Source organism: Xiphophorus couchianus, chromosome 2, assembly GCF_001444195.1.
Source record: "Xiphophorus couchianus chromosome 2, X_couchianus-1.0, whole genome shotgun sequence".
Lineage (NCBI taxonomy): Eukaryota > Metazoa > Chordata > Actinopteri > Cyprinodontiformes > Poeciliidae > Xiphophorus > Xiphophorus couchianus.
Window position 1 is genome coordinate 23,888,999 of NC_040229.1, and position 69,997 is coordinate 23,958,995.

General features: G+C 40.0%; 7 protein-coding genes and 1 long non-coding RNA gene across 10 annotated transcripts in view; 6 read left to right on the forward strand and 2 right to left on the reverse strand.

The window, feature by feature from the left end:
* The first annotated feature begins 281 nt into the window (after positions 1-281).
* adat1 (adenosine deaminase tRNA specific 1) lies at positions 282-7,536 on the forward strand. Its single transcript, XM_028026604.1, has 9 exons — positions 282-547; positions 1,069-1,137; positions 1,320-1,374; positions 1,460-1,590; positions 1,862-2,450; positions 2,863-3,008; positions 4,034-4,133; positions 4,241-4,327; positions 7,024-7,536. The coding sequence occupies exons 1-9, from the start codon at positions 385-387 to the stop codon at positions 7,154-7,156; spliced, it is 1,473 nt and encodes a 490-aa protein (XP_027882405.1). The 5' UTR covers positions 282-384; the 3' UTR covers positions 7,157-7,536.
* A 3,218-nt stretch (positions 7,537-10,754) lies between these two features.
* Positions 10,755-20,614, reverse strand: gabarapl2 (GABA(A) receptor-associated protein like 2). Its single transcript, XM_028045574.1, has 4 exons — positions 20,402-20,614; positions 19,400-19,455; positions 14,755-14,927; positions 10,755-13,265 (listed from the first exon to the last, which is right to left on the reverse strand). Exons 1-4 carry the CDS (start codon positions 20,433-20,435, stop codon positions 13,178-13,180), a joined length of 351 nt encoding a protein of 116 aa, XP_027901375.1. The 5' UTR covers positions 20,436-20,614; the 3' UTR covers positions 10,755-13,177.
* Positions 14,822-17,888, forward strand: LOC114161918 (uncharacterized). The gene is made up of 2 exons (XR_003599104.1): positions 14,822-14,958; positions 17,335-17,888. It is a non-coding gene; the product is annotated as an uncharacterized LOC114161918 (long non-coding RNA).
* A 957-nt stretch (positions 20,615-21,571) lies between the features above and the next one.
* tmem231 (transmembrane protein 231) lies at positions 21,572-26,433 on the forward strand. Its single transcript, XM_028004953.1, has 7 exons — positions 21,572-21,968; positions 22,813-22,979; positions 23,702-23,830; positions 23,954-24,097; positions 24,530-24,611; positions 24,707-24,812; positions 25,412-26,433. Exons 1-7 carry the CDS (start codon positions 21,830-21,832, stop codon positions 25,572-25,574), a joined length of 930 nt encoding a protein of 309 aa, XP_027860754.1. The 5' UTR covers positions 21,572-21,829; the 3' UTR covers positions 25,575-26,433.
* Positions 26,434-34,273: 7,840 nt separating this feature from the next.
* Positions 34,274-46,628, forward strand: LOC114149947 (carbohydrate sulfotransferase 6-like). Of its 3 annotated transcripts, XM_028026092.1 has the most exons (4): positions 34,274-34,685; positions 39,996-40,078; positions 45,284-46,110; positions 46,195-46,628. In XM_028026092.1, exons 3-4 carry the CDS (start codon positions 45,306-45,308, stop codon positions 46,503-46,505), a joined length of 1,116 nt encoding a protein of 371 aa, XP_027881893.1. In that variant the 5' UTR covers positions 34,274-34,685; positions 39,996-40,078; positions 45,284-45,305; the 3' UTR covers positions 46,506-46,628. The 3 variants fall into 3 exon arrangements, with proteins under 3 accessions (XP_027881893.1, XP_027881884.1, XP_027881874.1); XM_028026073.1 differs by having other exon boundaries at positions 34,275-34,685; positions 45,284-46,628; XM_028026083.1 differs by lacking the exon at positions 39,996-40,078 and having other exon boundaries at positions 45,284-46,628.
* Positions 46,629-47,697: 1,069 nt separating this feature from the next.
* LOC114149741 (carbohydrate sulfotransferase 6-like) lies at positions 47,698-56,068 on the forward strand. Its single transcript, XM_028025793.1, is given in 4 exon segments — positions 47,698-50,444; positions 50,638-50,787; positions 53,796-54,375; positions 54,378-56,068. Coding segments are annotated over 2 exon segments (1,182 nt in total). The 5' UTR covers positions 47,698-50,444; positions 50,638-50,787; positions 53,796-53,918; the 3' UTR covers positions 55,103-56,068.
* Positions 56,069-58,414: 2,346 nt separating this feature from the next.
* Positions 58,415-66,981, forward strand: LOC114151717 (carbohydrate sulfotransferase 5-like). Its single transcript, XM_028029080.1, has 2 exons — positions 58,415-58,531; positions 65,727-66,981. Exon 2 carries the CDS (start codon positions 65,810-65,812, stop codon positions 66,947-66,949), a length of 1,140 nt encoding a protein of 379 aa, XP_027884881.1. The 5' UTR covers positions 58,415-58,531; positions 65,727-65,809; the 3' UTR covers positions 66,950-66,981.
* Positions 66,982-69,676: 2,695 nt separating this feature from the next.
* LOC114151709 (carbohydrate sulfotransferase 5-like) overlaps positions 69,677-69,997 on the reverse strand; it is a 1,217-nt gene continuing 896 nt past the window's right edge. The window contains exon 1 of the mRNA XM_028029067.1: positions 69,677-69,997. This exon is cut by the window's right edge and continues 896 nt beyond it. Coding sequence (XP_027884868.1) covers positions 69,685-69,997 — 313 coding nt within the window. The 3' untranslated portion in view covers positions 69,677-69,684.

Genomic DNA, 69,997 nt, shown 5'->3' on the forward strand with positions numbered 1-69,997 from the left:
CAGTTGTTTTACACTTTTTTGTTTAGTGCATATTTCCACATGTGTTATTCATAGTTTTGATGCCTTCAGTGTGAATCTACAATGTCAATAGTCATGAAAATAAAGGAAACTCATTGAATTAAAAGGTGTGTCCAAACTTTTGGAAAAGTTCTGTATATATTCTGCAACATTAAAGATTACTTTCTGCCATTGTACAGTACTTTAGGTTGTAGAAAAAGAGGGGGAAGAGATAACATAAGGGGCTTTTATTGTGGAAATCCCGCCTTCTTTCCATGCCGGAAGTACTTCCTCCGTGTTTTGGAGATATTTTCAAATCGGTTCACGTGGTTCAATCAACACGCTTCTAAACTAATACACGTCAAACAGCAATTTGACCACATTTGAATGATTTTTCTCCTGTTTAATATGATAAATGCGGATGAAGTCGCCGAGTTGTGCTACGAGCGTTTCCGCCAGCTGCCCCGGAGAGGGAAGCCCGAGCCGGGCAGAGAGTGGAGCCTGCTGGCCGCTGTGCTCCGGATCACCCGGAGACCAAACTCCGACTCAGGTTAGAGAGCAGAAACAACCACAACATCATGGTCTGATTGTACCAATTAATAAATCCGTGTTTTTAAAAACTATCTTAGTTTGTGAGAGCCTGGAATACTGTGCAGAATCCGATTGGCATACGGGTAATTAAATGCAAAATGTCATTTCTGAGAAGAAGAATTGTTGATTTAATTAATTTCATAAGATTAGTGAACAAAAGACTTGTGTTTGGAACATGGAGAAGAAACCCTCTGGAAAGTGGGAATGCCAAAACTGGTCATTGAGAAAGAGACTGGTTGTCTAAACATATAGAGGGAAAGCTTAGTGGAAGGAAAAAAAACATCCACAAAAGAAATAGTGGATTTGACAGGATTGTGAGGCATCAGCATGTGATTCATCTCTGACTGCAGCAAAGCAAACTGTAAAGAGGTGGTTTAAAATGTTTGCACAGTCGAGACTCAGGCCTTGTTCAGTACAGCATAAACTTTACATAAAAGTCTGGATCTCTGACATGTGAAATTAAATGTTTTTGTTTTCCAGTGGAGATGGAGGTCATTTCCTTGGGAACCGGGACTAAGTGTATCGGAAAGGCAGCCATGAGTGCCGCTGGTCTGTGTGATCCTGTTTTTCCTTTGCCTCTCTGCCTCGCTTACATAATTTATTATTCAAACCCTTGCTTTGGACGTTGCTTTAAATTTTTCTCAGCATTTTAGTCTCTATTAAGGTCTGAATGCGGTGCAGCTTAAAGATGAGCTTTCTCGTTTTTAAATGAAAGCCGTTTTCTGAATCAGGTGACGTGCTCAACGACAGCCATGCTGAAGTCATCGCCAGAAGAGGCTGCATCAGGTGAATGAGCAGAATTTCTCTCTGTTGTGTTTCTCCGTGGACGTTTTCTCCACCCTGAGCTCAGTGTGGATGAATTTCTGTGCAGGTATCTGATCCAGGAGCTTCACAGAGCCGTGAGCTCTCGCTACAGCTCGCTGTTTCGCCCGGCGGATCGGAGGGGGAAGTGGAGGCTTCAGCCCGGAGTTTCCTTCCTGCTCTTCACCAGTCACACTCCCTGTGAGTCCAGTATGCTCCTACTGTGCTTAACAAGCTCTAAGTAAGCTAGGAAAGTGTTATTATTCGCAATATCTTCATCTTTAGCGACAGAACGACTACTAAAAGTGAGTTTGTAGTACAGTAAAATCCAGAATTTATTTCACCATTGAAATAAATTCTGATACTGACATTTTCTGCCGGTTAATCTTAAGGTTTCCTATGTTTTACTAGTTCGTCACCATGGAAATTCTCTGACCTGAAGGTTTCTGAGGCTCTTGTTTTTTATCCCCAGGCGGTGACACGTCCATCATCCCCATGACGGACTCCCAGTCCCAGCCCTGTCCCCCCGTCACATCTGTGAGCAGCTGTGGAGAGACGGACGGAGGACGGAACTTGAAAAGGAAAGTCGAGGAACCCGGCGAAGGAGGGAACTTGAAACTGCCTCGACTCGCAGAGGAAGAGACAAAAGAAGAAGAAACGGACCCGTTTGAATCCAGGACTAAATCGCCTGACAGAGTCGTGTCTGTTCCTGCATCAGCGTCGGAGCTCAAACCAGGAGATTCCACAGACTCGAGGCAGTCAGACGCTGAACTGGTCGGAGACGTTCACAGGACGGGCGCCAAGTGTGTCCCAGGAGGCCCGGCCGACCTGCTGCTGCCTGGGGCGGGCTACCACAGCGCCGGGGTCCTCCGTGTGAAGCCGGGTCGAGGAGAGCCGACTCTGTCCCTGTCCTGCAGCGACAAACTGGCCCGCTGGGGGGTGCTGGGCTTCCAGGGTGCGCTGCTGTCTCATTACCTGGAGGAGGCGCTGTACTTCGACACGGTGGTGGTGGGCAAGTGTCCGTACAGCCAGGAGGTCATGCACAGGGCGCTGGTCATGAGGTGCGCGGCTTGCAGAGACTCTTATTCTGCTGGAGGAAGGCCAAGTGCTTTTCTTTTTAGTGATTTTATTATTATTTTTAATATTTAAAACGTTTACTGTAGAAGACTAACTGCACCATATACAGAATAAACTAATCAAATGGCGACTTTCAAACCTAGAAATATTGGTTTGAATATTTCTATGGCAGTATCATGCTGAGTGCTTATATAGTGATACTGTACAGCTAGATGCCTGAAAAAGAGGACCCCAATGTCCTATTCAAAGCCCTAATGTCAACACTGTTTAAAAATTCTGGGCTGTCCGCATCCGTAGCAGGAAACCAGCCCGCTAAAGCGAAGCTTATCAGTTCCACCAAGAACATATAGAGTGTAGTTAAAGTCTTCTTTGTGGATCATTTCCTTCTACTTGCAGGTGCTCCCACGTTTCAGAGCTTCCTGCTGGTTTCTCTGTCTGTTCGCCGCTGCTGCTGCAGTCCAGCCTGGAGTTCCAGTTCAGCCAGAACCAAACCGAGCTCCAACACCAGGGCGGACAGGGACGCATCTCCCCGTGTGGAGCGGGTCAGTTCTCCCAACAAATACTATCACTGAACACTTAAAACTTTGATTACTTTGTTACAGTTTCAGTGGGAGCTAGTCTGGAGGTCTACGATATTAATGAGGCTGTGGGAAACTGGAAAGAAATCCAAACTAATGAGGAGATCCACCAACCTGGGGACCAAACTCTTCCAATATTCAGTTTGATGAGAACTGACTGGGATTGGTAGAAAACTCCGATCAGTGAAAGCACCATACCCATCCAGGAAACTGTTCCTCCGATAAAGACTAAAACGGCTTCGTTTTCTATGACATGTCGACACGTCAGCTGTTGATTGAGGCTGAGAAAGAGGGAGAGAGAGAGAGACCTTTAGCAGACAACAGGAAGGCCATAGAACATATGCCGTTTTTAATCTATGGTCTAGCTGTTAAAAATTATAATAAGTACTAAAAGTTGTCAGAAGATGAAGGCTCTACACAAACTGGAGACGAAAATCGGCTGTGGAAATCTGATCAGTACATCTCTGGATACTCCACATCAGCACAGGTAGAGGCCCCTGTGTTTAGAGCAGGATGACAGCTGGTACAATCCCGCAAGAGCTACAGTAATTCAGATCAAAGCACATTCATGGGTTAGAAAGGCCTAGTCAAAGTCCAGACCTAAACCTACTTTGGAATTTATGGCAAAACTTGAAAAATGATGTTCACAGAAGCTGATTATCCAGTCTGATTGAGCCTGACCCAGAGTTTCAAATAAATTGCACAATTTATGTTTGTAATAATTAGTATTTGTGTTAATAAAAATACATTTATTTTGTGTTCGGAAAGTGAAAAACTGACTTTAATTAAAAAAGATTATAGAAATATTAAGCTAGAAGAAAATTTGTTTGGGCAGAAATGTTCTTTTGTTAGAATCTATATAAAATACTATATACATTTTGAATAATTATTTTCTATATAAGAAAAAAATATTTAAATGTGGAAAAAATTACATTTAATGTAGTTTTACTTTTTCTTATAAGCTGAAATAATTGTCCCTTGTCTTTCAGCCATCAGCTGGTGTAATGTTGCAGATCAGCCACTAGATGTCACTGCCAACGGCTACAAACATGGCGTCACGAAGAAAGTCCTGGGAACACCGAAAGCTAGGTAGAACCCTCGCGTCTTACCGGCTCTTAATTTAAGTATTCTTTACTGTTATTGTGTCATTAAAGTTTCCTCCTGAGGTTTGTCTTCATGTCGTTTTGTGTTTTAAGGTCTCTGTTGTGTAAACTGGAGCTTTTTCACTCGTTCCTGTCTCTCGTAGCGGCCACTGACCCTTCGGCTCTGCCCGACTCTCTCAGGTGACAGACAGACTTCCCATCCAGCAGACATCAGGGATTTATTTCCTACTGTTTCTTATTATTTTTTTAAATTAATGTTGTTCAATAAAGATACCCTTCATGTTTAAAATGAACTAAGCTTTGACCTAAGTCAGGCATCAAGAAGTGTGTTAAAGTACATTTAAATGTATTTTTAAAATATTTTTACACTGATTTAAATGTTTTTTTTCCTGTCTTAGCAACTTCTTTTTGCACTGCTCCTCATTTTGTTACTAAACCCATCCCAATGCTCAGATATTACACTCTGCTGTTAATTATTTAGGTCAAAAATCTTGACCGAACACTTGTACTTGCAATGCAGTTAGTAGTAGTTGCTTTTAAATCCGACTATCTGTGAATCTAGGCCAGTATTTAAGCCCTTAAAAGACAAAACAGTAAAATTTAATTTTTGCTGACCAGATTTTATGTGATAATCTCCTTCAGTTTGCCTGAGGCTGTGCCTGTTCACATATTTCTCATATTCATTTGCTAGTGTTTACTTATAATCATATCTATTTGGGTCAGTTTACACAGAGCCATTGTCAGGATGTTCTTTACCGGCAGATCCCACAATGTCCAGAGTGTTTTCTGTCACTAAATGAGGAAGCATTTAAGGAAAAATTCAATACTTTCAGGGGTTTTTTTTATATAGTTTTGTCATTGCTCCGAATCAATATGCGTCCCCTGAAACAACAGAAACACAAGTCTCTGTTTGAATGTGTGTAACCAGGCTCACATTGTGTGCTGATGGCTGGGAATCTTTTCTGAAGGAGAAACAGAGGCTCCTCTGTTCCTCAGCGCTTCAGCACAGAACCTGATCCGCTGCTTTATTTGCACAAGTGGCTCATTATTCCCCACCTGAAAACAAAACTGCAGCTTCCAGTAACATGGTTACCTTACCAACGGGTCACTAGGAAGTTTTCTTCTTTTTCCTGTGACAGGAAGAAGGTGCAGATGAATTATTGTTCTGATTATTTAGATCCAAACTGTGCAGCTGCATGAAAAGTGATCACTGGCGAATAAAAGAAATCACTGATTTATTGGTGCGTCTCAGTAAATTGGAATAGCATCAAAACTCTAATTTGTTTCAAAAATTAATTAATAAAGTAAAAAGTTGTATATTTCAAGCTGCTTTTTCTTGTAATTTTAATGATGATGGGGAAACTGAAACTTTAGTTTGGTTTCTCAGACAATAGAAATATTGCAAAAGACCAATAGCATAATAAATATTAGCCAGGATACTTTAAAACATGTTCATTTTCTGTAGAGTATAATTAGCTGCTTCTTCATTGCGTTGTGACTCAAAATGGTTGAGGCTAACGGTAACCAGCTACTAATATACCTTTGCTAGCTAGCAAAGCGCATATTAGCAGCTGTATTAGCAGGTACCATTAGCTCTGGCTCCTGCAGTGGGAACGGATGAAGGAGAAAAAATTTCTAACTAGCTAAAACAAAAGCTAGCTAGCTAGTTACTAGCTTGCTTTTTTTGCATCTATCCTGATTTAAGTGCAGCTTTATTGCTAAGTGGCTGGACAACATTCACCTTTCCCATGGGATCATTTTATCTAATACAGGTCTGAAGTTTCATACATAATTGTCTTAAGTCTCATAAATGAGTTGGTGAAGCCTCCAGAAATCTTGCGTTTGCCATAGCAGAACATTTCTGCATTAAAAATCCCTCTTGAAACTAAGCTTTTAATTTTCATTAACTGTAATCATAAAAAGTATAAATATAAAATATTTTTATTGAAACATATTACTCTGAGCGTAAAGACCCTACATATGAGTTTTATTTTATGAAATCAATTACATTTGTGAATATTAGATTAGATAAACTTAAATTACTATGTGATTTCTCGAGTTGTTAAATCATAAAACTGTGGCACTTGAGATGTAGCATTAGTGCGTTAGTGATGTTTGCTGAACAGCTTCTTTCCCACAGCTGTCACGCTTTTGAACGCCTCCTGACATAAAACATAAACTATAAGGACTGTACTCCCCTATCCTCTCATACAACAATAACACATGGACTATCCTCACACACACACATCACGGACTGTTTTCTTCACACACACATACAACCTGTAAATTTTATCTGCCATTATTTATCTTGTATTATATTATATACATATATAATCCATTCCCTAACATTCTTGTATAATCTGTATAATCTGTGCATATAGCTCCCATATTTATATTTATACACAATATCTATATCTCTTGCTATAACCCCTTATAGTCCATACATACATAGTCTTGTACATCTGTAAATAAATATTTATATCTTGTAGAGCACTTCTGGATAGATGCAAACTACATCTTGTTGCTTGTACTTGTGGCAGTGCAATGACAATAAAGTTGAATTCTATTCTATTCTATTTTGGCAAAGCTCACATCTGACTGTTATAAATAAGAGCTTATGAGAAGAAACTTCAGCTACTTTATTCAGAAACATGTCCCAGTTTTACCAGAGGACATGATCAGGTAGTCTGCTCCGAGTACACACACTGCGCAAACACTCTATGTATTTCCTGCCTCATGTGGTCCCGTGATGGAAAATATTACCGTACTCATCTAGCACCTTTCACCATTTTTATTCCCCTTTGTCGCAGCTTGATGAGTAATACTTGAAATACAAGCGCACAAAGAGTCCAACCCTCGTTCTTCTGTTTGCTCAGGTCAGGAGAGCTGCACACCTACTGGGACCATAAGCGGGCCTCCCAGTCATACCAGCGAGCCTGGCAGCAGCTGCGTCTGCAGGCCTTCCCTCTGTGGCCTTGCAGCGACAGAAACCTCCTCCTGTTTCGCTGAAAGCCGACTCCGCAGCAGGAATGTCCTCGTCAGGCTTGATGAAAAACCGGCTTTGTTGCAGCGCAAACCCGGAGGGTCATGTGCTGAAACAGGCACCGGCCAGCAGAAAACTGATTTCAAACCGAGGATGGCAGAACCAGAGACAAAGCGTCACTTTCCCCTGGCTGGCTGTTAGCTCAGCTGCTCTGCGGCTCAGAACTCACAGCAGGACGACCCGCTCCGTCCCGCTGATGTCTGCATGTGGCTGCTTTATTTTCACGTTGTGAGAGCTCTCTGAAAACACAGCTGACCCGCCTGCAACTTTCACTTCGCTACATTAATTATCAAACTCTCCTTGTGTTTCTCCCACAGATGCAGCAGAATAAAATCAGTAGTCTCTATCTGCTGCTTTCCTGAATTGCAAGTTTTATGGATAGTTGAGATGTTTTCAGGAAACTTGACATCGACCTTTATGTTCTTTTTTTGCCAAACAGATTCCTTTCTTATTGCTGAGTCATGAACTCTGACCTGACCTGAGGCTGGTGAGGTCAGCAGTGTTTAGATGTTGTTGTTGGTCCTTTGCAGAGCTCTAGGAGTAATTTTAGTTGGTTGGCTGCTCCATATCTCAGCGTGGTTCCCTGCTGCCCCAAAGCCTCATAAACGGCTTCGTATTCATTTCCAGACTAATAGCAGTCATCGACTTCTTACGTGTTCTGGGATTTCTTTAGATTTTGACTAGGGCTGTTGTAAACGAATATTTTAGTAATCAAGTAATCTATTGATTATTCTTACGATTAATCGAGTAATCTGATTTAAAAAAATTATAAAATAAAATATTGGTAAATCTGGCATAACGCAAAAGCTGAATGGCCTCCTTTAAGTGTACGGAGAAACAATCATTTAATAATCCTGATGTATAAATCTTTACTCGGTCTAACCCCAGCATATTTATCCACTCTCCTACATAGAACTGTCAGTTCTCGTTCTCTTTGCTCCAATAACATTATTCTTCTGCATGTCCCACGCATTCGAACTGAAAAAGGGAAGCAGGCATTCAGTGTGTTGGACCCCACAGGGTGGAATCAGTTGCAGTCTGAACTTAAGATGTCGGAAATGATTTCACTGGTCTTATTTTGAGCAGTTCTTAAAGATAGGCAACAAGATTCTATGAAACAGTGTCATTGTTTTTAAATTGTTTTTAATGTTTTATACTTGTGCATATGTATTAATTGTTTTTATCTTGTAACCAGGTTGCTATGTATTGCAAATTTTTTGCTCAGGTCTAGATCTCAATGGGGTTTACCTGATTAAATAAAGGAATATATATATATAACACTGGTGTTACTATCAGATATCAATATCAGTCCAGTTTTTCATTTTTGAGCATCCCCAACAGCTCACTTTCTAAGTTAACCTGAAGAAAAGTTATACAAAGATCTGAAATTCTATTCAATTTAATAATAAAGAGGCAGGCTCACAAATACACTTATAAAATGTCTATACTCCAGCTTTTAGTTTATGTGTTCATCTTCAGTCAGTTTAATAGATGAATTAGCACCTTGCCCCATACTTGTCAAGCTTTGGGTTTGAGAATACGGGAAATTTCGCCCGGAGTTGGGGGGCAACGAAAACCCGGACATTATCATGGATCAATAAAATCCCCACGGCCATGCCACTAACACTTAGCTTTCGTCAACAACTCAGAGGCGGAAGTGAGAGCTCCGCGCAACGCAAATAATGTTCCGGCCGGAACACGGTGCGCTAAATAATAAAACATAAATTAACGAAGCTTCGAGGCAGGTAAATTTTCCTCGAGGAATTTTAATAATCGAGGTACTCGAATCATTGGAGGAATCATTTCAGCCCTAATTGGGACGCGATGTGTTGCTTTATGAGCTCTTTTAACTTACTTCATGTCAGCCAGGTTCTGTTTCAGTGACTTCCTGTAGCATCCTGACAGCAATCAGGAAACCAGGAAATTAAACTTAACCCATAATTTAACAAGTGAAAAATGTGTTTGGTCATAAGAAACAGAATGAATCTCCAAGGAGGCAAATCTTCCTCTCAGCATGTTGGATAGGATGTCCTTGGATAGATTTTGATTATGCATATTTTGATTCATCAGCATTGCACTCGTGATTTTGTTGTACCATTTCCTTTAAATGTAACAAACTGCTATAGTTTAAATAGTCGAATTAAAACGTACTTTTAATGGATCACTGATAATTAGCATGGAAGCACCTGAACTTTACAAGAAGAGTTTGTGAATCAGCTCTATGGGTTATCAGAATATAATGCATATGTAACACCAGAAACTTCAATATTTTTTTGTTTTTCTTACCCGTTAGCATTTCCACAGAAGACCAAAGAAAAACTGAAAAGTGCAGGTGAGTTTATCATAAAGGACAAAATGATCTTAACCGCTTTACGGGGAATAGTGACGCACACATTAGATGTGGATTTTTATTACAATTACAGTTATGATTTTAAAAATTCTGCCTAATTTACTTGTAAGGATTATGAAATAATCTTTTACTGATTATACAAATAGTACAAAAAAGGACACAACATATTCCTCGCCGTATTTATTTAACAAATATGAAGCCAAACTGCGTTAAAAACTGATTCTACCTGGCCAGGTGCTGCTACTTAAACGTGTTGATTAATTAATTGTCATCAGGTGTTTGGTAACCAAACGCCAAGACAGAAAGACATCAACAATAACCTTAGAGAAGTGTGGAGGACCAGTTGCTGGGGCCTTTAGCTCAAGGAACCCTCCGCCCCCTTCCATTAAAATATGATTCTATTCTCTTTCCTATGAATGTTTTGTTTTGTTATTAAAAAGCCCTGTGTTTCATTGTCCATGTTAAGCTGAACATTCATATATATGTTGGTAACTATTCTGGCTGATGAGAGTGAAATGAGTTTAGAAAGGCATCAGTTTTGAACAGGCGCTTTTAGGGCAGCCTTGGGTCCTAAGTTTCTGTGTTGAAGCTCCGTAGTACATAGCAGCCATAGTGTGACGCACGTTGGATTTATGAACGTTGTTTGTATTTTCAGGTAAGCCGAAATAGTGGGAAAGTTACCAAAAAGGCATTGTATGTTTGTAACATGAAGTTGTAAAGTTTCATAAGACAAAATGTCTCGCTGTGTTAATAACGGAGATATGATTATCTCAGTCGAGACAGCTAAGCTAAGTGTTTCTGTGTTGAAGAAGCTCAGTAGTAAGTAGCAGCCATAGTGTGACGCACGTTGGATTTATGAACGTTGTTTGTATTTTCAGATAAAAAAGGAACGTAAAGGAAATGTACAGCCACCGCATGTCTCGACATCACTTTAGTTCGAGTGTGCAACATTAGGATCTGTTGTTGCTGCAGATCTAAATGGGAAGATTACAGGCCGCTTTGCAAATATCTGAACTCCGTCATCCAGACAGAGAAACGAGAATCTGAGAACTTCAGCGGACTAAACTAAAGAGGAGTTGGGCGTCGTTTCATCACCTTGACGTGGAAATCTGACAATAGTCACCCAAACAAGCAATGTTGTAACTCATGATAGACATACAGAGTTAAAAACAACCAGAAAGGCACATTTTATATTAAGAAGACAGACTTTGAAATCAGCTTATTATTTTTATTGATCACTTCAGTTGGCTACATACATTTTACAAATATGGAAAATCCCTTCACATCTGTAACATGTATCTGATGACGATGGAAGAACAATGGACGACACTCCTCCTTCCTTCAGTATTTTTGAAGGGCGGTCTCATCTTTGTGAGGCTCAGCTATGATTTCGCAGCACCAAAACAAACTACAGCTGTTAAAATGTCAGCTAGCTTCGTCTGAGAGAAGAGAGGTAAATTGACCAGAGAAATCATATCTCTATGCTTCATGTGAGCAAGATCATTAAAAACTATTTCTCTGTTACTGCATGATTGGTGATTTCTGCTGTAAATTATAAAAAGAAATCAGCAACGTGTTGTGACAAATCCCATTTTTTATGAAGCACACGTCCCATTAAAATATCCCAGAATATCTCTTCTGCTGCTCTTTGGGTGCTTCTTGCCAAGCAGATTTCTAAAATGGCACAAAAAGTAAGAAATAATCTGAAGATATGTGATTATTAGCATTCAGTTTACTCTTCACTAACGGAAGTGTAGAAATACTGGGAGAAAGTGTAAAAAAAAAAAAAAAAAGAATAACTACATGCAAGCTGTTTAGTATGGCTTCAATTTCCCCCTCAATAATCAAAAATCAGAGCATTTCTCTTGTGTCTCTGAACAACAATTCATGGCCAGAAGATACTTGTTTGAACCTTTTCTCATCAGTTTTAGATTTTAGGTCACAAATTAGTTTTCTTCTGTTTCAAAATGTCCTTTTCTCATCCGGTTCAGAGCGCTTCCTTTTTTAATTTGTCTACTACAGAATCGTATCAGGCTTCAAGCTGTGACCACAACGGTACCGCTGGTGGTTCTTGGGTTGCAGGTATCGGTACCCAGAGATCATTTTATAGTGTCAAACAATAACAAGGTAAATGTAAAGCCAATTAACTTTGCTGGTGCCTAGTTAGTGATCTGTTTTAATTAATTAAAATATCCAACAACAAAAAAAATATACTGCCAATTAGTGATACATTTTAAATGTTTATTTCTGTTGCTTTAATGATCATGGCTGGCAAACAAAATACATTTTCAATCTTTCTTATGGGAAATAAATAAATGATTGAACCTGCACCAATAATTCTGACCTAATGAGGAAAAAAGCTTAAAAAGTCAAATTTTCCACCTTTTTAAAAAATTATTATAGTTGTACATCATGAAAAAAAGCATTAAATTCACAACATTGGTTTGATAATCATGCTGATAATGAGTTTTTTAAAACTCCTGACCAACAGTTTTAGTTTTCATAGAAAAGACGCAGCCAGCAAAAAGGTTTCGTCAAACTTCTTGATTTTCACATCCAGATGTTCTACAATGTCACACCGTTAAAACTTAAGCGCCACAAAGAAAAAGTAAACTTTGTTATTAGAATGAATGCACCTATAATAATTTAAAGTGCTCAACAAATACTAGCTGCGAAAAACAAACTTCTGTCAGACTGATGCATGCAAAAAAAACCAAATAAATAAAACTAATGTTTAACAAAAGAAAATTGAAAGCAAATCTGAGTCTTCCATTTTTTATCCTACATATTCTGAGACTCTTCATTAAAATTCTTCCAAATAAATGGTGGATTCATAATCTAATGGTGCACAAAGATCCAAAAACGAATCAGAAGGGAACAGTAGCTAACCTTGCCCTCTCTTTGCTTGTATGTAGCAGGAATAAAAGTAGCATTTATCATTATTACTGTTTCCCCGCTTTTCTGCCGTGTCTTAAATTACTGAGATTCTGCAGAATAATATGCTTTCTTCCTGCCAGCAGATAAATATCACAGTTCAGCACAGTTAGCTTCAAGTAAAGTTTAAATCCTCATGCGCTCTGGATCCTGAATCAGCAATCACAATGTGCAAATATAAACCAGCCAAACTGAGGGAGCACTGACACCTGTTTCACTCCACCGTGTTCTGGACTCACCAGCCATCAAGCCACTTGAGTCTAAAGCGCCGAGCTTGAGCTTTAAAGATCACAGTTTCTTTCTTGCTTTGGATGAACACAAAGAACAGAAACAAAGAAAAAATGGGAGGGAGGATGGAGGTTGTTTTCCTGGTTTTATATACTATTTTTCCTCTTTTAGTCTCATTCAAGTGCGTCTGTGATGTGTGTATTGGATTTAACGGCAGTGTTTCAGATTTTTCTGTCCTTAACAGTCGAGTATTTTCTGTGTCTAATCATCCAAACCAGACCCAAACCAATGGAGCATTTTGTTTTTGTTTAACCCAATAAATTTATATATTTCAGTATCAAAAACTGAAGTGTGTGTGGGCGTTACACAAGTGAAGGCCCGTGTTGGTGTCAGGCCCCCCTCCGTGTTGGGGTGTGTGTGTGTGTGTGTGTGTGTGTGTGTGTGTGAGGGAGAAGGCTGGATGCTCGGTGAGGCGTTAACCAAACGTGTTTTCTCCGCTGTACGCCACGTACAGAAAGCCGTCCTCGTCCTTCTCCTTGTCGTACAGCTGGCCCATCGTCAGACTGCGGCACAAAACAGAAACGTGACCCGAGGTTATCGCCGCTGTCGAGAGCGGTCCGTCTCATCACGCCTCCTGTCTGAACGCGTAGCAGCGGGCTGCGCTGCAGGTTCAGATTATAAAATACTGATCAAGAACTGATATAAACAGGACAGATTTCATGGAGATCGTGAGTTTGTTTTATTTATGCTTCATCTGAGGAAGGAGAGGCATTATGGGAAGTAGACTGGGTTAGAAACAATCTCATGATGACAGTTTTCCAGATTTATGATGGTGGATTTTGTCACTTGTAGCTATGCGGGGAAACTGAAAATCAATCAAAAATTCAGCAAAAATGAAAATATGCTACATATATGGTTTATGGTCTGACATTACATCAGAAACTTTTTCTGTTTCAGGTCCTTCAAATTTTGCTATGCCAGAATAATAAAACAGCAAATTTTTAAAAGAGTTTCTTTCTACATTCAGTTTGCATATGTTAATATTAGTATCCCTTTAAGCAGTACGAAAAAACCCAGATGATAACGACCTGGCTTTAAAAACGTTGATTTCCTAACATTTAAGCTGAGTGGCATCACACCGTACAAAAGAAGAGGTAAAAAAAGAGTCATGGCATGAAAGGCTACTCAGTAAGGAAGAAAGCGTTATTCCAAAAAAAGTAAAGATTTTGCAAATGACCAAAAATGAAAGATCTGTGTAAAAAAAGGTGGCCTGTAAATCTCATTGAGCTACACCAGTTCTCCCAGGAGGAATGGGCCAAGAATCCCAGCAACGTATCGCAAAGGCTTGAAAGTTACCTTTGAACAGCATCATGTAGTTTAACATACAATTTTAAGAAAAACTGTGGTAATGCACGTAAACATCTGGATTGTACTAACAGGTTCTCAAGCATTTACCAAACAAAAATAAATGTACTAATTCTAACTCAAAACAGGTAAAGATTAATCAGATCTAATGTCGTAAAATCAATTAAAAAAAAGAAAAAAAGCTGATGTGTGTTTTAGTACAGCTTTTAAGTAAACATCTGGTTGTAATGATGTGGGAACAAATGTTTAAAGAAGTGAAATGACAAACATTACTTTTAAAACGTGGTCAGTTTAGGATTAAGCAAACTGAACCCGGAGGTGGAGCCTAATCCTCACACAAAAGAAACCGATGATTGTTGTACCTTCCAGCTCTGTAGTTAAACAGATGGATGGATAAACACTCGGCAAATACGACATGCGGATGCAAAAGAAAACCTAACCTTTCACTAGTTTAGCTATGATACCCACTCAATTTGCATAATTAATAACCTTAAAGGATTTGAGAGTTGACCTTCACACACCGAATATGTGGAAATAACATACGTTAAAACCTACTTTAATTACTTCATCTCGTTACTGTCGTCTACTAGAAATAACACGACCACATTACCAGGACTCACTCATTTCTCAGTCTGCAGAACCTGTTCTTGTATTTACCCACTGTGGGGTCACCTGTGTGGCTCTCACCTGGACTGAGGGACTGTTTTGTCTACGAAGAGGAAGATGGCTTTCTCCGAAGGCAGCTGGATGCGTTTCCTGATGATCCACATGAACTGGGCCACCGTGATGTCCGAAGGCACCAGGTACTTCCTCTTATCGATGTCTACTATCTGAGAGCCGGAGACCTTCTCCACGATCACCTGGAGGCCAAACAGGAAGCCGCCCTGAGAGGTTAGACGCGCGCTCCAACAAGAAGATTACGCTCGATTGTTGTTTATTCAGAAGGTTTTTTATCCATCTGCCTGTATAAAGTGTTTCAGTCTGCTGTCAGTGAAAGTTCCTGGAACAAATGTCACAGTTGGGCCCTAAGCATTACCATTTCATCCCTGTGCAAACTGAAATTATACCTGCATTAACCTTGTTAATCTTTGCTCCTCCTAAAACGACGTCAAGGAGGCTTAAAAATTGAGCCATGATGAACAACCAGTAGGCGCCTGACCATTTGTCATGAACAATCTTTTCATGTGGCTGACGTTTTGTGTCACAGCAGCTGTTTGGTAGATCCTTGTTCTGTTATAAAAGAAGCAGACGAACTTTTCCAAATCTGTACTGAGAGAATCTGAGATAAAAGTTACTTAATTAAACTAATTTAATACGTGGAAACATTTAAGTTTAAATAATGTCTAATTAAAACGCATTAACACTAAGAGGCAGGGCGCTCTGTTTAAGGTGATATTTGAAGAATGGCTGATGATATTACAAAGCATACAATCACCATAAATGCTGCAGCCTTTTAAATATTTTCTGACTAGATTGGAATATTCTTTTTCCATAGCAGAATTATGCACTAAATTTTATAATATTTTTTTTCTGTAATCGACACAGGGTCAAAATTACGAAGAACGGTTTATATATACCATGCAGCATGCAAAATATATTTGACCAAACCTGCTGAGAATTGGTCAAATATCTCCTTTTTTAGCGATTTTTATGGCACTAATGACTTTATTCAACGGTAGCCTGACATGCAGCAAATGGCTGAAGCCATGAATCAAACCAGGGACAACTGCGTCGACGTCGGTGGTCTCAGCTTGCGGTGAACCTGCTCTACCACTGAACCGTCTGATGCTGCAGGGTGCATTTAATTTTGAAATGTGTGTATTTCAATCACACAGTTTTTGAACCCATTAACAGCCTGCAGCTCTGACTGGATGTTGGACTCTCCCTAACAGAACTGGCAAGTTCGCGTAAATTTAGCCGGTATCATTTTGCGCACCTGGTGTTTAAGCAAATAACACTAGTTTTTAATCGAGTTGAGGTTCAGACTGTTCCAGAAGCACAACACTAACTTTCTTAAGAAGAAAATAACAGAATTCGACGCAGAAATTGATGCCGTTTTATTAAAGTTGTGAGAAGAACTGCGTCTGACTATAAAAGATACGAGGAGGAAACTAAGATCCCAAAAGAGAATATTTTATTCATTATATTTCTTTTTCCCATTGCAAATAAATCTATAAAATCAAGTATCTGAATATTCTCTAAATAGGCAAGTTTGTCTGGAGTTTATTTTTTATGACTAACTAATTCAACCAATTTTGAAAACTGTGCAAATATTTGGCCAAGTGCTAATTTGTTCTGTGTTTAAGGGTGAACACTTCTGGGCCTTGCCTGTTTTCCGAATCTCCCGTTTAATGGTCCTAATTCTTCTCTAACTCCCTTGTGAAGTTGTCAGGAAGACATAATAGCACCCGTGTTTAAATATGCAGGACTGTGTAAAGTTGCAACGTTTTATCTGTGCAGCACGATGCAAAGTTGGCAAGAGATTAATTTAGCTGCAGCGAATAAGTGAGAGACTTTTCCAGAATAGAGCAGGACGGAAACCAAAAGGTGTCAACATGTATCAAATTTAAATACATATTTAGGCTTGACACATTAAATATTGAATAATTATATGTAGTTTGTAAAATGGATGTGGAAATAATTACACGAAATAAGTATTAATTACATTATAAAGCATACATTTTTATGGATTTTTTAAATTTAATTAAATTATTTCACAGTCTTATTATTACATATTATGAAATTATATTGGCTGTCCATCAGAGCTAGTGGGCGTGGCTAACAATGCTTTATGCGACGTGATTGACTTAAATAATTTCATGATAAACTGTAGAATACAAAATATATAGCAACCAAATATTTACACGTCATTTTCACACATGATAAAGTTTTAATAATGAATTTCAATATTTAATTATTTTACTGCTAATTGTGGATATTAATAACACAGTAATATATTATTATATTTTTATATTCTACAGTTTTATTTTTATGATCACAAACATTTATTTGTTTCATTTTGGGACTTTTGACCCTTAAAAGAAGAACCCGTTCACTGTGAATTTTGTCCTCTAAGACAAGCATTTCCAGGATTCTGGAAAGTTTTACTTGATCTGGTTCAAATATCTGTTTGAAGAAATTTTCTTGCTTGTTGCATCAATTTTTTTTTAAGTGCATATAAATGGTAAACCATTTCCTGCATCATCCTGTTTTACTCAAAAAGCGCACAGGTTGATGGCCACATATTTCTTCCCCTGCCTTTTTCAGGCGATGGCCTCCTAGACCTGTCATCACAAACAGCGCAGGCAGAAGAGGCTCAGAATCTCTGACCACGTTCGACCTTGAAGAGCAGGACCGCGCTCTTGTCTTTTTAGATCAGTCTCTATTTCTGTTAGAGTCCTGGGTGAAAACTGAGGGAATGAGGCGAGTTTAAGCTGACAGCAGGAGTGACGTGTTGAGGGTAAAACGCTGTGAGGTGAGCGCTCTGAGCTGAAACTCTGCTGATTCATGGTCGGAGGAGCCGCCGGGGAGCTTCAGCGGCTCTGCTGGGAGATTCTCCAGGTAGGGAGGAGATACTGGGACAGATCTGTGTCACACTGAAGGGATTATCTCTCCTCTCCGGCCTGGAAATACCTCAGGATCCCACTGGAAGAGCTATATCTGTTTTACGGCCGGTACCCTGCATATCTTTTTGCATTGCCATCAGTCTGATGCATTAAAGATTCATGAGCAGCAAACGCTGTGTGGCTCATCTCACAGTCACCATGCAGTGTTTTAGCCCAACAGAAGACGATTCAGTACAATAAATCAGGATAAATGAAGGTGATGAGACTTTGTCACTTAACGAGAATAATTATTACATTTTCTGAGTAAATCCAAGTTTTTTGGGATAATATAAATGTGTATTTGCATTGTGTCACATGCTGATATTAATATGACGATTACAATTAAATATATTTTTGCAAATCTAATGAGATATGGAGCAATGCAACAAAATTAGATTTTTATAAGCCATAGAGAGTACAAAAAGGTTAAGCTGCTCTTTAGAAAAAAACTCATAAATCGAAAAATGTAAACTTAGTGACCATCACATTATCTAAAATGTTTGACCTTTTCCCTCAGTGTATTATAAGCCTGGCGGACCACCAGGCTTTACTTGTGCCCCCACCAGGCTTGGCATAACAATGCCAAGCCTGGTGGGCTTTCTATGTTATCCTAGTTTTTTTTTTATTATTGCCTTTTTTAAAGACTTCTTTGTTGGTGTTTATGAAGTAATCTTCCAGTCTTCCAATAATGCATAAATATCAAGTGATGTTTTCAAATTTCCTGTCAACTTTTAAAAAATTTAACTCAAAAACACGGCCGGCCTGGATGAATGACTGCCCTACCATCCGAGCACTGGGCTTAGCTAGTTTCCTGGGGGAAACCTTGAGTTTTATTGTTAAAATGTTAACAATAGGAACCTTAAAATGCAGTTCTTCACAAAAGCATTCATGGCTCTTTAACTTTTTGACACTGTGCCACATTACAACCACAAACTTCAATGTACTGTGTGATGGGACATTATGTAACAGCCCCACTTAAAGATATCCATCACTGTGAAGTGGAAAGAAAAATGATACTAAATGTATCAAATGTGTTTTCTTAAACTTGTGGCTTGAATTTGCAGTTTTTGGTAGGAGCCAGATGGGCGGTAACCCAGAGCAGCATGGAGACCAGGGGACAAAGCTATCAGGTCAGGGAGAACATCCTGGAGAAGTTTAGAGCAGGACTAAATTATCAAACAGTTCCCCAATCCTGGAATATCTCACAGAGCTCTGCTAAATCCATCATCTGAACACAGAGTACAGCAACCAGGACATGATCGTCCAACTAAACTGAAAGAGTGAATCAGAGAAGCAACTGAACCTCATGGTAACTCTGGAGGAACTGCAGAGATTGAAAAAGGTTTCAACCAGCAGTTGAGAACTCCACAAATGTGGCCTACATGGCTAATCGCACTGGGGCTAAATTGAAAGAAAGCAACAGTAAGTTATGTTAAGTGATGCAAATCATACTTCTTTGTGTCCTAAATAAGATGAGATAAGATAATTTTATTAGTTTCCTATTGGAGAAATTTGTCTTGGAACCAGGGGCAAAACTGCAATACAACAATGCATGAGCATATTAAAACTATTTGTGGAATCGTGCAGACCTAAACCTAAGGTAACCTAAAAAAGAAGTGATAAATATCTGTCCCCTGCCTCTGCTTTTATTTGTTGACTCTCTGTCACTTCATCTTAACCACGGCAGCCTTAAAATAAAAGAGCACCTCCCCTCCCCCACCACTCACCGGTACTCTGTCCGGGTATTTGTTGCGTATTTTGGCTGACTCCACACATCGGTGCTCTGGGGGAGAGACAGCAAACAAACAGGAAGTCAGAGATTAAAGGGATGAGTGAGGCCTCTTGGGATTCTTGCTCTGCAGCCGCCCGGTTCGATAGAGAGCTCAGCAACAAAGCGCAACACAACAAGCAGAGAGATAAGCCGATGCTTGCTCATGCACATAAGTACAATATTTTCTGAATCTGGCACCTTTTTATCAGGCATATCCAGGGCTGTCATGGAGCCCAGAAGCTGCCACAGCAGGCAGAAAATGAGCAGAGGCCAGGAAGGTGGTAAAATGTGGAAGGACTCATTTAGGTGCAGGCCTTCATTAGCCCTAGATAGAGAGGCTAATTTGGGATGTTCCTCTAATGAAAGGCGCTTGGAGGTTATCTAAAGAGAGTTTCAAAATAAAAGCTGAATTCAGAAACATTATTAGTCATATATGGAAGTTCAATAATTTGTTACAGAAATCACAGCATGAAGTCAAATGTGTGTAAAACAAATTCTGGCATCTGGGTACGGGTAAATGTCATTTTGCTAAGTAACCTTGCGGGTCAGCACCCTTTAGAAGTTGCTCAACTCGCTAATTTCAGTAATTAAACTTGATAATATTAATAAAATGAGCAAATGCACACGAGATAATATTTTAAGGTGTATTCAGCTGATTAATTTGTTTTCTAAGCCCGTAACCTGCAGCAAAGACACGTTATCAGAGGTTGCTACAGCCGAAGCGTCAGCCATTATTGATTTACAGCATTCATCTGCAGGTTGCAAAGGGGGAAAAAACCCACAAAAAACCCCCAAACGTGCATTAATGCGCCAATGAGGGGAAATTGGGAAAACATGAATACGGGAACTGCAAAACAGAAAGGAAAGATGGAATCAAGATGCGTGACAAGACAAGAATCAGCTCCTGTTTTATAACAATCCAATCCCCTTTTCTTTTTTTTCTTCTTTCTCTTTTTACCGAGGGAATGGTCCTCTTTAAACATCCATTTCATCTTTGCAGGATCCCCGAACTGAGGCGTGACGGTACGAGCTTCTGGATCTGCTGAGAATGCTGGTGAAACGTCCCAAAAAAAAATAATCCAAACAAACGCGAGCAAAACAAAACGTCAACAAGAAGTCTCTGCCTTTCAGCTGTCCGTCTAACACAGGGTGACGTCATCGTCTGACAGAGCGCTGCTGCCTTCAGGTGCACTCTCAGACAGTCAGTATATGCGCCTTTACACGTCCATCTCAGTAAAATAGAAATGAAATGTTTTTAAACATACATTATTATAGGGAAGTCTGCTGACTTGAGAGTTGTCCAGAAGGCAATCATAGATGCCCTCCAGGAAAATTGTTTGTGTGTCAAAACTTATTTATTGAAGGTTGAGTGGATGGAAAAACTACAGTAGAAAATACCGATTTTAATCCCACTGTGAATCTATAAATTATTGTTAAGAAAAAGATGAGAAGCCAGAGCCAATGATGCATGTACGCTGAAGGATGCTAATAAAGATGTGTGGGCTTTGACTAGGCTCAGCGCCTCCATGCCATGCTGTGTTTGGGTAGTCATTTTTTGTCAGGGCAAAGGAAGCCCTGTCAAAGTATTAAGTCCATGCAGATTGTTCTTTAGCGAGTGGAAAAATCTGTTGGAAATCATGTACTCAGATTTTCTGAGGTTGTTGCCAGTTTTAGGATTTTTGGGTCGTCATTTATAATCTAAATTAATCAAAAGACGCATTTGAAGTGTCACTCTGTGTAACGAATCTAATATGGTTTCTCGTAATGAAGGAATTAGTAAAATAAATCAAATGTTCCAGCTTTGTAAGCAAATCTGCCCTGACAATGTAGGGCAACCAGACCCACTACAATATACCATTTGCCTAAGCTGTAATGCCATACAATGTTGAAAAAACAGACAAACAAAAATAAAACATTGAGAACAATCAAAAATAAACTTAAATTTGTGGAAGAAGATAAACAGCAATAAATAAATAAATAAATACATAAATAAAATAACATCCTATGATATCCTATGAAAATTGTGCTACAAGAACTTCCCAATATAAAGTTTTACTCTTTTTAACTTAAGTGTAGACGATTTTAAAATAAGCTCCAACAGTACTTGAACGCACCCCGACTGCTAAAAGTGGCAGCCATGGAAACCGTTTGACGCTAGACACGGCGCGGTGGGCTGCTCTGCTAATACGCTAAAAGAAAGCTAGCACCGCTAGCATCTGTAAACGCCACCTTTTGTCAATATTACGTGCGTAAAGTCGACGTTGGAGACAGCTAGATGGACATCACCTAACAAGAGCAATATGTTATTCACCTCAATTTGTTTTGTGTGAATGTTTGCTCGCTTTAGATCACTCGGTTAGCATCTTCGCTAGCTTTAGCATCACCGATGGCTTTCTATGAAGTGTACTCTCATCCGGCTCTGGTCCGGTACCGAACCAGCGTTTGTACAAAGGCCACCCTGTTCCTGGTGGTTGTCCTGTGCCTCACATACATCACGCCTCTGCTGGTCGCTTACAGAAGCCAAGGTACAGTGGTGTTTTTTATGTTGCTCTTGTCCCTATGTGTTATTCGCTGATAATACTCTGCCATAACGACTGGGAACAAAGATAAAAAATGGTTTAGGTCGAGAACTGGAGTTGCAAACCCCTACTATAACGGAGCATAACATGGATTTGCAAAGTTGCATGTGACTACTTCAAGACTACTTCATCAAACTAAAGGTTTTTGGCAAAATAGAAACTAGCACAGCATATCAGAACAATCACCTCAGTAGTCAACTGTGAGGCAAAGTCGTTGTGACAGCTAAATCTTGGTAAACTGAGAACAATTATACTAAAAACAAGAGCAAATCCACAACCCAATTGCTGAAAAACGAAATTAAGACATTTCTAGTGGCCTAGTCAAAGTTCAAATAATGTGAAAGAAACCTCAGTGAATTGGAGAAAAGTTAAATAAGAGTGTACCAACATTTTACTGCAACAATGTGAGCATTAGATGGCTGTAAGTGTAGCATCATGAGATCCACTCAGGTGTTTCTTGCAGTATGCCCATTTTTGCTTAACTTTTGTTTAATAAATGATGATTACACTCTACAATTTGTAAAGTTTTAGGTCAAGTTTTTTTAATTTCATGCCTCAGAGTGACTGTTAAAACGATTATAAATACCAATTAATTGTAGGTTTTATCTGTTTATTGAAAAGTCTCTGATATGACTTGGTGAATTTGCAGACTGCATCTTCTAAGGTTCTTTTAGAGTGCACATATGAAAGGCAAATTATTAAATATTATTATAAAATAAATGTTTAAATTGTAGTGAAATGTACAGCTGGACAATACATTTTCGGTTCTGAGCTGTCGTTTCTGTTTCAGGTTTCTGGATTAAGAGAAAAACTTATGAAGAACAGCCAGTGGTGAGATTCCAGTACCAAACCCTGCTGTTCGCAGCCACCAGTTTACAAGGAGATTACGTTGCCTGGAGCACGTTTCCTCATCTCAACAACATGCTTGGCACCAACCTAAGGATTCCTGCCGTCTCTGTAAGAACAAAACACTGGGTTGCTTTACTGATAATATCACAACTTCAACAGCTTTTAAAAAGGATGCAGTGTGATCTTTTCCTGTGCGATGTTTCTGTTGTACACTAAAGTTTAGTATCAATTTTATGACCTTAAAAGAGAAAGGCATCAACCACATGCAAAGCTTCAATAATTTGAGTGTCTGCTTTTGTTTTTTAATGCTCCTGAAAGTCACTTTTGCACCATCTTCATCGATGGCGACCACGTGTTGCTCCATCACTACTTAGTTTCCTCTCAGGACAGGTTTAGCTCTAAATCTGATGAGTTCACCAAAATGCTTTTTGACCATTGACCAAAGTTGCTTTTATAGATTGTTTTCTTTATTCACTGCTGTGCTTCTATAAAAAACTGAGTTAGCTCACTTTCTTGGGGGAGGAATGATGTTTACTATCTACATGGCATGTCCAGAGAGACTTTCTTTTTCAGACTTTCCAGACAGACAAGGTTTCTTCAGAGGAAATAACTCTATTCTGGTCATCTTCTAGTGCTCTGTGCAGAATAGAAATCTACACTTTATGTTTTTCTTTTAAACAGTTGGCTTATCTGTTGCCCTTCTTGACATCAGTCAGTGTTTAAAATTACATGCCTTCTTCAGTCTCCGTCTTATTGTGTTCCGGTTAGGAAACTGTAACATACTTAGACAAACGCTATTTCTTCTATTTCTTTATGCATCTACATCATAGGTGAGAGAAGAGGACCAGAACCAAGATGGGAAGTTGGACCTTTTGACATTTCAGCTGCAGCTTCCTCTGAAATCTGATGAACATGTATACAGTATTCAGCTGCTGCTCACCTTCAGCTACCAGCTCTTTGTACGTATTTTTTACCTTATCTTTTTTTACCTAATATGTAGTAAATAATCGTAAACCATCCAGCCACAAAAAAAATAAGGATGCAGCAGAGATTATTCTTACATAATCCCTTTTCTTCTCCAGCGGAAGTCCACTGTAGTGATGCAGAGCCTTGCGTTTGTGCAGCACTCGTCTCCGGTGCCCGGAGCGAAGATGTTCATCAGTGGAGACCTGAGGCTGCAGCAGAGGGTTCCTCTGCCTCACAAAGGGCTCCACAACATTTACAACGTAAGAGAGGATACACACACACACACACACGTGTGCACACACTCCTGGGGTGCTAGCACTTTAAATACAGCAGTCTGTCTTTTAGAGACAAACTTTCAGATTGTACAGCTCACATAAGCCCAAAATTTACTGAAAAAGATTTCTGTAAATTTAGACAATAACTGGCATGTAAAGAATCGGTGCTGACACTTTAAGTGCTAGAAAGTCAGAGAATGCTTATCATGTAGCGTTGTAATACTGAATGATTTCAGGAGTCATATCATCTAATTACCTGGCTATCCCACCAGTCAGGACCCCCGGGGCAGATTTAGATGTGCCATCTCCCTTCAAATTAAATATGGTTGGCTTATGTTTAGTGCATTAGCCACATTCTGCACTTGTTCAGAATCAGGCTCTCAGGTGTCATCCAGTCTCCTCTGTTTTGTTGCAAAGGTCTCAGTGATTGACGGCGCCAGCCTTTTTGCAAGTTCATATGACCTGATCAACATCATGAGGAGCTACCAGAAGAGAAACTGTAAGTTAGCAAAGGGAGTCATTTTGTTTGCTTGCCGTCTCTCCGCACTGGGATTGAAACGTATTATTTTCTTCACTGCGTTCTCTGACCTTTAGTATCGACGGTGCTGTCCAGTCCAGTACTGGTCTGGACTGTGGGTCGAGCTGATGGCTCCCCCTTTGAGCTGAATGCTGAAATCCGTTATCCCTTGGAGATCATCAGATATCCTTTAACAAAAACAGTGACGGGATTGAGCCTATACTTTATTTTAAGGTGTGTTCTATACTTGGAGTATAAAATGTTACGTTAGACAAACAAGTAGTAGGTTTAGGCTAAAAGGTAAAGGTAATTTTATTTATATAGCACATTTTCAGCAGCAAGGCAATACAAAGTGCCTTGCTAGTGACTGTCCCATTTCCAAAAAACATTCCCAGTTTATTTTCATCAAGAAATTCCAACTCTAATAATTTTAAATGCCATAAAACAGAAAACAGGAATAATAATTAAAAAAAGAATGTGACACAAGTTACACAGCTGAAAATCCCCATCATTTGATTTATTTTTACTTACTTGCACTGGATATGAACATATTACACAGTTATGTAAGGAATGCTGAAAAGCTTAATACAGAAATATTCCCTAAAAATGGTAATGAGACATGTAAATATTTGTAAATATTAACTTGTTCTGACGTTCTAGTTCAGTCCAGGTGAGTCAGTAACACTGAGGCATGTCGGGAATCTGGACTGAAGAACATATCGAAAGCCAAATAAAGATTTTGCTGACAGAGCTACATTTGCGCCTTAACTGCCTCCCTCCACCTATCGGCCCGGCTTTTGGGAAACCATCAAGTTTGCCTGGATCCAGTATGTCAGCATCCTCCTAATATTCCTTTGGGTCTTTGAACGCATCAAGAGATTTGTTTTCCAGAACCAGGTCATCAGAACCTCACCCGTACCTGTGGAAAAACCTCACTTTTCCTGATACAGGGGTAATATGTTTTCTATAGGTGTAGACTATATGAAATTTTCTCAAATGGCTCCATATTTTTGATATTGTTCTTTTTTAACTTCATAATCTAACTACATGTTAAATGAGAGAGTTGATCCATTCAGGACTTTTTATAGTGTTGTTACAAGAACACATACACAAGTAAAAAAGATTTTCATTAGTGAGAATGAATTTGACACCAAGAATAACATGTAGTGAGACCAGAACTGAAAAGATAAATTAATTTTGCATACTTTTGCTTCTCAAACTGCTGTTTCCGGTCAACACTTATAAAAGCATTGTAAGTCTGCTCCGATTTCACACTTAAAAGAACAAGTTGGTGTCGCGTGTCAAGAGGCACGACTTCCTTCTTATGCAAGAAGGAAGTAATAAATTTAAACTACTCATTTCCCTGCATGGGTTAATTTATTGCTGTGTCTGTGAAGTCGGTCTAAACATCCTGAAAGGCTTTTTTCCTGTAACAGCACGACACAGATGACTCTCATTGAATACCCATTAGATTAATTTCAGAATCTAAAACTTATGGACGCAGGACAGAAAGTTGTTTCTGTTTGTGCTGATTAATCAGAGAGCTGATTAGACTTTTCTTTGTAAAGGAAAACTTACAAAGAAAGCACATTTATTGTCTTATAGAGTTCTATATTGTTTTCTGTGTAGTAACCTAATAAACCTTTTTCCTAGAAGATAATTCTTCTTCTTTTTCTGCTGTGTCATAGCATTTGAAGTGTAGGGATTTTGTGAATTGTCTTTATTTTTGCAACTTGAATGTTATATGTTTTAAAACAGTTTGTGATATAAATAAAATTAATTATTTTGTACAGTGTATGCAGCAGCTTTGGTGGACCCATAGGTTTCTTTCTTTGTCTTTTCTCATTAATTCAAATACATTTTTTGTATATTTGCATGAAACTGGGTGTTTAATAGTTTAATATTTTTCCAGGTAACTACATAAAGGATAGTTATAACTATTTTTTTTGTAATTCTTTAAACAATAATTTAATAATGGCAAGATGACTTGTTTTTTAAACTGTTAAATTTAACATTTTGTTTCCACAAGTATTTGGAAATTGGAACTTTTGCTCGTTTTGTCTTCACCTCACTTCCTTTCTTCCATCCATCCATCCATCCATCCATTCATCTATCCATCCATTCATCTCTTGTCTTTTGCTTTTCTAATAGCAGGTTGTGTGGGTTGCAGCTCGAGGATGAACATTATTTGTAATTGTTGCCTTTATAAAGTCTGCAAGGGAACTAAGATCAAGGGAGGTAAAGGTGGAGGCGCTGCCAAGAACCGTAACTTCAGTTTTCTTTTCATTGAAACTCAAATTGTTTAAGGACGTCCAAACCCAAATCTCGTCAAGTCCGGTCCAGTAAACAACAGACCGAAGATGCGTCCTTTCTGCTGAGGCAGGTAACTTTGCACATCATCTGCATAACAGTGAAAGTGTATACCATCCTACCTAAAAACGGAGCAGAGAGGAAGCAGGTAGAGAAGGAAAAAAACAGGGACCTATGATTGAGCCCTGATGAACTCCAAAAGGAAGACATGTGAGGATGCAGATCTACCAAAGCCGACACCGAATGTACGCCCAGACAAATGGGACCTGAACCCTTCCAGAACCAAGCCCCTCACACCCACCCACTGCTGTAAGCGAGAGATTACAACTCCATAGTCCACTGTATCAAATGCGACTGTCAAGTCTTAAAGCACAAGAACAACACAGTTACTAAAATCTGTGGCGAAATTAATACTAAAACTTCTCAAAAGCCTGACTGAAAATCTGCTGGGATTTTATGAGGCCTAGCACTTTGTTAGAGAGTTGCTGTCATTGCAAAACACTTCAGCCACTGTAGTGCCACCAAATGGTGCCTCCTCTGCACTAATTTAAATGTGTGTCGCCCTTACCTCCAATGTTCACTACTGAATATTCTTGTCTTTATGAGTCTAACAGTAGAAGCTAGGAGAAATCTACATTAGTCATTTGTAAGCCCAAATTGAATTCTTTATATCAATAGCTTTTAGGACTTAAGAGGTAGAAATACATCCTTCTCTAAAAATTCAAAGAAACAATAATGTTCTGAATTAGATTTGAAAATTTAAAAGATTTAGAGCTGGTGGAAAAACCGTTTTTATAAAAAAAAAAACTTGATACATGTGTAAACCAGGCACTGTGATGATGCGGACTGGTAGCAGCATATTATCGGCTGCTCTGTTGCAGTAATATGGAGCCTGTCAACAATACATACGGTTAAATTAAAGTTTTAAATTAACAAGACTTTACACTTGCTAATGTGTTGCTGTTGCTAACATTTTTGTGTTTATCTTCCAAGTAATTTCACTTGGTGCCATCAGTTGTTGTTCCATCAAAAACTGATGGCACTTTTTGATGGAACAAAAAGTGCCATCAGTTTCTGAAAGTTGAGACCCATTAACACCTTGATGAAACCCAACATTGGAAAACAGCTGACCAGAAAAACTGGTTTTTCTGGTCAGCTGTACTTCAGAGGCCAGTCTCAGCCAAACCTTTCCCAGGAAAGTTTTGCCAGGATGTGCTTTATTTGTTTTGGTTGTGTTCGTGGCTCTGAGTCCATCCCTCTGAATTAGCTCATGTAAATGACTTATTCCACTGGTGAGGGCCAAGCGGAGAATTACGTAACTGTTACACCCTCTGACACTTTCCTCTTTGCTGCTGAGGTTTTCAGAGTAATTCAAGTCAGATGAGGATGCTATGAGGCCATTATTTACTCATGTTTGAGGCATTTGTTGCCGATCTGAATAGAGAAGTACTGTTTACATATAACAGAGCCTTGTCCTACTTAGCATTCATTGCTGCTAGCTCCTTCCAGCACAGCTATTCACAGAAAGTGCTGATTTTGGTTTATTTGGAAATTGATGAGGAGAGCACCAGGGTCCACCTGATTTAAGGTAGTTCCTTGTTATTTGTTACAAACTTCACTATGCTGTGAAGTTAGTACCAGTGACTGGATTTGGGATGCTTTTAGTGGTGATTAGAAGAAATGTTGACACTAAATATTTTCTTGCGGGACATAAACAAAAAGGAACAAAGTAAAGTAACAGAATAGGTGGAACATGGAAAATTTGAGAGTAGAAGCAGAAGCGGACGACAGAGAAACAAGAAGTGATTCCGGTTAAAGTTTTGTTCCACATCTAAATTCAGAAATGGGCTCTGGGAATCTAATCTAATCCAACTGAGCCATGCTCTGTTTCAAGGTTTGAAACCAACAGTGAGATTTGCCTAACTACTGTTAGCAAAATTAGCTAAAAACAGTAGCTGCATTTCCATTTCAAATGTGCGCCAACCTTTCTCAATATTTTGCTAATGTTGAAAAAACACAGTTAAAATCACACATGAATAAATGTGTTCACATTAGTCATTAAAAAACATACCACACCTTCATCCTCCAACCACTTCCTGTCGTCTTTTTTTTTGTGGTTTGCGCTAGTGGCAACATCCGGTTGTTGATCATCTGACTCATGTGATGCAAAAAGTGTTTCCACTGCAACGTTGGTAGGCTAGAACACCAACTTATCCTAGTGCCAAAACTTCTTATTGAAAAGAATTTTCTGTTAAGCAAATTTATTTTCAAAATGTCAAATTGCGGAATTTTATGGTCAATGGAAACGCAGCTAATGGTAGTAGTAGAAATGTGCTCACTGACTGATGCTATGCTATACTATCTGAAAGGCTGAACGAGAGACAAATCCTCAGACTTTTGCCAACAGTTTTTTTGTTGTGCCACTGAGAGGCAGCTATGAATAGAAACCCACAAATGTTTCTCAATTCTTACTTGTTTGTTTGTGTTAATGTTTCTAAGATATTTGTGTTTAGCTTCCAAGTGAAATCTGTCGACTTTTAATTAAAAATGTAACAGAACAATCTTCTCAGGGCATCCTGAGGAGGTAGTGCAATTTAAATCAGGTGTGCCGGAATCAACACAGCTTATAACTTAAAAAATAACCAATTGCAGTGGAAATTCTTGAATAACGAAGAAAATAAGTGGATTCTCAATAACCATGCTGCTACTTCTGCTATCTACTGTTGGCATGACAGAGTGCCATTTGGTTTTTTTTTCTTCTTACATGTTGGCGTGACTTTTTCAAATTGATTCCAGACTAGCGCTTCAGAATAAAGCCACCGTCCCATCACTATGCAGAGTGGCTTGCGTTTGGCAGCAGAGAGATGAAGGACAGGATATGAGCTTGCTGTGTACAGGAACCAGGTGCATCCTATTACTCTGTCCTAGGGTATACGGCGAAAGGGAATCATGTGATCAGTCTTACCTTCTTTGAGTTTATTTACAGAGATACTTTCAGATGCTAAATGTATTCCCTAAATTAAGTAATTGGAAAAAATGTTACAGATGTCAATATAACAGTTCTCCAGTGGCGGCTGGCCAGTAGGGGGCGCTTGGGCGCCGCCCCCTTTAAATTGTTTAGATAATAAATGATTTCTATTCTGAACTGCAAAATACTTAGAAATGTATTTATTCATACTGTGTGTCCAATAGACATGTTAGAATTTATTAAAATAGTAAATACATAATTCTAATTGCTCACATTGTGCACACTTCGTATGTGCGGGGCGCCGTCCTAATGAGAGTGTATGTAGGCGCATCAACTTTTGGCAAGCAGGTGATCTGAGGCTGACTTTTAATTGGTTGTTTAAGGTTTTTCCACAGGGCGCAGCGCTCTGCGTCCCGGACACACCCATTTTGTTGTGTCATTACTGGTAGAGCGTCAGTACTGGCTCATTTTTTTTAAAACATTGTGTGATTGGACAATCCCCGATTTGACTCATTAGCGCAGCTGCAGTTCGTTAGGTCGATTCACGGTTACGTTTGCAAAGTGGAGTAGTTTCAAAATGAGAGAAAATTCTGTTTTGTCTTTACAAAAAAATGCTTTTACAAAGCGTTCACTTGAAGAAAAAAACAGGATAAAGGAGCTTGGACCGGATCGTCCCAATTTACAAATTCAGCAGCAGGCAAGTGATCGTGGACGATCCTACACGCGGCTTTTTCCAGCTTTTCTTATGACAAGCGGAGTTGGCTAGCTGGATGTGATGTAAGCAATGCATTTTACTGCTTTCCGTGTTTGCTATTTCAAAGTTCTGGCACGGAGGCAATGTGGACAACAACTGGGGTAAGAGACTTAAAACATCTTTCAGAAAAATGCAAACGGCACGAAAACAGCCGCAGCCACCAAGACAATGCAATGAAGCTAAGTTTTTGGGGGAAACTTAGCATTGCTCAACAGCTAGATGAAGGCTACAGGATTGCTGTTAGAAGGCACAATGAAGAGGGGACAAAAAATCGGCACATCCTTTCTAGAATAATAGACTGTGTTAAGTTTTGTGGAGCCTTTGAGCTGGCCTTGCGTGGTCATGACGAAAGTAAGAGCTCTGAAAATCCCGGGATCTTTCGTGGGTTGGTTGATTTTGTTGCTTCTCTTGATGGAGTACTAAAAGAGCACCTTGAGAATGCTACTGTGTTTAAGGGAACTTCGAAAACTGTGCAGAATGAGCTACTGGACTCTATGTTTTCTGTTCTGAAGGAGCATATAATCAAAGAAGCACAGAGCAGTGATTTTCTTTCCATCCAGGCAGACGAGACTGTGGATGTTGCTACGCAGTGCCAGCTTGTGCTTGTACTACGCTATATCGATGCCAAAAACACTGTGCAGGAAAGGTTTTTTGAGTTTATCCCTCTGCAGTCGGCTACAGCTGATTCCATTGCTACAGCCCTAAAAGAACGTCTTGCAACTATTCTTCCTGAGGATCAAAAGGCTAAGCTAATCTGTCAGGCATATGATGGAGCCAGCGTGATGCGAGGTGCCACTGCAGGTGTTCAGAAGAAGATACAAGATGTGTACCCAAATGCCCACTACATCCACTGCTATGCTCATCAGCTCAATCTAATAATGCAACAGGCTACTTCTCACATAACCAAAGTTAGAATTTTTTTTTCTAACCTTAGTGGATTTTCCAGCTTTTTTTCCAGATCATCCAAGCGCACAAGCGTTCTTGATAAAGTTGTGGCCCACAGACTACCAGCATCCAGCAATGTCAGATGGAACTTTCACAGCTGTGCCATCAATACTGTGTTTGAGCACAGAGAGGACCTCATCCGCTGTTTCGAAAGCATACAAGACTCTGGTGACTTTGACCCCATTACCGTCAGAGAGGCTGGAGCATTTGCCATGCGGAGTTTGCCTCCATCCTGGAGGATCAGGATTTTAAGTTCTTTCTGCAACTTTTCCACCATATCATGCCTCATGTGGACCTTCTCTATGCCAAACTCCAGAAGAAGGTCATAGATTCAGTCTGTATCCAGGAGAGCATCCAACACTTCCAGCAGGACATTCAAAAGATCAGGTAATTGTTTAAATAGCTGATTTTTCTTCTTCTTCTTCATTATTATAATATTGTAAGTATTTCTCTTTGGCAGAAATTCTCTCCACTCCATGGTTGGACAAAGCAGTGTAGGTAGTAGTCAGCCAGTGAAGAAGCGTCGGACACTCAGTGTAGAAGACCATGAAAGGATTGCTGCAGAGGCGAGTTGTTGTGGAAAATCACTGTTACACTGGTTTATAGTAGTGTTATTTAATATATTAGGAAGATGTGCGTTGTAGTTAGAAATACCTTTAGTTGTGTCTATGCTGTGTAGGTATGTTGATGTAATGTTTGTCAGCAAGATATTTTATTATTTAAGTTGTACTGAAGTTTATGGGTAATGGGGAATAAAACATTTGGTTACTGTATTTTGTATAATCTTGTCCCACAAAAATGCTGTAACACATTTCATAACACAGCCTTAAAAAATGGCAGCAAATGTTATTAAAATCAGTAAGTTTATAAATAAAATGTGTTCCTTCTTTCTATGACTTAATAGAAAGGACAAAATAACATTTCATATTTAGAATGAAAAATGTGATTATAATATCATAATCTTCATGTTTGTCCTTCTCTCTTAAGGTCTGTGATATCATACTGGGACACACCAGGGAGCGCTTTTCTTTCACAAACCACCTTGTTAGTGCCACACTCCTGCAGGGGGACAGATTTGAACAATACAACACAGCATTTCCTGAAGATGCACTGAGCAACACCTTAAAAGCCTATCCGGTGCTCAATCGAGGTAAGCTGAAGACAGAGCTTACTCTCATCTACAGCAAGGAAGAGTTCAAAGCCTGTTGTGGTGCTGTGGGCCTACTCCAGCTGTTTATGGAAAACAATCTAGAAGAAGTCTTTTCAGAAACTGTCACGCTCTTGAAGATCCTCATCACCACACCCATGACCACAGCAGAAGCTGAAAGGTGCTTTTCAACTCTGAAAAGAATCAAGACTTTTCTTAGAAACTCAATGACTCAGGACAGGCTGAATGCATTGGCCATGTTGTCAATGGAGAAAAGACTACTCACAGAGATGACTGACTTTAACAAGAATGTAATTGAGAAATTTGCAGGGCAGAAGGAATGGGGCAAAATTCATGTTCAAATAGTGCTATTTTTTAAGATTTGTTTTGTTTGTTTTTCATTTGTTTGTTTGTGTGCGCCCCCCTCAGTTTTTTTAGCACCAGCCGCCACTGCAGTTCTCATCAACAGTGAATGTGAACTTCTTTGGCTGTTACCTACATGTAACTAGAAGCGTTTGGCCTTCTTTTTCTATTGAGTGGAGGTGAAACGTATTATCTGCTCTCCTGCCTGCTAGTAGTAACTGACCGTAAAAACAAATGAGAAAGAGAAATAATGATGTGAAGAAGCGGACACAAATACACTGCAACAATGAGCTCTGTTACATATGGTTTTCAGATTTTTAATTGTTCATTATTGTGAAAATGCACATAGTGTTGAGCAATACTTCAGCAAATGGGCTTTAATTAGTTTATTGTGGGTACTTGGAGTTGTCTTCCAATAAGGCTTCATCTTAGCATTCCCTCTATAATAATGTGAATAGAAAATGATTAACTTTCAGCATTTCAGTAGATGATTGTTTTAACTTCAACAACATAAAAGAAAATAATTTTAAGACACTAACATATTAAAGTTGTCAGGTAAGTTGTAAACACTTCTTCCATTTTCTTTCTCCACTGCTGCCAATTAAATCTCACCTCGGATCACTCAACCATGAAAAATGCAATATTGCATATTTCAGATTCAAGATCCAACTAAGAAAAGAACAAAATAACTAACAATCAAATACTTTACTATTATTTAATCAGGTTTTTGTACATATGAGCACTCTAATTTCTATCCTATTTTATTATTCTTTTTTTTTTCATTCTCTACAGGCTGTTTTGCCTGTTTCTGCTGTGGGATCAATATAGTCTTATGCTTCAAAGCAACACTAAACTTTCCAGGATCCAGCACTCTATGAATAGCCGGTTTCTTTTGAAATTACCCTCCGTCCTTGTGCTGAAAGGAACTAGTTTGCATTTTCATTATGCAGTACAAAATTGACACTTGTCAATGTCAATTTTATTTGTAGAACACTTTAAAACAACAGGTTGTAGGCTACAGCACTTGTAATCATTGGACAACTTCCCGTTGTTTTTGGAACATTGGACCTTGAACACTTTTTAAGAAGAGACAAATATCTTTTTTTTCTAACCTAAAATTAAAAATGGCAGCAGGGCATTTGGTGTGTCTCAGCCCAGGTCATGAGGCTCTTTAGCAAACGCTGGAAGCTGGGTTTTAAGGTTGCTTAGCAACGTCGAGCCCACGAGACGTTAGCTTTCAACTCTGTTGGAGGTTGTCGGCTTCCTTACCTGCGTGTTGTACCCCGGTTTGGGGACAGTTATCCCTGCCTCAGGGACCCGCCTGTTTCTCCCACCCACCAGCCTCCGCCCAGCCCACTGCCCATGCAGTTCAGCACGGCGGAGCAACCGGACACGTCTCAGAAAGCTCCGCTCTTCACCCCAGAGGGCCGCGGGAGGCATTTGTCCGTACATCTGGTGGTCTGCTGCGGCGGAGAGCGGCAGGGAGCGCCGCGGGGTTTGGGGACGCGGTGGCCCGAGCGACGACTCCCCGCTGGAAGACAGCGAGACGACGGGAAAATAGTTTTAAAGGTAGGATTTGTTTTTCTTCTCATTCTGTTCTAAATGAGTTTGAATACATCAACTTTGGCCACTTTCTTCCCGTCCTCACTCCGACCCTTGAGTTGGTTCATTGCAGACGAGGAAACAAACTTAATTGCATAAGTAATTAACCTTTAACAGAAACAGACAGGAAAAAAACTTACACATGTATATTTTCTTTAAGTTTAACCTAATAGATAAGTCCAGGCTGCTTTATAAGCTGAATATTGCACACAACTGGGCTCGAGTGTGTCGGACTAGTGAGGGGATACAGAGACATTCGTGACCCAGATTGTGTTGCCTAATCGGGATGTTAAGTTATGGATAGCTCCGAGTTTCCTTTAGCGAAATCAGTTTTAGTTATCACAGACAAACTCGCAGCCCTGCTTCAAACACCGGCAATGATTCATTCAGCTCAGCCCAATAATTCCTGAATCAAACTTGAAACAAACCACATTATGTGAAACCACCATATATTATGTGTGACAAAAAATACATTTTATTAGTTGAAGAACTGTCACAGTTTCTCTCCTAGTTCAATGTAGAGACTGTAGTGTGTATTTTATAGCTTGTAGAATAGATATTGTAATGTCCTGCTTTCTGGTTCTTGTAAAATAACCTTAGCTCCACTTCAGGGCTCGGCCCCAAAGATGCAGAAGTGGCCCAGAAAGCGAGCTCACATCACACTGTTTTTAAACATTGAATTTATTCAAGGTGCTTTTTACTGCTATCTAAAACTCTAAATAATCTCAGCAGGTATTGTGGAAAAGTCTGCTTTTGGTGCTTGGTGTGAGAATTAGAACATACATGGAGGAGTTGTTTTCTTATTGGGGCCCTCAGCTGTGGAAAAGGAAGTTTGGATGTTTTTAAAAGCAAACTGAAAACGCATGTCCATACATCTTAGTTGAAGTCAAAGCTATTTCTTATCTCTTACAGTTTATTATTCTAGTTCATGTTTGATCTAAGGAATGGTTCTTATACAGTTCTATGCAGACTTTCTTTTCTGCCACACTTACCGTTATGCATGACTAAACAAAGACTATAATTTTGGACCCATCTGCCTGGCGTACCTGTATCCATGTGTTTGTTGTGTCCCCTGCAGGGCTTTGCCAATGAAGATTATTACTACTTTCTTTAAAGAATGGCTTTTTATCCAGTAATGGTAATGGTACTTTTATTTATAATGCTCATTTTCATTGCAACAAGGCAATACAAAGTGCTTTACATGAATTAAAAGGAAATTCAAACAAAATAACAAACCAAAAGAAAGAGCAAAAGAATCTACTGTTGATCTAAAGAAAGTAAACTAGGTGTTCCTGTTCAGGGTTGCTAAGTATCTTCTGGGTTAGAAGAACTGGAGTCTAAAAAGTACTCTAATAATGTTGATCCAAAGTATATGAACTAGATAAACTAGATACTCATATTCAGGGTTGCTAGATAAATATAAGTAAATATCCTCTGGTCTCATTCCTTTTCTGGGTTGGAAGAGTATCTAAAACGTAGTTGCTAAGGTAGTTTTTATGGATTCTAAGTTTGTTCTAATCCCTGTTCTGGGTTGCTAAATAAGTGTAAATAAGTAAGTATCCTCTGGACGTCTGGGTTGCTAGATAAGTGTAAATAAGTAAATATCCTCTGGACGTCTGGGTTGCTAGATAAGTGCAAGTAAGTATTTTCTGGACTTCCTATGTATGCTCTAAATTTGTAAAAGTAATGAGTACTCCACAGTTTCTAAGTAATAAAAACTAAATGTTCCTGTTCTGGAAGATTTTTTTTCCTGGATTCTAAGTTTGTTCTAATTCTAATTCTGGTTGCAGTAATAGGAGTTTCTCTGCATAATAATCCAAAAATTAATCTAAGATGCATAATATTGGTCTAAATAGAGAGCACTTTACAGTTTCTAAAATAATAAGCTGAAGAGTGACTAATCTAATTCCTTTTCTGGGTTAAAAGTGAGTACTCCACAGTTTCTAAATAATAATAAAGGGGAATGAAATAAAAAGAGCAAAGGACACATTAGGGCACACAGCAACATTCAGACAAAACAAAGACATGAGTGAAGGCGGTGACATCACAGGGCCATGAAACCACGTTGCTCAGCCTCCCGGCATGAGTCTGATATGATGTTGTTATCAAGGCTTGATGTCCTTGGGAGCGCTCAGCTCCACAGCTGCATGGATAACAGAAGCGGGTGAGGTGGGAAGGAGCATTATGTTCAAGGAGATTGGAAATATGAAGCCTTTCCAAGGCAACACTGGAAAAGCCAATTCAGATACAGAATGTCTAGATTATAAATTTCAATCTCCCATAAAGTCTCACTGATCCATCTCAGTTCCCAATCAGGACTGAGATTGTGTCCAGTCTTCTCGTAGAGAAAATTTGATCAATTGCATTGAGAGACTGGTTGACCAGATCCATAATTTGTAGATTTGGAGGATGTGCAAAGAAAGGTTCCAAAAATAGAGAAAAAGACGGGACAAAAACAGAACAAACAGGGCAGGGAGGGAGCAGAGGAAAATAGCGTCCGCCTTCACCAAGCGCAAGAGGGAAAAACATTCTTCTATAACAGTTAAATTTCTGCAAGCAACAGATGCCCTTACCTACTGTAAGTTGTTGACCTGGATCAATCAGAGGACAGACAAACGTAAACTTTTTGAGATGAGTGAAGAGTTCTTGGGGGTCTTCCTGCTGGCGTGGGAGCCTAAAGCAGCGTTTTAGTTTGCTTGTGCCATGGTTTGTCTGTATTGAGAAATATATTGATGTTATCAGACTGAAATCTTTAATTATTAAGATAACATAAATAATGTCGTCTCAAACTGGCAACAGGTCAAACCATTTTTGATGCTCTGTGAAGGTTTGGATGGCTATTGTAGCTAAAAAAAAAAAACAGTTAAACCCCAAATTATTATCTATTATTATTATCATTATTATCTAATGATTTAAATTCAATCAAGAAATTTGATTCTATGGAAAAGCAACAGGCAACTAACTCTCAAACAACAGGAAGAAAATGTAAAAATTTCAATTGGTTATTTACAATATCAATTTTCTGGTTATTTACATTTTAACAAAATAAGGTTAGCATTGAAAATTACTTCCACACAGATTAATGGAAAAATTGTTACTAGTATTACAGCAATGAAATGCTTCTGAAATTCCTGAAAAGCTTTCTGCATGTTCCTGCTGGCACTTTGATGGTTTTTCTTTGGTGATTTGCTCCAGGTCTTTGGGGCTGTTGGCCTCGTTTTCTCCACCCTAATTTCTGCTCCCTCCTGTCTTATCAGCTTCAGGCCAGCACTCTGGCCTAGTCATTCCCAACGGTTAAAATGCAAGATATTTCACACTCATTGTTAGGAAAAAATTTTATATTTTGGCTTTTTCTTTCCAATAAACGAATCAAAGAGAATAAGTCAAAGTTAATGTTCAAGTAAAATACTAAAACCCACTTTGTTATAAGTAAAGTCAAGGTACAGTAAAAGTGAAGCTCTTTGGTTTTATTTTATTTTATTTTTAGATGTGCAGAGTAACTAAGTTTTTTTTTTTTGTTGAAAGTTGGCCATTTGTTGATGACATTGTTCTTGTCTGCAAGCTTATTTATGAATAAACTACACCTGTTACGTAGGATGGCCCAGGACTCTTGGAATACAGACTTTGCTCCGTTTGTTGTTGCAGAATATTTCTGCTCTAAGTTAGGGTGTTGTTGATATTTTAAGCTCAGGGCTAACTTAGCTGGTGAAGTATAATCTGCAAAAATCTGACAGAGATGGAAAGTTCAACTCAACAATAAATAGACTGAAGCGCTAAGATGAAAAATGACGTGACTGTAGCTGAAAACATTAGGAGAAGAATATATTTTTGAGGAATTGTTGGTGTCTCGGTATGACCTTTACAGACATAACTGAATGAAGGATGTCATGCTTAGTTTTTATGTTCTGGTAAGTAAAAAAAAAAAGCCTAAAATGCACCAAGATATCTGCTTTTAAAGACAACTCAATGTCGATCTTTTACTTCTTCTACATCTCTGTTCAGATCTATGTTAAGATGATCTTTGAGTTAAAAAACAATCTCCTTTGCACCATGGCTTCTTCACAACCGCTGTCATAATTTAAAAAATGCTTTTAATTATGCTTGTAAATCTTTTTGATAAGTTTCCAACACTGACTATTTTTGGTTTTTAAATAAGCAGTTAAATACACAAAGAGCTGTAATAAATCAGCTCAAACGTCCAGCTGGGCACATGATTTCAGGTCATTAAAAACTCAGTGAGGCAGAACTCAGCTGACCTAACATCTCATTTAAGCACCACAGGGGTAGAGCTTCAAGCAAAGTGAAACACTGGACAGGGTTTGCAACAGCATCAGTCCACGTTGTAGCAGGAACTGGTAGAGAATCCTTCTGAATGTCTTTTAAAGTTTTATTTTTTTTAGACACCAGTATAACCAGTTGTTGTCTTTATTACACTGACGGTTTGGCACTTAAAGAAGTCAATTCAATTTATAAAACCAGATTCAAAGTCAGTTACATTCATTCCAATTGATCCAACTGATCAAACATTGCAGTCAAATTTTATTCAAATTAGTTCAAATGTTTAAAAAAGAAAAACAATGTTCCAATGTTCTATTAGTGTGCCAAGTAACTTTAGTAGGTGAAAATGTACTTGTTTTGAATAAATGTTCACTTTGTTGACTAATAGGAAGTGTCAAATTGTATTTTGATCTGATTCAATTCATCAGGAGTTCAGCATTGTTAGAAAAATCAACATTTGATTATAGTTTATGCAACTTTACTTCCTCTCTTTTGGCTCCAATCACTGCACACAGAATTTGACTGTGGTTTCACCTGCTTAAGGTCATTAGATATATACACTGCTCAAAAAAATAAAGGGAACACTTAAACAGGTGTTTAACACTTAAAGTGTTCCCTTTATTTTTTTGAGCAGTATATATACAGTACAGACTGTATTCAGTACAGACCAAAAGTTTGGACACACTTTCTCATTGAATTGAATTAGAAAGTATATAATTGAATTCAATTAGGACACATTGAATTCAATTACGGACCAACTTTTGGTCCGTATTGAGTACGGACCAAAAGTTTGGACACACAGTTGTGTCCAAACCTTTGGTCTGTACTGTATATATATATATATATAAACAACTAAATAAACAATATGTAAATATGTATACCCAATATTTGTATAATTGCCTTTAAAAACACAGGTTAAAATGGTGCAAATAAGTGTATTGCTTCACAGCTGAATAGCGGATTATACTGACTGTAAGGTGTTGATTGTGTTCACCACAGAGACAGCCTGGAGAACAAAACTTTTTCTGTGGCATCTTATTCCTGCAAGAAGATTATAGCGCCAACACAGCGCCAACCCGGAGGTTGGCGCTGTGTTGGCGCTATAATCTTGACTGCGCCAACCCGGAGGTAAAAGTCCAAACATTACATGTCCAGGACGTGTGGGGTGTGCAGATATGTTAGTGTTGTGTAACAGTAGAGAGGGATCGACAGTATATGTAAAGAAATAAATGGTTCTCCTTTTCTGCTGCCTCCTAGTGTTAGCAGAATGTATCTCTCTCCATGGCCCACCTTCTTCTCTGTTTATAGTTTTATATAATTTCCTGCCTTATCACAGAAACAGTGTACTGTTGAGATTATAATTTCATTACAAATAGGCATTTAAGATGGCAAAAACAAACAAAACTGGTCAGGTTTTGTCTGCATAGCACAGGGAATTAATCATGGTCAGCACTGAAACGGTTCATATCATAAAGTGGGGGTATTATGTAATGTCGACTTTTTTGAGATTTAAGTCATGTTTATTGTTATTCCCTCAACAAAAACATACTTGAAGTGTTGCTTTGATTTTTTTTTATGCATGTTTGAGGAATCGTTGGATCTGCCTTGACAGCCATCCAGGATGCAAACACACTTGGTCTCACAAAGCAAAGCCCATTGATATATAATAATATATATGTAGTAATATATGTCAACTGCAGTCGTTAGCAAACACTTTGAGGGAATGTGAGTCTGCTGAGCTTAACATACAAACTACTTCTGAGGCCAAAGCTCCTAACAACGTTTGTAAACGGCTTGATGGAAAGACATTGTTGTGACGGCGTGCTGAAGGCGGAGGGTTGGAAAGAAGAGGAGCTTCTTAAAAAGACAGAGGCCAATTTTAAGGCAGTAAATTGCAAAGTAAAATTTCTTTTAAATTATGTTTGATATGTATAGCATGTTTATAACAACAAAGTTGCTTGATTGTGCTATAAAATGGCACTATGTGTCTGGAAAATGCCACACCTACCAAATATAATCAGCAGGTGGCACCGTTGTATGATCACCTGGGCTTGAAATTTACCAAACTGAATGAAATTATTTTGCATACTTTGAGAATTAATCGTTGCCTTTTACATTAACTAAAGGAGTTCACTATAGAAATATTTTTGGTAGGTTTTCAAACTATAAGTTATTTGAGGACAGTCAAGATTTCCTTCTTTGTGAATGAAATCGGCTTTCAGATGGTTAAGCACTGTAACGCAGTTTTACTACGAGATCCATTCAGCCGAGGCAAGGAATGAGTACGTGTTAAAACGTGTGCATGAAGAGCAGTGACACTTGGAAATAAGCCAATGTAGATAAGAATCATTGTGTCGCAAACCATGTCAGAAGTATCACATGGTTTTGTTCTTGGGTACATTGTGAACTTTACAGTCATGCGTTTGTCTGGGAATGAGTCATTCCAGTTTATCGTAACTCCTTTTACAAATTTAGACACGCACTATTCTTCTTGTCAGTCAAGTTTTCTGAAAAAGCACTGGATCGATTAAGAGACTACTGTGAAAATCTTCCAGTTATCTAATACGATTTAATGATGATCTGTGAAAATTAGAATTTAATACGTTTTATTTCTTGCTTTTTGAATTTATAAAGCTTAAAAACAACAAGCCAATTGTTTCAAGAACTATCAAATGTTTCATGAATGTCTTTTTATAAATCCCTCACCAAACACCTTTTGTGTTTTTGGGCAGTGTTCAAACTCCTGCAGTTTTGGTGGTTCAGTTGCTTAAATTACTCTTCTTATTGTATTTTGGGCTTTAGTTATGGACGTCTCTAATTGTATTTTGGAGCAGTGTGGGATGTGAATTGTTTCATACTATTTAAAAGTAGGTTATTTAACCCTGGGGCCTGTATTGAGTTACATGAAGGGGTGTATCTGTTAGCCTTGTTACATAGATGAGATGAGCAACATGTCATAAACAACACTGAGGAACAAGCAAGAGCAATTGATATTTTGGTAAATCTGTGCCAAACAAGTAAAATGTAACAAGCTCAGCTTTTTGTATTTTTGTAATGGTAACATATTTAATCTTCTGCAGATATAAGGCTGTAGGGACAAGTTTTGTTGCAGCGGTGTTTTCCTCACCTGAAACAAACATGTTAAGACAATTATCTGATCAGGATGAACTCCGAATACCTTATCTAACAGCTAGAGATTAGACTGAGTTACTGAATCGTAATTTAGTTCAGATAAACTAAATCTGAACAACTTAGAGACGGATAATAGATTAACTTTTCTGTAAAAGTTATTCTATTAACAGAAAGATAGATCATCCTTAGACATTTACAGTAAGATTTCGAAACCTGTTTTGGGCACAATTTGTGCACATTCCTTCCTCGTGGGAATGATTGTGTAGTGATGTATTGCAGCACAATGGGGACTTTCCAAAACCTTTATAACAACACAAAGAAACTGTTAACAATCTTGATGTCAGCATAAGGTATCCTCTAATGTTGTAGTACACCACTGCTCTATATTACAGATTTTACAGAAATACTATACTTAAGATTTTTCTCAACTTTGAACTGTAAAGATGTTTGAAGGTTATAAATGACATTCTAAGTACATTATTAAAATTACATGTAAGACAAGGTGGGTTGTTGTGACAGGGTGAGTTTGTGTGGAAAACATTGAGTTCGGTAAAAGTTATTTTTAGGAGATAGACGGAAAAATCCTGTCTGTGTGCAAGTCATCCTTAATGACTCACCTGTAAGGAACTCGCTTTCTTTTTTAACTGCTTGTGATTAAAGTTGCTGACTCACTGTATTATACTCACTCTTTAATAAGCCGATTGTAAATAAACTGTTCATCATGTTGTGCAAAAACAACCGCGAATGAGGAAAGAGCAGCATGCAGCCTACCGAGTGCTTTTATTCTGAAAGGGTGAAACTCATAATTGATTTCTGAGATTGTTCTATATCTATGACACTGTGACAGGGTTGCATGGTAGACAATTTACGATTGATACAACTAAATGTTGCTAATGAGGGTCATTCTACACTAAAATAACTTAAAAGGTATGCAAACAGGTCACTAATATGGCATGTCAATTATTTCATTTTTGTGATGTAGTGTAGTCAAATGGTCAATCAGGTGAACAAAAAAATCAGCATCAGGCAAAGAACGAGCATTTCTAGAATCAGATTCTCACCACCAGAAGGCTCTAATAATGTCAGGACAGATTTGTTACAGGCACTTAGGAGGGCATCTAAGCATAGTCAGTTAAAGAAGTGTATTACGTGCCTCAAATATTACACAAGATTACATTCAAAGAGTGAAACGGTTTCCTTTTAGGTTTGCTCAATGCAACTTGTCATATTTTGCAAATGTCCAGCGTTTGGGGATTTGTTTTTACAACATTTTGGGGAATGATACAACATGTGGATATGTCTTCATACAACTGTTGGTTCTAGTGTCACGCTCCTGAACGCCCCATATTGTAGCATTTAACGTGTCAGGTTTCGTGCAATACTGTTTAAGAAGCTACAAATTGCAAGTGCAAACATGTGGTGCTTCAAAGTTTTGGAAAAGTTTCCTCAGATTTGACCAAAGTCGGTAAAGTTTGTGGAAACACAAGATTAAGACAAGATTTTCTCCATGACTTCAGAAAACGGATGCAGTTTTTTGGTAAATAAGTGTCCATAAATCAGTAAATTTGAAGTGCTTTATTACTGGAAGGAAGAAAATGTATTTCTTCCTTCTTCCTTCTTCCTTCTTCCAACAGCCTAGGTTGTTGTTAAGGTGGAGGCATAGTGGGGCTATGTGGTTCATGTGACAGATCCAACTTAATAAAAACCAATCCATGCCCTTCATCCCACTCTCTCTTGTAGTTTCTGCCTGGCTGAAACTATATTTGAGGATAGCTCTACATTTATTTTTTTCTTGACTGCATGATATGAAATATTTCAGTTTATTTCAATGCAAAGTTAAGTGGTAGTCTCCAGGCAGCTGTTTGTTCCAACCACGATTTAATTTAACTCAGTCTTGGTGGTTTGCGTTAATTCGCTGGTGGTGGCTTGAGATGGTATCAAATTCTGGATTATCCCAGTTCACCCCTGCTTGGAAATCAAATTTGGCTTTTCCACTGTTGTCACATATGGCTCAGGGGGTTTTGTTGAGGCTGTATAGCATCATGCTTGGTCAGGTTTTGGTCAGGACTCTGGCAGCACCGTTTTGGAAGAGTTTAAAAGAATGAAAAATAACAGCTTAAATCTGGCATGACTTAGTTCACATCAACGTCATTAATAAATCTGTTTTTCAGCCTGAAGAAAAATGTTCATGTTCTAAACTCAGCAGGTGTTTCAAGACTTGTCCTAGTAGTTATGCCAACCCATTCTTTTGGGTGCATGCCACATGAAATGTTTTTTTTCCTGATGCGTAAAGTCGAAAGATTTTTCTACAATCCTCTTCCTCTTCAGCTAGAGAGTTGATTGCATAACTAAAACAAACCCAAACATTTATGTTCAACAAGGGAATGTTAGTTGCTGAAGTTAGATGATGTTTCAAATTTTCTCTGGTGTTTTGCTGTCTTGGCCAGCCAGTGGCTTGTCAAGCATCACGGAGCCGAAGTATTTCAGCTTCTCAACCTGCTTTTTCTTTCAAATGTTGTTGATAAGCATTTTGAACAATCTGGAAAAACCCACCAATAGGTGAATCCACAAATACTGAAACACTGTTTATTGATAAACTATCAGACAACATTTGCACACCTAATGTGATGTAGCTGTAAACCTTTTTGATAATGGGTTTTATTTTGTAGAGCCATGCAGTTATTTATTACGAAAAAGACTGACACTCTTGACCTTCACTTCTATTAGTAAGTATTATAAAAGAATAATGTGACACTTTTTGAGGTTCATATTGGCCACATCTGCCTTTTTGGAGTGTGAATGGGTGAATGTGGTAATATTGTACAACGCTTTGAATGGTCAGAGAGATGCACAATATGAATTCAGTCCATTGAACATGGTTACAAGCAAGCAGAGACCACTAGTTTTGTCAAGGTGGTTTCTTAATTAAATGTCCTGAGGTGTCTTGTGTTCCTCATGGAACCTGTCTGACATGTCAGCGTTTTGGGTGTGACGATTAAGGGTTCAATAGAGACTCTGAATCCGTAGGGTGTAATGGACTTTGCCTTGTCAGACATAAACCCGAGAAAGGAGGTAGAACATATATGAATAAAAATGTTGGCTTTTTGGACCTGCTGTCATAAAAACCTGTCTTTTTCTTTCCTTGTCTGTTTCAGAAGCTTAAAGTGACCTGCAGTCATGAGTCCCCGCTTCAGAGTGAACTTCAACACTATGATTTTTCTGGTTGTCCTGCAGGGGGCAGCAGTTGTGCTCTTCTGCAACTGGTACTACCAGCTGAGCCCCTGCGACTCCCCTCCCCGAAAAGGCAAAGTTCACGTTTTGCTGCTGTCGTCGTGGCGATCAGGTTCATCCTTCCTGGGTCAGGTTTTCAGTCAGCACCCGTCTGTTTTCTACCTCATGGAGCCCGGGTGGCACGTTTGGACCAAAATAGAGAAACCTGGTGCACGAGTTCTCCGAATGGCTGTGAGGGATCTAATGCGGAGCTTGTACCAGTGTGACTTCTCAGTGATGGATTCGTACATGCCTGAGAACTACAATATGTCCACCTTGTTTATGTTTCACCACAGTCGGGCACTGTGCTCACCTCCTGCATGCTCCCTCACACGGCGCAGTGACATGAGCAATGAGACTCTTTGCCAAAAGAAATGTGATTCTCAAGGTTTGGAGAAGGTGGAGAAGGCCTGCCACACGTACAGCCATGTGGTTTTAAAAGAAACTCGTTTTTTTGAGCTGGAGTCGCTTTATCCCCTTTTTCAAGACCCAAACCTGGACCTCCGCATCGTTCACCTCGTTCGAGACCCGCGGGCCGTGATACGGTCGAGAGAGGAATCAGCCAAATCTTTTGACGTGGACAGCGCCATCGTCTTGGAGCAAAGAAACGTACCAGCAGCCAGTGTCCAGTACGAAGTGATGCAGGAGATCTGCAGGAGCCACGTACGCATCAATGAAAGAGCAATCCTGAAGCCACCTCCGTTTCTGAAAGGTCGCTACAAAATGATTCGGTATGAAGACGTGGCACGCAACCCGCTGAAAGAGATTAATGATATTTATGACTTTGTCGGTTTAGAGATGACCAATCAGATGGAGGAATGGATCTATAAGGTGACCCACGGAAAAGGGAAAGGCAGCAAGAAAGAGGCTTTCCAGATCACCTCTAGGAATGCCAATGAGGTGTCGCAGGCGTGGCGCACCTTACTGCAACACAGCAAGGTCAAACGCATTCAGGATCTGTGCAAAGGGGCCATGTCGTTGCTCGGCTACCGCACAGTTGACAGCGAAAAAGAGCAGAAGAGACTCGACATAGATCTGCTGGTTCCACGTGAACCTTATGAGTTCAGCTGGATTTCAGCTAAATCTCAGCGCACAGGGAGCAGCTAGAGCATCACGCCTCCTGTTTCAGGTCCTCTCAGAGGCAACAAGCTTGAATGGTCTCCCTGTCGCTGGTAAAGCTTGGCTTTGTGAGATACAGACACCTCAGACTGCCTGTCTTCAAGATTTGAATAAAAATTACAGCTATTTTGCGTGACAGTATAGCATGTAAAAGTGGGGTGAAAGACTCAGCAGAGGGTTCAGTAGAATTTACTGACATGTAGCCTTGTTCCTAACAACCTCTATGATAGATGGTTAGCTATGCAGGGTTTACACTCCATTGCATTTCACAGGACTTCCTTAAGGGTCACAATTGAGCTTGAAGACAAACTAATGGCACTTGTTTTCAGTGCTTTCCACTTTTTTCCCACTAACCTTTGTATTTGTATATTATTTAAATGATGATGCAAACCTTAGCAAAATGGTCTCCATACACCCTATACTAATTAGCATACAGAGTTTATCTTAATATTCTTGGGTCCAGCGATTCCTGGAGTCTCTCTACTGCTTTAGAGGAGAAACTTGATTCTCACAATAACCAGGGGTTTCACCGGATAAATCTGATTTACCTAAATTTGTATACATTGGAATGATATGCGCTCATCCAGTCTCACATGTAATTTAGTGTAAATCAATGCGTTCTTTGACCAGTGTTGAGCAGGAACACATAGGCCTGTCACGATAACAAATTTTGCTGAGCGATTAATTGTCTCAAAAATTATTGCGATAAACGATAATATTGTTTGAAGACCTTTTTACACTGATTTAATGGAAATTAAGTAATAATACATGCAATTTCCTGCCAAAGATAGATACACAAAGAATATAGAAATGACAAGAGGAGGAGTTGGAGCAAAATTGCTACCGCAGTTGATAAACCCGGTAACTTTTCAGCTGTTCTTCGTTAACGTGATGTAAATAGGTTATAATGATTTTCATTCAGTCAGGACTGACACTAGCCACATGCATTGCAGGTAGATTGTAGTAAAGCATTGATTAATACCTGGTTTTAAAATTAGTTCACTGAACTTGTAGCCATTATTTTGTGCCCATTGTTGGACACCACACGGCAGGATCGAACCCGATCGAACCGTTATACCTAGGATTTCTGTCGGCTAATGTGTGGCCTGTCAGGTTTTGAAAATGGGCCGACAATCGGCCGACAGCTCTAAGATCCTGTAGTGTGCGCTGGGCTTTACACTAAGGAAATGAGGAAGGGAGGGTCAGTGGAGAGCACCGGAGTTGAGCCTTTTTTCATTCGGTGTTTCAACAGAAAGAGAAAAAGGCCGGAAGAAACGACAAAGCCAATAATTAAAATTAGGTCGATAGTTTTAATTTATCGTACGATTAATTGATTTATTGTTTATCGCGACAGACCTAGGAACACATTTATGAGGGTACGTGTATATTGCCTGAGAACGCCGAGCCTAATATGGCTTTTTATTCCTGAGGAACTTGAATAGAGCACAGCTCGTTGTGGTGTACTGATTTGGAGACGAGATGCCTGAAGATGAGATCGTTTTAGGGCAAACTTTTGCTTTTTCTTTTCATAAAGGAATCAACAATATTTTTCCCCAAAGACGGGATCAACATAAGAAAAGCAATTCAGTTTTAGAAACTTAGGGTTGCAGTAATAAATATGTGCAAGTGCCTGATTTTTTTTTTCTGTGAATTTAAAAAGAACAGACAGCCCCATTGGGATGTCACTTAGTTTTACTCTACGTTGATTCACATGTTTGGCTTTTATAAGAACCCCTGATCTTTCTGACCCCTGTCTCTTAATTTATTTGTGTTTTGAATAGTAGTTTCTGTTGCGTCTACTTTTTTTTCCATCATTTTGGTTTCATGGTTGTAGCTGCAAATGTTTTGACTCCTATTTGTTTCTCATAGGAAACAAATAAATTATATTAATTTATAATTGCTTTATAAATTAATGTTTTTGAGAAACTAACTCTTATGTTCCTGATCGGTTTGTTGAAGTTGTTTAATGATCATACTGAGCGATTATATGTCAATTTCTTGTTTTTCGCCTCCTTTGAGATTTGTGCCCGTTTCATTTCTTAATTTTTTGTCAGCTTTTCTTTCATCTTAATGAATTTCTTAAATTAAAATGTTTCCAGTGCCTTCTCTGGCCCAGGGGCTCCTCCGTCTGGTACCGATACAACATGCACATGTTGTTGGGATATATTTATAGAATTAGTGCCTTAATGTATGTTGTTGTATGTCGATTAAAATCTAGTAAAAAACAAACAAACTGTGTTTAAATCATGGTGCCAGTTTGCAGTGTTTCATTCTGGATAACAAAAGGTTAAATGTGAGCCGCATGTTTCTCTTCTGGGTTCTCAGACAGTCTGGACGTGATTTCACCATTTTTCCAAACAATACTAAACTCCTTAATGTTTCGCAGTGGATACAGCTTCATTTTTCCTTCTATACGCGTATAACTTTAGTGACTGTATAAAAAAGCTCCAGTTTTATCTAACTTATTTAAAAGTGGTGGTTTTAAACCCTGTTTTGGCAGTTCACCACCTTGTTAAATACTAGGATTCCCAGGCTTTTCAAGGAAGTTTCAACAATATATTTTCAAAAATGTACCTTTAACCTGTATTAACCTTCCAAAAAGTTGCACTTTTGATACGTTAGTCCATAAAATGTTTTTCCAAAAGTCTTTGGGGTTTCTTCAAGTTGTTTTTAGGAAATAGGAGTTGAGCTTTAGCTTTGTTTTTTGGTCAGATTCAGGAGTGATTTTCAGTATTTATGCCATCTCCAGGTCTCCTTCTTATTGCATCGGGTTCTTTCGTGACCTTTTGGATGAATAGTCAATGCGTGGGTTCACCGCTCTTCCACGTTTTCTCCATTTGTGCTTAATGTCTGAATTATGCTCATAACTTGAGAATAATCATATTATTTACAAATTGCAAGGCATTTCCGTACCACAACATCATATAACGTAATGTTGAAAACTGTGATGAACAACGTTTTGTTTTCCTGCCTACACCTTCACAAAGGTTTGTTGAGTAAATACTAAAATTTTCTGTCCACCCACTGCTTGCCTTGAAGCAAAATAGAGGTTCAAGGTGTTTGGTTTTGTGTTGCTGTGCGAAGATGATTCGAATTCATTTATCACAAAGAGACAATACAGGTAATCTGGAGCTGAACAGGTGAGTGCAGCTATTGGTAAAAATCCACTAATGTATGGAAGTACATTTTTGCCACTTGAAGAAAAACAAAAGCCGCCGGGTATGCTGCTATAGCTAATAATAAGATTGTCATTTTGACTTCAAAAAGGATAAATATGTCACTAGCTCAAGTTTATGAGATTAAAAGCCATAATTTAAACTTTGTAAAATTACTTGAACTTTATATGCCGACCTGCCCAAAATGTACCCTGAGGGATCAACATCAGCCTCCTTAATTGTAAGTGAAAAGTAAACTTTTCTTTAGACTACAACTTTGTATCTCATGTTTATAACATCAGAAGTCCGAATTTAGAGTGTCAAAGGAGTCACAATCCTGACTTTAAAAGTCCTAATTATGATGCATGAGAACCAGCTTTTGAAAAATTACAGGATCTTCAATCATATTTTCAACTTTCAAAGTTCCCAGTGTGACCGAAAACATTGTGTTTTAATGCTGGGTTTGTTTGGCATGAATGAGCTTCCATACAGGGTACAATAAGGCACATCACAAGCGGTCTGTAAATATACTTTAGATCCGGGAGGGTCGTTTTTGTTGCTCATAGCCACAGTAAGATGACGGCGACGGCAGGTTGAAGCGGTGAGAAGAACCGAGCCGGTGCTGCCGCCGGGACGGAGGGACACGGACCCAACAGAAGCAGCGCGGGACGGGGACGGGGACGGCGCACCTTCCGCTGAGCGCAGATAACTTCTCTGAATAAACTGCTGAACTCCGTTCATGACAAGAACTGCCGAGAAGTAGTTCTCTAAAGTAGGTACTGAAACCGCGAGGTAAGCAAATACAGTCAAACTGTGTATAGGTTTACAGCAGCTCTAAATTTGGGAAGATGAATACAAATTTATTTAAATAAGTTTTTTTTTAAATCCTTTCGTTAACACCGCAGCTTTAACTTCACATTTTAATCACGTGTATTTATACCAACTCATTTGGTTTCCACCTGCAGAGCAATGCACCTCCTGCAGCGGATGTGGTCCCGCCTGCTGATCAGCCATCCTACCCATTAGCTCCGCGGGTTCAGGTCCAGTACCAGTTCACCCAGTCCAGAGGAGGAGAGCTGCTGGGAGCCATCAGTTAAATAACAAACACACTTAAGGTAGGAATTTATTGTTATTAAAATGAATGAATAGATAATATCTTTAAAAAATGTTTCTTTACCACTATAATGTAATAGTAGGACGATTTATTTTTCTACTTGGGCAAAACTCTGGAGGATTACTTATTATTTTTTAATTATATTAATCCCTCTCAAAAATTCCCCCAATGTTGAATTTCTAAAAAAAAAAAAAAACATTAAAATGCTAAATATTTACGATGAAATGACAAAATATAAACCTTCAAGAACCACAGCAGAAGGACACAGAACAAATGTGCTCATCTTAAAAAAGCAAAAGGACGTGTTTTGCATAGCTTCATTTGTTTACAGATCACTAAGTTTAGGCAAAGTACAGCGTCCTAGTCAAATCTCACAGATCACGAGGTGTCACATATGAGCTTTAGTGGATATAACTGGATTTCCAGGAAACACTGAGCGGCACTTTTCAGACAAGACCAAGCATCTAATGATGAGCAAAGAGGGGAATTTCATGGGGAATTTCAAATTTTCAGTTTAAAAAAAAAAATCCAGTGTTTTTGACAAGAACATTGTGTTTCTTTATCTTTATTAATTTATTTTGCCCCCATTTTCTCTTAATTTACAGTTCTGTTAATGACTGTAATTAATTGCTCACTTAAAGACATTAAAATGAAGAAGTACTGTGAGATTTTTCCCCTTAAGACACGTTGCTAAAGGCATCAAACCCTTACCCCAGAACCAGAGTAACAAGTATTTGAGTAAGGATTTTGCCATTTTTCCTCATTCTTCCCTCCAGGTTATCTTGATTTATGGCTTCACCTCCACTTCCTCAAATTCTGCTGAAGCCATTTTCACTTCATGTTCAGGCAGAGACTTAAAGTAAATGCTGCCAGTTGCTACTTTCATTTAAACCCTTCTGCTTTAAAATTGTATTATTAGGAGTCTGATGTAATATTCTAATATTAGATGTTGTGTTATAAGAGAAATAAAGGTGTGAAAACATCAATCAGTGTTTAAAAAAAATCTAAATAATGTGTTTCACTTAGTGAATTGAGTTACTGAAATAAATACATTTTTCAACAATATTCTAATTTTTAAATGGGGGAGTGTATTATCATTCTAAGTATCATATTAAAATCTATTCAATGGGTAAACTGCTGTATTCAGTGATCCTTAAATTAACACTTTCTAAAAAAAAAAAGAAGAAAAACATCTTCAATTGAAACCAAATGATTATATTGAATCTTGTCAATAATTAACCAGTGTTTAACCATGCTAATATCAGTGGAGATAAGTAAAGAAGCGAGGCAAACCTAAACAAACAAACCACAACTTCCAAGAGGTACTAAAAATCGATTAGTACAGAGGAGAAATAAAATATTAACTGGTTTATATCTGTGGAGAGTCTGTAGAGAAAGCACACAGGAAGTGTTAGGATCCTGGGTTGTCTGGTTGGGTTTAGCTTATTTCTGCGTTCCCCCTTTAATTTAGACCAGTTATGTCTTTGTTTCACTTTAGTTCAGTCCTTTCTTGGTCATTATGGTTTCATTAATTTGTGTTACTTTCTCAGTTTGGTTAGATCAATCTTGTGCCTGGCTTCCTGATCTTCTTAGTGATTCTCGTTATGTCTGTTTATGTCTATTTTTTTGTTTAAATTTATTCTTTGTTAGTCTAGTTCTTCTTCTTCTTTTCTTTTATGGTGGGCCGCAAGCCATTTTCAGCTGCATACCAGCACCTACTGTACATGAGTGTGTAGCAGCACTACTTTACAGCTATTAAATTGTATTGTTAGATTTCTATTAGTCTAGTTTTATGTTAGATTTATGTCCTGTTTCCCTGCGTACTCTCTCTCTCCCTCCCTCTCCTCAGTCTGACCTCTGCTCTCCCCTGATTATCTAATCAACCCAGATCTTTTGTTCTGCCTTCAACCTCCCCAGTTTTTAAGCACCTTAATCTTAATCACTCCTCGTCGGTAACTCCTCATAATCCCTCACCCGATTGTTCTTTGAGTTATTTATCTTTTGCCCTGACTCCTGTGGTATATTTGGTGGCTGTCATAATACTGTATTCATCTTTACAGCAAATATCTTACAATGCGTTCCCTATTTTTACTATGGAGTTTTATAACCATTTGCTGTCATTTAGATCATTATCATGGTGATTTTTTTTCCATTTTGATTGTTATTGATTTGAGAGGACCATCAGTCCTGAAAAACAACTGTAATTACATGTAAATGTCAAATGACGATGAAGAACTTTGAACCTTTATACACAGCCAAATATTGTAAAATCACATCAGGTGTCAGTCACACTCTGACCAGCAGATGGCAGCAAAATGCTCCTAATAAAATCCTAAGTGTTTCTTTAATATTACATTCATCCGCAGCTGCCTGGGGTGAATTAAGACATAAAGATTTATAATGAAGGCCAAAACTATCAGCAGGCAGATCAGGGATGAAGCTTAGAAAAGTTTAAAGTAGTCTATCTTTAAGAAATATAACCAATGACGAGGCGATATATTGATATTTGTTTAAAATAGATATTGATTTATTCCATATGGGATTAACTGACAGTATTTCCAATATTGGATATAAAACTTCATTAAATTTGTTACCAACTTCTTTTTTCCTGCTTGGAGCTTTGTTTTTCCTACTGCTTCTGAATGCATCCCTAACTCATTCTTCACCTGGTGCAACACCTTATTTCTGTCTGAGTCTCTGAGTACGAGCTGACAGGAGGGAGTGTCTTATTTCAACCGGATCTAGAAGTTCTCCCCAAGCTGGAAGAATAACCATTCAGAGGAAACATGTACATGCTTTATTATAAACACAGGGGGAACATTTATTGCAAAATATTCCAAAAGCAACACTTTAAAGCTCAAGCTTTGTAGCTTGTTTCTCTCTTAAGGCACTTCCTAGAGGTTGATAAAGAGCAGGAGCTCTCTGTAATTTTTGTCAGAAGCCATCATATTTGATTTTTAAGAACAGTACCAATATCTCTCTTTTTTCTGTTTGCCTTTTTCCCTGCAGAAAAGTCGTCTCAAACCTGTGGAAGTCGATCAGCTTCAGCGTGAATCAGTTGAATTCGTCTCCAAAGACTGAATAACAATGCTGATGTTCTCCTGCACTGGAAGCTGACAACGACCTCCAGACATGAGACCAAGAGTGAACTTCAACTCTCTGATTTTCCTGGTGCTCCTGCAAGGGGCAGGAGTGGTGATGTTCTGCAACTGGTACTACGAACTCAGCCCTTGTGACTCCCCTCCTGCTGACCCCAAAGTTCACGTTTTGCTGCTGTCGTCGTGGCGATCGGGCTTATCCTTCCTGGGTCAGGTGTTTAGCCAGCACCCGTCTGTTTTCTATCTCATGGAGCCCGCGTGGCACGTGTGGAGCACAATGAGGACTTATGGTGCGAAGACTCTCCGGATGGCTGTGAGGGATCTAATGCGGAGCGTGTTCCAGTGTGACTTCTCAGTGATGGACTCCTACATGTCAGAAAATCGCAACACCTCCTCCTTCTTTATGTGGTATCAGAGTCGGGCACTGTGCTCGCCGCCAGTCTGTTCCCTCACACCATTTGGTCAGATAAGCAACGTGAAAGAGTGCAAAAGGAATGCCATGGTCTAGATTTTGAGAAGGCGACAAATTCCTGCCAAGTTTACAGCCATGTGGTGTTAAAAGAAACTAGATTTTTTGAGCTGGAATCCCTTTATCCTCTCTTTCAAGACCCCAATCTTGACCTACGCATTGTTCATCTTATCCGAGATCCTCGGGCTGTGTACAGGTCCAGAGAGGAGTCAGCTTTATCCTTTGAGATGGACGACGCCATCATCTTGGAGCACAGAGATGTACCAGAAGCCGAGGAGCAGTTTCAAGTCATGAAGAAAATCTCCCAGAGTCACATCCGGATCAACAAAACAGCCACCCAGGACCCTCCTGCATTCGTCAAGGGTCGCTACAAGCTGGTTCGCTACGAAGATGTGACACGCCACCCGCTTCAGGAGATCAGTGATATTTATGACTTTGTAGGTTTAAAGATGACCAAAGAGATGGAGGACTGGATAGTTACGATGACCCACGGAAAGGGGAAAGGCAACCTGAAAAATGCTTTCGAGGTTATCCCCAGAAACGCTGCCCAAGTGTCCCAGGCTTGGCGCAGCACGCTGCCGTTCAACAAGGTCAAACGCATTCAGGAGGTGTGTAAAGAGGCCATGTCAATGCTTCGCTACAAGGCAGTTAACAGTGAAGAAGAGTTGAAGAGACTTGACATGGATCTGTACATGCCGGAAGGACCGAAAGACTTTGCTTGGGCATCGGGTAAATTACGGAGCCATTAAAACATTCAAGGTTTAATGAATGAAGCACTTTTCTGTGCTCTGTATTTCACTGGATGGGCTGACTAAATTATTCAGTTGTCTTCTGCTGTGGATTAAAGCATTTATATTATAATGTGCAATTCTCAGGAAGTATTATTATTATTGTTTTTATTGTTATTATTATTATTTGCTTGTTTTATCTGAATCAAAATAGAGCAAATTGTCTTTAGAAGCTCTTCAGATTGTAATCGTACACATTTAAAAGCAGGACTTGTTAAAACAGTCGCTCAACTATGAGATGCAAATGTTTTTCCAAAGACACGGATAATTCGGTCCTAAAGCGAGGCTACTTTGAATGAACAAATTCTTGAATTGTTGTTTGTGAGTATATGAATTTAGGTTATTAGTAATTTAACTTTCCTTTTGTTTGTTTTGCTTTTTACTTAAATGAACCAGTAACAGATGGCAGATGATAGAACCTTCATGCAGTCTGTAGACGTATTAAATAAAATGTATTTTAATTTAATTTAACTGTATTCTTTATAACCAGAGCAGACAGGATCTTCTTGTTTCGACACTGAACTTACTTCGCTGTGAACAAAATGTGTCTCTGATGCTTCAGTGGCTATATGTCACTTAACAGACTTAATCGGCACTAAACATGTTTTTGCTTTTATTTGAGATTTTACGTTTTGCATCTCGCCCACCGTTTTTCAGATTTTTGGTGTTTTTACTGTTTTGATTGAGTTTTTGTCTATTTTAGTTATCTTTAGGCATCTGTCTTTCAGTGTATTTTTCTTTGATCCCTTTGACTTTTTTTTTAAAATCACATGGCAACATTTTTAAACAGGGTTTGGCAAACGTAATGGAATCCATTAAAAATCGTAGATGTTCATCTTTGTTGGAAAAGCCTGGGGATTCTGTAATGCTTATTCCACATTGTGCCTGGATGTGTTTGCTTAAAATACAATGAAGATCCAAAGCTCAGTTTTGTGTATTCCTTTCATTTTGTTTCCCTATTTTCTCCATCGGAGCTGTGATTTTATAATCATGTTATCCTGTTTTTATTTAAGTTTGTAAGACGAGTCAGTGGAAAAACGGCAAAATGAGCCTGTTAAGTTTTAATGTGTAGCTTTTTTCCCCCTCTTTCCATTAGGCCTTCTTATAACTTCTCTATTTCCTCTTTGATTTTCCACTTTAAGATGGTTATCATGACTGTGGGGTGCATTTACACATTTCAGTCTTTTGGTCTTTCATACTTCACAACTGAGTGATCTAGAAAATTAAGTTTCAACCTGAGACACAACGCCAACTCTTCAAACAGGTATTTCGTGCATTCGTGCACGAAATACCTGAATAGACCTGATTAGCCAAAGGCAGAGAATATTCTCTTTCTTAATCTAATGCTATGTTTAACATAGGAACATATTTAACGCCTTTTCTCATCACGCCAGCACATACCAACATTCAAGGTCCTCTTTTAGCTGAGGTTGTTGAAGGATTGTTCTCCATAACAGTGACTTTGTGTGGAATAAAAAAACCAAAATGTGATTTGGGGTTATATTCAAACACAGCATTGGATAGATACCATCTGTCTAAGGAGAGAACGAACGCCTGCTTATAAAGATTCAGATTTCATGGGAGAATTAGCCAACACGATATCTTTGAATCGCCATCTGGGGGAGTTGCATCTGAACTCACGACACATTAAACATTAAAGCAGATGAGCTACAGAAGCAAAAAAAAACAGAGTGTCCATCCTGTTAGTTAAAAACAATCAGATGAGGCTATAATTGTCGCAGATCAACTAAAAAAAACATTTATTTTGGTATTATTGTGACAGATAATTTGATTTGCCCTGGTTTGACAGATGCACCATCTCACAAAACTCTCAAACTGGTTTCCTGGAGATGATAATGTGTTTATTGTCTGGTTTATCCCCTGGTCTCCATAGTCACTGGATTTCAGTTCAGCAGAACATCTTTGGGACGGTGGACCGAGGGATTCACATCAAGTGTCGATTCTGCAGGAACTGCATGATGGACCAAAATCCCCGAGGAATGTTTCCTTGTTGAATCTGGACATTAAAAAAAAAAAAATCTAAGCAGTTCTGAAGGCCAAAGAGGTTTAACAAGATGTTGTCAAAGTTCGCTTAATAAACTGACTGGTGCATTATTTTACTGGTGCATTATTTTTTCTCATTTTAAGAAATATGAATTTTCTACATTTGCCAGGAAGTGTACACTCCTCTAATCATCCAGATGCCTACATACATCCTTACACAGCATGGTGCTGTGTGAGGATGGAGCTACCTACAGTTTCTCTGACGTCACTTACCTGCAAATTACCAGTAATGGTCTTTGCAGTGTGTGAGTGCCCCCTAGTGGTTAAGTAGTTATTAGCTGACTGATGAGAAAAGAGGCTGGAAGTCCCTGTTGTCGAAGTCACTCCAAACTCGGCATGCTGAAGTGAGTAAAACCTCATCAGTGCAGACAGCGTCTGCTTAGAGCGACGACAGATTAAGTAATATTATCCGGTTAATACGGAATCATTTAAGCTGTTGCGGAAATGTTACTACGGTATGTCTTGACATAGTAGACATTTAAAAGTAAAACTCTGTCCTAGCCTAGCTGGTGATTACATATGTGCTGCAGTATCACTTGTAGAAAGGTTGTTCTTATTCCATTAAAGCTGCATATTATTATTGAATACCACAGGAATGCAACGCAGAAGCCCAGCAGTGTGACGCTCACAAATACCAAACTTACTGAATATTACAGTGTATTGAATTCACAATTTACTGAAAGTAAAGTGTTCTGTAAATAAAGTAGAAGTAGATCTTTACGTCGTGAAAAAAGGATTAGGAAACGTTTGTTCCTTCTTGATTTTTGTGTGATATTTATTTTGATTTTTTGTTGGATTTTTATTTTTTATTTTTATGATTTCTCCTCAATTCTTTTTACTTTACTCTGTAAAATACCAGAATTTTCATATAAATTTATACTTTTGTCTGTTTGATTGAAACATTTTCACCAATTAAATTAGATGTTTTTACCTGGCACAGTAAAAACAGAAGCTTTTATACCAAACACTTTTTTTACTTTTACTTGTGTGAACTTTATGTGGAATACTGATACGCCTGCTTTGCTACTGTGGCTGTGATATTGTTGAGAAATTTAAAGATTAAATATGAAAATTAAACTTAAACTGAATCGATGACTGGCCTGAAAGCAGGGTGACCTACAAGGCGGTCTTTTCAACTGAAGGATCAAATGCCACAGATAAGGATTTAATCTGTACTTTATCCTGTCTGCTTGTTCATTTACTTTGCAGCTCCTTTGTGTGCATGTGATTATGAGACTATAAGTCTCACATCCTGCTGGCAGCACTTTCCCACCACTTTCCCAGCAGCCTCTCCCAGTTAAACCAGTGTGACCGAAGACATCAGAGGTAGGAATTTGTTCTCATTATGACACTTTTTTTTATTTCTTCTTTACTAAATGAGGGGGTTTTATTTTGTTTATTTAACAGTTATTTAACCAGGTGAGTTATGAAGAACAAATCCTTATTTGCATTAATGACCTTCTGTGGAGGTCGTTAATGCAAACATGTACGAAGATCAAGCAGCTCACTTTTACACTGAGCAACACATTTCAATTTAATACTAACTAAAAGTGATCATACTTGTAGTGAGTGGAAGATATTTCACCATAGTTAGCAAGAAGATTAAAAAACATCTCTAAACAGTTTGAATCTTGTAGCAGGAGATCCAGTTTTAATCAAATATTTCCAACTACAGCTCTTAAAAGTTTGTGCAGCTTTTAACATTTTAAAGTGTACACCACTGTTTTTATTTTGTCTGGTTTCCTGCTCTCTCGTCCTTACTGATAGCACTGACTGCTAAAGTTATTCCATATATCCACTTTTTATAATTTTATAGCTTTTATAAGTTTGTAATTTTTTACAACTACTCTTATATTGGCAACATCATAACTGGACTACTACAAAGGACCGTGGGATTCTCCTCTTTTTGACTTTTACTTTTTACTTTTATATTCACTCAAGATGCCTGTGGACGATGTCGGCAACATTATACAAAGATGTACAGTACAGACCAAAAGTTTGGACACACCTTCTAATTAAAATGGGTTTTCTTTATCTTCATGACTATTTATAAGGCAAGAAATCCCACTTATTAACCTGACAGGGCAGGTTGACCTATGAAGTGAAAACCATTCCAGGTGACGACCTCTTGAAGCTCATCAAGACAATGCAGAGTGTGCAAAGCAGTAATCACAGCAAAAGGTTGCTACTTTGAAGAAACTAGAATATACGGGGTATTTTCAGTTGTTTTACACTTTTTTGTTTGGTGCATATTTCCACGTGTTATTCATAGTTTGATGCCTTCAGTGTGAATCTACAATGTCAATAGTCATGAAAATAAAGGAAACTCATTGAATTAAAAGGTGTGTCCAAACTTTTGGTCTGTACTGTATATCGGTAGAATTAAAGATTAATGATCTGCAGAGCTCCTCCATGGGCTGCCACCTTATCGAGGTGGAGGGGTTTGAGTGCCCCAATGATCCTAGGAGGTATGCTGTCTGGGGCTTCATGCCCCTGGTAGGGTCACCCAAGGCAGACAGGTCCTAGGTGAGGGACCAGACAAAGTGCAGCCCGAAGACCCCAATGATGAAGGAAAACCTTGGACTTGGTGTTCCCTCGCCCGGACGCGGGTCACCGGGGCCCCACTCTGGAGCCAGGCCTGGAGGGGGGGCACGATGGCGAGCGTCTGGTGGCCGGGCTTTTACCCATGGAGCCCGGCCGGGCTCAGCCCGAAGAGGAAACATGGGCCCCCCCTCCCATGGGCCCACCACCCGTGGGAGGGGCCAAAGGGGTCGGGTGCACTGTGTGATGGGTGGCGGCCAAGGGAGGGGACCCTGGCGGTCCGATCCTCGGTTGCAGAAACTGGCTCTTGGGACGTGGAATGTCACCTCTCTGGTGGGGAAGGAGCCGGAGCTAGTGCGTGAGGTCGAGAGGTTCCGGCTAGAAATAGTCGGTCTCACCTCGACGCATGGCTCTGGTTCTGGAACCAGTCTCCTTGAGAGGGGCTGGACATACTTCCACTCTGGAGTTGCCCAGGGAGAGAGACGTCGGGCAGGAGTGGGCATACTTGTTGCTCCCCATCTCGGCGCCTGTACGTTGGGGTTTACCCCGGTGAACGAGAGGGTAGGATCCCTCCGCCTACGGGTGGGGGGACGGGTTCTGACTGTCGTTTGTGCTTACGGGCCGAACGACAGTTCAGATTACCCACCCTTTTTGGAGTCCTTAGAGGGGGTACTGGAGAGTGCTCCTCCTGGGGACTCCCTTGTTCTGCTGGGGGACTTCAACGCTCACGTGGGCAACGACAGTGAGACCTGGAGGGGCGTGGTTGGGAGGAACGGCCCACCCGACCTGAACTCGAGCGGTGTTCTGTTGCTGGACTTCTGTGCTCGCCATGGATTGTCCATAACGAACACCATGTTCAAGCATAAGGGTGTCCATATGTGCACTTGGCACCAGGACACCCTAGGCCGCAGTTCGATGATCGACTTTGTCATCGTTTCATCGGATCTGCGGCCGTATGTCTTGGACACTCGGGTGAAGAGAGGTGCGGAGCTGTCCACTGACCACTACCTGGTGGTGAGTTGGCTCCGGTGGCGGGGGCGAAAGCCGGTCAGACCTGGCAGGCCCAAACGTGTTGTGAGGGTCTGCTGGGAACGTCTGGCGGAATCCCCTGTGAGACGGAGCTTTAACTCCCATCTCCGGCAAAACTTCGAACACGTCCCGGGGGAGGTGGGGGACATGGAGTCTGAGTGGACCGTGTTCCGTGCCTCCATTGTCGAGGCGGCCGATCGGAGCTGTGGCCGCAAGGTTGTCGGTGCCTGTCGCGGCGGCAACCCTCGAACCCGTTGGTGGACACCTTCGGTGAGGGATGCCGTCAGGCTGAAGAAGGAGTCCTATCGAGCCTTTTTGGCCTGTGGGACTCTGGAAGCAGCTGATGGGTACCGGCGGGCGAAGCGGCATGCGGCTTGGGCGGTTGCTGAGGCAAAAACTCGGGTGTGGGAGGAGTTTGGAGAGGCCATGGAGAAAGACTTCCGCACGGCTTCGAGGCGATTCTGGTCCACCATCCGGCGTCTCAGGGGGGGGAAGCGGTGCAGCACCAACACTGTTTATAGTGGGGATGGTGTGCTGCTGACCTCTACTCGGGACGTTGTGGGCCGGTGGGCAGAGTACTTCGAAGACCTCCTCAATCCCACCAACATGCCTTCCACTGAGGAAGCGGAGCCTGGGGACTCTGGGTTGGGCTCTCCAATCTCTGGGGGCGAGGTCGCCGAGGTGGTTAAAAAGCTCCTCGGTGGCAAGGCCCCGGGGGTGGATGAGATCCGCCCGGAGTTCCTTAAGGCTCTGGATGTTGTAGGGTTGTGTTGGTTGACGCGACTCTGCAATATCGCATGGACATCGGGGGCAGTTCCCCTGGATTGGCAGACTGGGGTGGTGGTCCCCCTGTTCAAAAAGGGGGACCGGAGGGTGTGCTCCAATTATAGAGGGGTCACACTCTTAAGCCTCCCTGGCAAGGTCTATTCAGGGGTCCTGGAGAGGAGGGTCCGTCGGATAGTCGAACCTCGGATTCAGGAAGAGCAGTGTGGTTTTCGTCCTGGTCGTGGAACACTGGACCAGCTCTACACCCTCAGCAGGGTCCTGGAGGGTGCATGGGAGTTCGCCCAACCAGTCTACATGTGTTTTGTGGACTTGGAGAAGGCGTTCGACCGTGTCCCTCGGGGAGCCCTGTGGGGGGTTCTCCGGGAGTATGGGGTACCGGGCCCTTTGATACGGGCTGTCAGGTCCCTGTATGACCGGTGTCAGAGTCTGGTCCGCATTGCCGGCAGTAAGTCAGGCTCGTTTCCGGTGAGAGTTGGACTCCGCCAGGGCTGCCCTTTGTCACCGATTCTGTTCATCACTTTCATGGACAGAATTTCTAGGCGCAGCCAAGGTGTTGAGGGGATCCGATTTGGTGGCCTCAGGATCTCATCTCTGCTTTTCGCAGACGATGTGGTCCTTTTGGCTTCATCAGATCGTGATCTGCAGCTCTCGCTGGATCGGTTCGCAGCCGAGTGTGAAGCGGCCGGGATGGGGATCAGTGCCTCCAAATCCGAGGCCATGGTCTTGAGCCGGAAAAGGGTAGAGTGCCTTCTCCGGGTCAGCGGGGGTGTCCTGCCCCAAGTGGAGGAGTTTAAGTATCTCGGGATCTTGTTCACGAATGGGGGAAGAAGGGAGCGGGAGATCGACAGGCGGATTGGCGCAGCGTCTGCTGTCAAGCGGGCGCTGTACCGGTCCGTCGTGGTGAAGAGAGAGCTGAGCCAAAAAGCGAAGCTCTCGATTTACCGGTCGATCTACGTTCCCACCCTCATCTATAGTCATGAGCTTTGGGTCATGACCGAAAGAACGAGATCGCGGATACAAGCGGCCGAAATGGGTTTTCTCCGTAGGGTGGCTGGGCTCTCCCTTAGAGATAGGGTGAGAAGCTCAGTCATCCGGGAGGGACTCAGAGTAGAGCCGCTGCTCCTTCACATCGAGAGGAGCCAGTTGAGGTGGCTTGGGCATCTGGTCAGGATGCCTCCTGGACGCCTCCCTGGTGAGGTGTTCCGGGCACGTCCCACCGGGAGGAGGCCCCGGGGAAGACCCAGGACACGCTGGAGGGACTATGTCTCTCGGCTGGCCTGGGAACGCCTCGGGATTCCCCCGGAGGAGCTGGAAGAAGTGGCTGGGGAGAGGGAAGTCTGGGCCTCCCTTCTGAAGCTGCTACCCCCGCGACCCGACCTCGGATAAGCGGAAGAAGATGGATGGATGGATGGATGGATGGATGATCTGCAGAGGAATTTCAAGGCTCAAGACAACAACCAGCTCAGAACATCGCGTAGGTTTGAGTCAATAGAAAGGCAGATTCAGGAACTGGAAGTGAACGTCGCATTAAACAATCTTTGTGGCAACACAAGTCTTCCTATGAACAACAAAGAGACTTCTTGCCCTGCACCATGCAGCCCACCCTGGAATGATCTGGGAGCCAAACCAAAACACACTGTGGATCTGACGAAACGACCAACGGCAATGACCCCTCACCTGGATGAATCAGAGTGGCCAGCTCTGAGCTGGAACCCACATCCAACTACAACACCTGCTGCTCCGAAGGAAAATAAACGAGGAGAAACTTTTTCACCAGCCCCGTTTCGCAGGACCAAACGACCAGCCCGAGCCAAAACACGTTCCGACACCGTGGGGATCTCACTAAAAAACAGATTTGCTGCACTTCAACAAGAACCCGTGAGGGAAACCTCACCTTCAGACATCGGCCCCAGGTATGAGGCAAGACTGGCACATTCACCTCCCCAAAACGAACAATAAGAAGCCACAAATAAGCCAAAAGTACTTATTGTCGGAGATGAGACAGTAAATGGAATCAGCGGTTCTTGCAATACCAGGAAAACCAGAGTCATGTCCTTTCCCAAATACAGTCATACACTGATATAACAGACAAAATGCTCTCTCTAACCACAGATCAGCCAAATATTGAAACTCTACTTGTGTAAAACAACAATTGGAGATTCTGAAAAAAGACTTCACCATACTTCTGAACACTAAAGCTAAAGCTTTTTGTAGTGGCCCTGTCTCAGCAGCTGGATGGGTTGACCTGAAATACTCTCAACTGCTTTCTATAAACAAATGGCTGGTAAAAGCATGTCCTGCCAGCACAGTGACCTTCATCAATATCCACAGTATCTTATCTCTACGTTTCCACCTCTTCAGGCCTGACGGACGGGATAAAGCTATTCTCTGCAAACTTATTTAATTTCATCAACGGGAGCAACAGAACAACCGGCTGAAGGACGCCTGATTAGGATGGGACCCACCGCCTATCAGGAACAAGCTGTTCCTAAACAATAAAACATCAACTGGGAAAGGAGCGACTGCTCTCCCCCCTCCTCCCTGCTCTGGACCTATTGGATCAGAGGCCTCATCTCATCCAGGCCAGGACGTCTCCACACCCCCACACACTCCTTCAGCGCCCAATTTGAGGCCTTCAAAGGCCTCATCTCATCAAGGCGAGGATAGCTCATCAGAAATCTCGTCACCTGAACTGGGTTTTCTTAACTTCAGTGAGAAACTGGATTGTCACTTTTCTCTGGGCACTTCTTTCCTGAGCCCCCGTACAGCATGTTTCCCAGATAAAATTCTTTTTTTCTTAGCACTCAAAAAGCAAAACTACCTGACTCCAATTACCCAGATTACCCGATTCTCCAATTGTTTCTGAAGTCTGAGATTGGGTGCCAGACATTATCTTTAAAGATACATTTACACCTGTCGTCTTCCGGAATGCGTTTGCCCCGCCAGCACTACAAAACAGGACAGTATCTATCCGGATCACTAAAAGAAAACTTACAAAGAACAGAAAAATACAAAACACAGCATCCTGAAATCAGACCCATCCCGTTACCTAGAGGAACCGCAATCTCAGGAACTATATCTCCCACCAATTCACTCAAACTGGCTCTTTTAAAAATTTGATCGTCAACACCAAAAGCCTTACTAATTAATTACTTTATCACCCAGCATAATATTGATGTTATGTTTCTAACAGAAACCTGGTTGTATCCGTACTAATTGAATCAGCACCTCAAAATTACAATATTTTTAAGTGACAATAGAAAACATAAAAAAGGGGAGGCGAGGCTTCAATATTTAAGAATATTATAAATTGTAACAAAATCTTACTGGGTCATTTTACCTCTTCTGAATATCTGGGTGTTGAGGTAAAAGGCCATATATTTTATTTACACAAATAAAATTTGCTTGCTTGCTTGATTAAAAGCAGACATACAGATGCAGGTCTAGATTTGAAGTTGTAAGCTTAAGTTTATTTCTAGCAGGGATGGAGATGGACATCTCTAGAGAGACCATCCAATAGGAAGCTCAGATGCCAATGTTAACATCGTTTGGGGCAAACGGTTGGTTCCAAAAATACTATCGCATGAACGATGCTATCATGTTCATATGGACCAAAATCTCAGGAATGCTTCAGACATATTGTTGAATAAAAGCAGTACATAATAAAGAGGCCTGTTCAGTCGAGAACTTTCCTAACAGCTACCTGAAGCTGTATTATAATATTTGCGCTTTGCAAGCAGTAAAAAAAAAAAAGGTCAAGGTTTAGCCTTGCATTATCACAAGCTTTGCTTTGTCACAATGAAAGACTGTACAAGTGACGGCTCCACCCTCACATCCTGAATCCGTCAGGATTCAGGATGTGAGGGTGGAGCCACACGTGCCACGCACGGGTGTGAACGGGTATTTTCTCTTTTCCAGACCATTTTCTGTTTATGAGCGAAAATATCAGCAAATCAGCAGTTTCTGATATTGTTCATCTGGCAACACAAGCACGACGCATTCAAAGTAATTTAAATCCTATTTTTTCTACCTCACTTTAATCTTCCGCATGTAGTTTTCATTTTGATGCCCAAATGCATGAAGTTGTCTGGAACTCATTGCAATTGAACATGTAGAATTTGTTTTAACAAGCAACTGATGAATTTCTAACTCCTATTTTTTGCAGAAGAAATACGTCTGTGCACCACAAAGGATAAAAGAAGGCTGATATGGACTTCAGACTTTGAAGCCTAAATTAGCATAAAGTTCATGATGACTCTCCGTTGCAGATTCAGCACCTTAATTCTCCTGGGCGTCCTGCAGGGGGCAGCAGTGGTGCTGTTTTATGACTGGTACACCAGGATCAGCCCCCGTCACTCTCCTCCCCCTGAAGGCCGCAAGGTTCACGTTTTGCTGCTGTCGTCATGGAGATCTGGTTCGTCCTTCCTGGGTCAGGTGTTCAGTCAGCACCCGTCTGTTTTCTACCTCATGGAGCCCGCGTGGCACGTGTGGACTACAAATCATAAATCCGGTGCAAAGAGTCTCCGAGTGCCTGTGAGAGAAATGCTGTGGGGTTTATACAAGTGCGACTTCTCACTGATCAGAGACTACCTGCCAGGAAACCCTCATCTGTCCTCCCTTTTCATGTGGACCCGGAGTCAGGCGCTGTGCTCGCCGCCGGCCTGTCCCGTCAGATCAGCCAATGAGAGTCAGTGCAACCAAGAGTGTCACTCTGCAAGCCTGGACAAAGCGCAGGACGCCTGCGCTACATACACTCATGTGGTTTTAAAAGAAACTCGCTTCTTTGAGATGGAGTCCCTTCATCCTCTTCTGCAGGACCCCAACCTGGACCTCCGAGTGGTTCATCTGGTCCGGGACCCTCGGGCGGTGCTGCGGTCCAGGGAGGAGTCGGCCTACCTTCTCGACAGAGACAGCGTTATAGTTCTGGAGCACAGAAACGTGTCTGCGGCCGACAGGCAATATGAAGTCATACGAGAAATCTGCCGCAGTCACCTGGACATTTATGAGAGGGGGGTCTTCGGTCCGCCTCCGTTTCTGGAGGGTCGCTACAAACTGGTTCGCTACGAAGACGTGGCACGAAACCCACTAACAGAGTTGAATAGTATTTATGAGTTTGCAGGCTTAAAGATGACCTCTGAGGTGGAGGAATGGATCCAAAAGATGACGCATGGACGGGGGAAAGGCGGCGGGAACGTAGCTTTTAAAATCACCTCCAGGAACGCAGCTGAAGTGTCACAGGCTTGGCGCACCGTGCTGCAGCACAGCAAGGTCCAGCGCATTCAGAAGCTGTGCAAAGGCGCCATGTTGCTGCTCGGCTATAGGACGGTGGACAGCGAACAAGAACAGAAGAGACTCGATATCGACCTGTTAGACCCTGGGCATCCATAAAGAGTTCAGCTTCCAAGTTAGACCAAAAAAAGTAGCGGTGCAGCGATTTATTGGCCAGCCGATTTATTGGTGCCGATTCCCTTAATTTTGCATGTTTGGATTATTGGTTTTCTAATTAATTATATCCGTGTAGAAATATAAATCACATTATAAACAAAAATAGTGAAGTCAAGAAGACTAACAACTTACTTGCAGCTTTGGTTTCTATCCTGCTTTGAACCGGGACGCACAATGGCTTCAAATTGATATTTTAAATACAGCAGCTGCTCTGCGTGGAAATTGGTAATTAGATAATTTACATTCTGGCGCCACCTGCTGGTAAAATTAGTTTTCCAAAGTGAGACCCTAGAGCTGCTTTGCATGCTTAGTTTGTAGGTGTGCAGGTAAAAAGAAATGTACAATTTGTTTCTGTATTTCTTTTATTTATTTATATTCTTTTGGACCCTCATGATGATTTTGGCCCAAGTGACAAAAAGTTTGGAAACCAGAGCCACATACAAATCCACAATTATTGTAATGATGTTTAATAACAAGTATGGTAAAAATAATAATCACAACTAGCTACTATTACAGTAGCACCTGTGAGTGAAGAATGGCCAAAAATGACTAATAATGATGTTTTAAAAACATCATGTTATTAGTAACTTGATGTTTGACATTATGAACAAAATATGTCTTAAAAAATATCCATCAAAAATAAATCTACCAATGATTTACCAAAAACAAAAACAGATCTTTGGTGCTCAATTATTTATTATTTTTGGTGAAGGGTTTCTATGGGGGTTTTAAAAGGATAACATTCAAAACCTCTATTTTTCCTTAAAAAGTTTTAAATATATAAAACATTTTTCCATAATGGTCCCAAATTACCTTTAGGTACAGTATAAATTTGTGATTTTGTTCTTTATTGTGCCTTTTGTTGACTATTTTTCTTGGATTTCTATTTTATTATTTGCTTATTAATTCACTCAGTGGTTTCATTGGTTTTCCTGTAAGTAGATCTGTACGTCCTGGACTTTGACCCTCCTCTGTGAATCCCTAAAATAATGCTGACTTTGAAATAAGGAAGTAAAATCAAAATGTTCTTTTCCACTTATTAATTCAATTATTTAGTTATTTATGTTGAATAATTTAGATTTAGGTAAATTTTATGCCCTTGATACAGTTTTCACCCCAGTAAAACCACATTAAATGTTGTATTGTTGGAGGTTTAGCTGTCATACAACTTATGACACTCAACTCTGTGCAGCTGAAAGCCTAAGAAAAGGTTTAATCCTAATTCTGTAAAGTCCTGACAGGTTGTAAATTCTGGGTAAATTTTTACTTGCCGTATTGTTTCCTGTTAGGTTTTACATATTTATTTCAAACCAAATGTTGCAATCTGCGTCCCTCTGACTTCTTATTCAGCCTTTGACTCCAAACTCAACATGCATATTTTGAATGCACTGGTACAGCAATTTGTTTTCTATTTTAATATCCGTTTTCATTTCCTTATGCTGAAATCATGTCAATACCTTTTCTTCCCTTTGAAGATACTTTTCAGGTGCTGTATAATTTATGGTGTAAATTTACTGTTTTTCAATGTGTAGGATGAAAAATAAACATTCCTTCTGAGAGCGTTTTAAAGACAAAACAGAAAATGTGATCAGATTCAATGCTGATGCTAAAATCTATTTTTTCTTTTCCTGTTTTTTTTTTTTTCTTTTCATGAAAATGACCTCAGGCATTAAAACTGGCACATAACTGGTTCATATTTCAGTAAATTTGTGAATATTCTGCCTATATGTATTGCGAGAACTAAAGTTGAAAAGAATTGGAGAAAATATGTTGGCACAAAATATTACTATGGGAACTTTGGTAGGAGCTTCTTTTTTATCCAAGAGAGACAAGTGGTTATTCACAACGTATTTTGCGGGAGCTTCTCAAGGAGCGGACTGAGGCTGTAACCCAAATTTCACATTTCTTGTGTCAAGCCACTCCTGAACCAGAGACAACATAAGAAGAGTCTTGTGTGGACAAAAGAAAAAAAGAACATGTCCAAAGCCCTTTTTCAGATGGAAGTAAATTCTGCATTTCATGTAATTCAATGTCATAAGGTCTGGAGGAAAAGTGAGAGAGAAACAGGATCCACATTGCTTGCAATCCAGTCTAAAGTTTCCGCAGTGAATGATGCGGATGTAAAAGGATCCACAACCAAATTATCCAGTGCATGAAAATGAGCATGCTTTCCAAATGTGTTTTTTCTATTTAAGACATTTGGTTTACATGATATTGCAATGAATAATAGGTTTTCAATACTTCAGTCTATTTATAAATGCATATATATTGAGTTTTCTCTTTCAAATGAGAATAACTATTGAACTTTTTCAAACGCTTCACATTTGTCGACAGGCACCTTGTATTTTTGACTTTGCTCAAGAAATAAAAACTGATCAGAATCATTGTTGCTGTTGACTTGGACATAGACACATGGACATTGACACATAGACAATTATCAGTCTATGTGACGATAAAGTCCTTCCTAGTGGCTAGACAGTTTGCGCCACCGTCCATTTGCTGCGGGTTTGCCATGACAACATAACATGCAGTACGCCTGGCTTAAATAACTCAGTCAAATGAGATGTCAGGTCATTTGACTGTGTGAAGGTTTCTAGTTGTCAGAAATGTAGCAAAAACATGATTGATGTATAAAGAACTATTGGGGCATCTGAGCAGTTTTGGTGATAATCCAAGGTTCATTTCTTCTTAGTTGACCTCCATCTGAACTCCAGCGGAACCAGCAGATCTACGTCGAGTCTCTTCTGCTCTTTTTCGCTGTCAACTGTGCGGTAGCCGAGCAGCGACATGGCCCCTTTGCACAGATCCTGAATGCGTTTGACCTTGCTGTGTTGCAGCAAGGTGCGCCACGCCTGCGACACCTCGGTGGCATTCCTAGGGGTGATCTGGAAAGCCTCTTTCTGGCTGCCTTTCCCTTTTCCGTGGGTCACCTTGTAGATCCATTCCTCCATTTGTCTAGTTATCTTCAAGCCTACAAACTTATAAATGTCG

Bases quoted from the DNA above. Each gene is read 5' to 3' on its own strand.
- LOC114151717 (XM_028029080.1), top strand. From the start codon at position 65,810: ATGATGACTCTCCGTTGCAGATTCAGCACCTTAATTCTCCTGGGCGTC.
- gabarapl2 (XM_028045574.1), bottom strand. From the start codon at position 20,435: ATGAAATGGATGTTTAAAGAGGACCATTCCCTCG. The intron at 14,928-19,399 runs GTGAGTGGTGGG...TTTGGCCTCCAG, and splicing joins AATACCCGGACAGAGTACCG to GTGATCGTGGAGAAGGTCTC. The intron at 13,266-14,754 runs GTGAGAGCCACA...TTTGTGCCGCAG, and splicing joins AAAACAGTCCCTCAGTCCAG to TCTGACGATGGGCCAGCTGT.
- tmem231 (XM_028004953.1), top strand. From the start codon at position 21,830: ATGGCTTTCTATGAAGTGTACTCTCATCCGGCTCTGGTCCGGTACCGA. The intron at 23,831-23,953 runs GTACGTATTTTT...TTTCTTCTCCAG, and splicing joins CCTTCAGCTACCAGCTCTTT to CGGAAGTCCACTGTAGTGAT. The intron at 24,612-24,706 runs GTAAGTTAGCAA...TCTGACCTTTAG, and splicing joins GAGCTACCAGAAGAGAAACT to TATCGACGGTGCTGTCCAGT.
- LOC114149947 (XM_028026083.1), top strand. From the start codon at position 45,306: ATGAGTCCCCGCTTCAGAGTGAACTTCAACACTATGATTTTTCTGGTT.
- adat1 (XM_028026604.1), top strand. From the start codon at position 385: ATGATTTTTCTCCTGTTTAATATGATAAATGCGGATGAAGTCGCCGAG. The intron at 1,375-1,459 runs GTGAATGAGCAG...ATTTCTGTGCAG, and splicing joins GCCAGAAGAGGCTGCATCAG to GTATCTGATCCAGGAGCTTC. The intron at 2,451-2,862 runs GTGCGCGGCTTG...TTCTACTTGCAG, and splicing joins CACAGGGCGCTGGTCATGAG to GTGCTCCCACGTTTCAGAGC.